Source organism: Diadema setosum, chromosome 9 (genome assembly GCF_964275005.1).
Source record: "Diadema setosum chromosome 9, eeDiaSeto1, whole genome shotgun sequence".
NCBI lineage: Eukaryota > Metazoa > Echinodermata > Echinoidea > Diadematoida > Diadematidae > Diadema > Diadema setosum.
Genome location: NC_092693.1, coordinates 24252739 through 24324827, shown reverse-complemented (window position 1 = coordinate 24324827; position 72089 = coordinate 24252739). Strand labels below are relative to the sequence as shown.

The following is a 72089-nucleotide window of genomic DNA, read 5'->3' as shown; positions in this document are numbered from 1 at the left end:
TGTCCTATCCCACCCCATCCCTCCGTAAAACCCTCCATGCCACTCTTCACCCACTACATTTCCCACTGGGTTGAGGATAGAGGCTGTAGCACGTAGCGCTAAGAACCAGAAAGACAATGGAATCGACACACGAGACTGAGTTATCAGGTTCACAGAACACATAGTGACTGAGGCAAAATCTAAGAAATTTTTTTAAAGCTAGTCTCGATGTGACATCATCGCAATAAATTACAAAAGGTTGTTGACAAGGCAGTACGTAGTATGCGTGATCTGGTCCGATATGTGCCATCATCAGCAGCTCATCGCAATGATAATCGTCAAGACATGGAGATAAGTAAACGTGATGTTGATTGTAACGTGGGTACAGCTGTAAGTAACATTGTACAGAAGAAGAACAACAACCATGTGATCCCACCGGTATACCTTCTCAAATAAGAGCAATCTCAATATCCAACGAACATATCTTAATATGCCGGGATCTCTATAGTAAACTTACACTTTCTCCTATAGTTCGTCCACTTCCTCATGTTAATTTCCAGCTCTACTCGGACAATGACGATTTTGACGATGACAATACCGGGCATTAGCGATTGCTTATCTCCTCCACAACAAGGTGGTCCTGTGAAATCAAACGAACACTTCAGGAAACCGCAAATGGTCATGACCCTAAAGAATAAAGAGAGGTTGGAAGCGTGATATAAATACCAAACACACCGAACCCATCTCACGAAGAGGCAGGTTTGGAAGACAGTCCTTAAGATAATATTTTGTCACCGTCTAGTTCATCACAGTAGGATTCCCCCTCCAAATCGTCCCCTCATTGATAAATGAACGGCTTTCAAAATGCTTCGGGCCCCGAGAAGTGTGGTATGATTTCAGAAGTACCTCCAAACCACTGAACCCCATGACGGATGTCATCAAAGACCTATAGATGTAAGTCAGTTTGATGCTTTCCAAAGAGTGCTAGCGCCTAATCGTCTCATAGTTCTTGCTGGCCGAGACATGGAAGCTGTGATAAACGCAGGTCCGCCATCCAAATGTGTATAGTGTTTGTACTTTACAAGTAATCAACACTTTAATGTGATCTCTTCCATAAGATGATTTCTGTGTAAGTCCAAATTTTGTCCACAATTGTCCAAGGTGGCCAAAGATCCTCGATATCACAAAATGTCTTAACTCCTGTCGGGCTTGTCAAACGACAGACTGTGATGTCGAGAAAGGCGAATTTTCTGGTAGAAACAATTTGATTACATATACATGTGTATATACACTTCATGTAGCGTACATTTTCTGTCTGAACTGTGCTTTAAGTTACACATTATTGCAACATACCGTGGTAAGTCTGTGTGCCATGGTTACTAAAGTTAGCTCATGAAACCCGGAAGTGGCACCATAAATATAAACTGCCCCCTCCCAACCAACACACTTTTAAAAACGTGGCGCCGCGCCAGCCCTGATAATGTGCTACTTGCGCGTTACGCGTCAAAGTCCATACTATTGTAAAGGCACAAAAAAAGCAAGGAAAAAACGTGACAATGAAAACCACAGGCCAGGCAATTTTTATCAAAATGAGAAAGAGAACAAGCCTAAAGAAATATATATTTCTTGATTTCGAGTTCACGCAAGAAACGGGTTTACACACAAGTGCCCATCGCAAACGTGGGAATGTACAATCATGCATAGATAGTGGTGAAGAGACTTGCGCTCTCTGTGTGTGGTGCCGTCGGCGAAAGGCATGTTTCCTTCCACGGGAAAGCACATTGTCCGATTTTACGGAATGGTTGTTTAGTGGGCAAAGTCACAATGATACCGCTCTGGCATACAACACCAGAGCTTACGACTCCTACTTTTTGCTAAACAAATTAAAAAGTTAGGGGTTCATTCAGAGCTGTGGGAAGATACTCTGTTTGAAAACATCAGACCCAAATATTGATGTGAAGGATAGTCTATTTTTCTTTTGAATGCCGTTGTATACATTAAGTTTGGGAAATATCCCGTCGGACACCCGAGGATAATCCATTAACATCTCCCTAATATTGACCGCATTTCATGCAGAATTACTCCTCCTGCGTGCTACATCCTCTACATAATAATTATGCTGTCAATTTTATTTATGGTGAAAGCATATACAGTATATGTACAATGTTATATATTTGACAGATTTTTCCCCCTAACAATCTATTTTATCAAATGAACAATTTGACAGCGTGAGTTATATCATTATCATTGCAAACTGCTACTTGGCACTTGTAATACTTAATACCGTAAATAAGTTTGTGTGTCTACATGTTTGCTTTTCCAACATTGTGTACAAATTTGAGATAAATCTCTTTAATAATGAAGAGTACCATGAAATGATAAAAATGATCAAACGAAGAAAATATGAAATGATGACATGATGAAATTACGAAAGGAGGAATGGTAACATTCTATACCCACATCTTTATATTAATTGACGAGTATTGATACATTGATTGACTCTTTGTACGGTTGTTTGTTTTTAAAGCTTCACGTTCACTAGTATATATTTCTTAATGTTTTACGTATTTCTTGAGTCCATTGAATGTGTTTCGTATTTGAAGTTTCTATACATGTATGTGTTTGATTTCTGGTTTGTGTACAATTATATATCTTTGTATTGATATTGTTTATACATTAATTTCAAGTGAGTGTAGGCCTGTATATTTAATGAAATGACAACAAAAATGAAACACTGTGAAACAATTGTAACGTTAAGGCGTGATTTATTCGTCGTTCATTAAACATTCTTTACAAATGAATTACAACCTATTAAAAGTGTATTCTCATTCTGAATGATGTGCTATCAGCTGACGGTACATGTACAGTGTGTGTGTGCGGGGCATGACTTATCTTATACGATACAATATGCTGGGTGCAAGAATTGTTTGTGGCATTTTAGTCTAAATACTATCATAGCTTACGTTACAAAGTAAAAGTTTTCATTGACATTTAGACACGTTTTTCAATTCAATTTCAATTCAATTCAATGTGGTTTCTTGTGCAGATATAAAATAACAATCCAGCAGCTCGAAGGCTGATACGGTTGCTTTACGTCATCACAGACTCATAAAAATGAAATTAAAATAACACTGATAATATAAGCTTACGTGAAGATAAAAAAGGATATTATACACATCAGACCTGAGCATAAGAAATGGGATAGATAAGAGTATTGCACAACAGGAAAGGAGATATGTACGTGTATATAAGAACGAATATGGCAAGATGGAGAAGAGAGGGGAAGGAAGTGAAAATGTAGAAGTGGGGAAATATATTCAGTGCCCGAAAGCATGAAAACTAAAAGTACAGAATATGATATCGACACAACATCAAGCGGAAATACTATAAGTTATCATACCAAATCCGTAAATCATTAAAAAGGGAGGATAGGAAAGGGATATAAATTCAAATACTGGAAAAAAGGAGAAGACGGAATTTTGATTTAATTGCGGGAAAACATAAAGATTATTGCCGGTTGAATTATACAAATTTCAATACCATTCAATAGTTAAAAAATCAACAAGAGATAAGGGAAAACAGTGTGTTCTTACATTGAAAATACTTCCCACGGTTAATGGAAAAAAAGCCGAATGAGATGACACAAAATATGACATGTGACCGGACAAACGGATACAGAATCGTATCATAAAACCAAAAAAAAAAAAGTAAAACAAAAATACTTCACATTACATTGTATATCATTATCATTCTTACAAATGCCTTCCCTTGACCTTATAAACATCCAACTATTTTAACTCTTCCAAACCTGACTATTTAAACACTGCAGTCATCTCAATAAATTGTACATGAAAACAACTCAAAATCTAAATAACCCTACAATATTGAACCCTCTCAAGGTCATCCACAGACGGCGCCACCAAGCACAACACCAAAAATGTATATAAAATGCATTAAAATCATAATTTCCCTCTGCAATATCATATCATTTCACATCACTGTCATATAATTAGCACATGCATACGTATATTAAAATAAAACAACTCGAGCTATAGTTTTCTCGTCGTATGTAACAATTCTGTACATTGTACATTAAAGATAAAAACGCTCGATACAAGAATGAAATCATTGCCAATTATGAACAAACAAAGACAAACATAAATACACGTTGCAGTATTTTACAGTTAGAAGTGTATAGTGTGAATGTTGCCCGAATGAAAACGTAAATAAGATGAATGAATGCGCTCCGTGTCTGACTAATTATTGCGTGAACAACTATAAAGTAACGGTTTTCAGAGATGCGTTATAATATTCTCGTCATCCATTCTCTTTAACATGTAGGCCTACAGCAAAGATAAGATATACTCGATACAAACATGAAATCAGAAACAAACAGATACACGCGTGACTGACTCTGTGGAAAATATTGTGTGGACAAATGTTGTGGTAGAAAAAAAAATCAGGTATTACACATCCTTTATCACTCTTCAATACTATTCGCAATTTGTCTTATAATATATAGAGTGAAAGAGACATCGCATCATATGGGTAGCATCGTGTTGTATTTCAGATTAAACCAGTCATTAACTTTCTTGTCCTTTCCAAACACATCTGAGGCATTCTTCCTAGTTTTGCCTAAAGAACGCTTGACAAGATTATTATATACAATATGATATATGTACAATACAAACAATATAAAGAAAATAAAATTATATAAAGAAAATTCAACATACTTTCACTTTTCTAGCATAATGAAAGAGCCCTCGACTAACCTCTTTCAGAAAGCAGGGGAATGATATTACCCTTAATATAATTATGTCAGTAACAAGTTGATGGAATGTGTAATTTTCATGAAAACTGAATTTTTGCGGAATTCTTCTTTTCTTTTCTTTATATTGTTGCCCACACAATCATGACATCATGAACTCTAGTAGTCTCCTTTTCCAGTCATTACAACACCAAAAACCTTAAAAACTCATAACTTTTGCATCAATTGCCCGATTTTCCTCAATCTTTCACTGATGCGTTCTACTAAAATGTTGCTGCTTTCACTCGATCCATATTGTTCTTTGGGCTTTGGTTTTCTTTGACGGTACCGTAGTTTCAAGGGCTGATTGAAATATAAATTTCAGCAGGCAGTTTTCTGTTATAATGAGCTGTATATGACAACCATCGGGCATGTCGGGTGTGAGGTCAAAAGCATGCAGAGTATATCATTTTGCGTATTCTTGTCTATCTATACTAAGTATATAAATTCCATGTTCGTGAATAAACGATAAGCGTGAATTTTACTCTGTCACTGACAAGGATCAAAGTGGAATGAAGCGCCTTCTGAGGTACTGTTTCTCCATCCACTCTTACGGAGATAAAATTGAGGTTGAGAAGTTGAAGGGATTCTTCCCGTAAGATCCATTGTAGGCGTCGTTACTCACGAAACCAATGACAATTCTGTTAGGAAGTTCACTTAGAAACCAAGTGTCTTTGCTCACAGACATGTTTCCCGCAGGTACGCTGAATGAACGTACATCAACTTTATTGATTGGGTACTTGGCTATAGTTCTTTCCAGTGATTTGGCATGGGCGAGCATCACGGAAGGGTTGACTTTTACCCTCGTGACAAAGAGGGCGGCTTTCTGTACCTGCGCTTTGTATTTAGCATCTGTCTTCGAGGACAGCAAACAAAATGCATCCTTTTGACGGTAAATTTATTCCAATATCCTTCGTAAATCAAGCTTCCTCTGAAGTATTGTTAAAGTTCAATAAGATTTAGTGAATTGCTATTGTGAGCGTTGATTCAAAAGATCTGTCTTGGGTTTAGGTAAGAAAAACAATTTGCCCACGCAGGGATTATGCATGCATATCGAAAGATCATATCAATAATAGGAAGACGGAGGATGTACTCCACTGATATGATATAATTATGACCGATTGTGTTTGTTCTCTCATCATGTAGACATTGCCCTGTGCCTGAGCTACGACACGTACCAGTGCGACAACGGACGGTGCATCCCGTCCATTCTACGATGTGACTCGGTGGATCACTGTGGCGACAGCTCGGACGAGACTACCGGATGCATTGGTGTGTAATAGTAATAGTACATGACACGTAGGTGCATGATGGCACCCTCAATATGGAATATCCAAGGGCTCAATTTCTTGAAAATGTTTGCAAACTTTTAAGATGCAATGATGGCAGCGCCTGAAGGTTAATTCCACGCAATGTGCAAGTTGGCATTAAAGACATGCAAAACATAGTTCTCGTACGCCTATAGAAAGTGTTAAATCTTTCTCTAAAGAAGAGAAAAGTGGTGTGAAATAACGCTTTGATACAACAATTTCAGTCGGTTAACGATAAAAATGCAAAGTATTACCCCAAAAGGTACGCGGAAAGTATTGCAATGGAAGAGCATACCCGGTAGTGGTTGCGTTATGTACGGGAGGTTATATATTCGATTGCATCAATGATATCAGGCCGTATGTATAGCAACTCGAGACCTCAAGGCCCGAATTCACGAAGTAAACCATGGTTCAAATTGTACCACCTTCGTGAATTCAGGCCCATGAGGCTTATCCACTACTCCACAGTGCCCCTATAGTATTGTAAGGGTTGCTCAATTATCAGTCTAAATGACCAGTTCATGATATTTTTATTCACGAACCAGCGAGAGAGCTGTGAGTTGATGATGTCATCACCATTGTTATTTGCTTAGTGGGTATCGCACCAACGTTGCAGGGAAAACACTGCAGGGGAAATTGCAGGGGAACCACTTTGCAGGGAAAACATGATACTTTCAAAATCTGTAATTTTAACTCCAAGTCCGATTTTACTCTTTTATTTTTTAAAGCCATCTTGAACATTATGTGGAATTGTACTTTAATGTCAACTTGAATCAACGTTGTAGAATGACACTTCAAATGCCCACGGCTTATCGGCCATATTCCGACAACTTCACAGTAATTGCAAATCTCTCGATGAACCCCAGGGACCCCTGCTTTGCAAAAGCAAGGATTATAATACTAAGTATGGCCATGCTGTCATGAGCATACTGCATAAGGACGGGATAGCCCCATACTCACACAGGAAAGAGTAATAATCTATATGCATGTCATGAGGCAGTGGAATTCGGGTGCCGGCGGTATTACTTCCGCGTCTTCAACTATAGGTTCATGTTACATCTCGCGGTTCATGTCTGTGGTTTATAATAAAAAGACAAAACGAAGCTACTGTATAAGTAGCTATTTTAAACACTGGTATCGAATATCAATAGCAAATACGTGTAGATGAAAAAGCTTCCGGACAGACTCCACACAGTCATGCACCAGCAGATATTAATATCTTCATGATCTTGCAGTACATTTCGTATCATGGCCATGGGCATCCACTGTTCTGATTTGTCTTTTCATTCTGCAATGAACTTGCGTGCATAGTGAGATAAAGCTAGGCAAACTCTTGTCTGTGAAATCTACCGAGTACTTCCTTGGATTGATAGGGGACACACACACACACTTTCTCTACCACTCTCTCCCTCTCTATCCCCTCCTTCTCTCTCTCTCTCTCTCTCTCTCTCTCTCTGGATCCCCCCCCCCCCTTTGTTCCTCCTCCCCCTCATTCACTTTTTGTCGCTCTCTGAATATTGCACCTCACATTATAACTATGTTTTTATGTCGCCGCATTAGACATAAGTAAGAATTCTGATGACTCACCTGTAAAGTCTAGAACTTTCTTCTGCCTTTATATCGAGGAAGAAGGTGGCAAGGCAGAGTTCGCAGTCAACCCTCTGCACCGTTCAGGCACCAGATAACTATAGAAGGGAGGAACTGTAACGTTGTACCGGCCGGCACTTTCATTAAGTCTGTCATCTCTCCTTATACTCACTTTTTAAAATTATTTCCCTCCCACCACGTGCACATAACATTATGGTCTCATACATAGTCATGTGTTGTGCGCCTCGTACATTTTCATTATTAAGTATCCGCTGCTGGCATTATAGCTAATGTGCACTTCGAGAAAAGTCCCGCTCAAGTAATGAGGTTGACGTGTCAGCGTAATCATGAGTCTATTTCCTTCTCTGTTTCTTTCCATGAACAGACGACCTCCCCTTTTACCTTGGGGACAGGATCCTCGAGCACAAGGAGGTGATTTTTATCGGCATGGCAACGCTTTTCACGGCGATCTTCTCCTTCATCTTCGCCATCTGCTGCACCAGGGACTCCATCAAGAAAGTTAAGCGCCAAGTTCAGCGGCTCAGGAAATCGTCGGAGGAAGAGTCGATTCCCGTTGAGCGAACGTTCGAAGAGGAGCTGCGGCAGGCATTGATGGCCAACGCGTACGACAGACGCGTAAGTCAGCCGTATGACACAACTCTGAATACCATCACGGGCGGGGAGCTGGCGAGGCAGCTGAAATCGCAGCTGCAGCAGATTCAGAAAGGCCCTGGTGACGCGACGCGGCCCAACAACTCCCAGACTGACGATGCCTCCCTTTTCAGTCCTTTCCAATCACACCACTACAACAGAGCCAACAGCAATAGTGAAATAGTCAAACTACTCGACTGTGAAAATAACGAAGTGTTCGCTGGTGTGGAGAATAAAGCCAGCTCCTCATCGAACTCGCCATCGAGAGCGAGGAAACAAGACAAACCAGCGCCTGCGCTGCCGAGTGTAGTGGTGACTGAAGATGGAGATCAAAAACCTCAAGTGGTGTTGTTTCACCCATCTGATGCGAGAGAGACGTCTCCCGAAAGCATCCAAGGACTGTATCAGAAACGTCCCTCCAGATTTCAGGTTACGTCCGTTCCAGAGGAAGACAAGACTAAATCTCCATCCAAACAGCGCTCCCTTTCTCCATCCAGGACTGTTGGTTCGAGATTCAGCATCTCCAGGGTATCAGAGGATGCTCGCCTGAAACCCAAATCTCCCGAAACATCGCCTCCATCCAAATCGTCGTCTAAACAGCCTTCTGTTAGTGCAAGCCATCAAAGCGAAGGAAGTCAGTCGCAAAGGGGAAAGACTCCGACAAAAACAAAGCAATATCTGGAGGTCACCCGACCACGCAAGGGAACGCTCGGTGCAACTCAAGTACAGTTGGAAGAAATCTCTGCCAAGTCGACTGGCAGTCGGTTTACTGTGGAGAAAGTCAAAGAGGAGCCCTCAACGTCAGAATGCAATCCCGATGCCGACAAAGAGAAACCGAACCCGCCTGAGCAAACAAAGAAGTCAGCAAGTCTTTCCCCACCTAAGAACCAAGCCAGCCGTTTCACAGTGGTGAAAGTGGATGATGACAATACTGCACCCACGCCCAAATCGTCTAGTACCTTGCAAACGTTTGAAAAGCAGTTTGAGTATCTAAAACCAACAACCGTGCCCAGAACAGCTCAGCGGAGAGGAAGCGATGGAGCAATAGGCGAGGTGAAAAGATGCAATGAGGACGAACCAGATTCAGCAGTAACTATACACGGTTTGCCCACTCACACCAGCACAAAGCTATGGGACCATGTTAGCAGGAGGTTTAAGTATGAAACGCACTTATGAGCCGTCCTGCCTGATACTTTCATGGGTGGGGATAGTTGTAAACGAGGCAAACATATTTCCCGTTGGTCCACGGCATTGCACTGCGTTGAGGTGTCGGTGGGTAGGGCTACTATATGCATTTCATAATTCCTTGACCATATGCCAGGCTAGAACTACGTCATAAACAGTGCAGGACGACATTCGTTTGTGACAGTGTCCCACATTCACTACTCAGGTCCAAGGTAAAGTGCATTCACGCAAAGTTCACCGGAGTTGAAAAGCTATTGACATCGTCCTGGCCACATTTGCTGTGACACTGATGCTAACCAAACGATTTCCCTTTTCTACACAGGGATTTAGTTGTGATAGAAATGAAAGGAATTCCATATGTTAACATTTGCTTGGACCGGATAATGGAAGAACAAATATGGGACAAATGTGTTTTCATGTAAAACATGTATGCACTGTAAGATGAATTTGTTGGGCCTTTCCGTCGTAACATTCCGTGTTGCATGATGTGCCGGACCCGAGGCCATGTCGTGTTATTTGACTCTGCATTATTATCAGTATATCGCCATAGAATTAAACTACAGTATCTGGTGTGATTGGCAGCAATAATTTTAGTACCAGAAATAGACTCAGGTATATAGGACAGAGGAGAATATGAAAGGGAGAAAGTTGATTTTGGATGACAGAAATATATCAAAAGAGATCAAGTGAAACATAACCTGAATAAAGTTTCAAATGATATGAAAGTTATGACTTCGCAAATGTCAGCATTAGCAACGTCATGTCGGCCGACATGTCGGATGTTTCACAAGTTCTTGTAATCACAGTCTCGTTGAATTATTTTGCAATTCGCTCTCACTTACTTTGCACATAAAGATTTTTTCTTGGAGAATATGTTTGTTTGAAAAATTAAAAAAGAAATAGTGAAATTTCAGGCACAAAACTGATCATTTGAAATAGACAAAGCTACTGCTTATGGTAACGGCAGCTGTATATTTACGAATTGCAAGTACATTCCTTTTATTTATTAGACCAGCAGCACTATATAATAGTGCAGCTGAATATGGGTTATCCAGTCATCTTGTCTTATCCAGATGGAAATGAATCTGTTATTTGTCTGTTCTTACTTTGATACTCTCTGAATATTTTTCTATTCATCTTATGTTTCTATATTCATGTGCTCAATATGAATTTGCGTCCTGGGATTTATACTCTTTGAAAGCCCTAATAACATTTCGTAAATTGATCACTTAATTCTTGGTGAGACACCTCAGTTATTTGAAAGAAGTTAGCAACCGGCCGTTGTTCAGATAATGTTTTGAAAAGGAAGTCTCACTCACGATAACCGAATTTTTTGCTATCATGTACACTGTACTGACATTGATATCGTTGTGACCCAGAAATGAGATATCTTGCAATAATATTCTCCTCTCAAATAACCATTTCCTGTTTGATCGTTTCTACGCGTCGTTTATGCAGCCAGGTTTCGTATTTTTCGCCAATTTTTGCAGTTTGCAAACAATTTCATGCGTGTGGAGTTCAGTAATCAAAACGTTTCAATAACGCTTAGCTATCTTTACCGCTATACGTAATTAAGTCATATTTAGGCTACTACGTTAATGGGGTGGTATTGATTTTTGTGGCAATCTTCTATACCAAGTTGTAGTAAGTAAAAGGAAAAAAAAAAGAAGAACAGTCTGCTATGACTGTTAAAATGAATAATCCACCAAAGATTAATCAAAGAAGGTCGTATTCAGCATTGTTTGTCTATATATTTTTTCTGTATTTGTATAGAATTATTGTTCCCTCAAGAACACTCTGAATCATATTATCACTTTAAAGTTTTCACCCAGCTATGACAAATTTACTGCTAAATTTGCACCTTTCCCTTATGTACGCGGGAAAAGATGGGGGCACAGGGTGGTGAGTTTGTTAACTGTGCTAGTATCCATAGTGCTGAGAATGATGTTAATTATTATTATTATTATTTATTTTTTTTTTTTGGCGTGTGGTGAGTGTCTTACCAGGATCATGAAATATGTTCTTCCATCATTATTTGTGCCTTAATGTTGTTGTTTGTGTTTTTGTTGTTGCAAGAAAATTTAAACTTTCCAACAAAGCCGTGTAAAACGCAACATAGAATAAACTATGATATTGTTGTTGTTGTTATTTTAAAGATCGAAAGACTATGATATTCTCCGTGCATCTATCACCTGTTCCAGCAAACTTGACTTTGGCAATATTGAAAGATAACTTGATCTTTTTGAAGAGCTTTGCTTATGATGTATGTCTATAAAACAGTTTACAGTACTATGAACTCGTTTGTTAATTCATCTCTTGCAAGCAACTCATGAACTCGTGCAAGCATTCAAACTCAAAGGTGCAGCTTGTCCAAAAAGGCTTAATAGTTCAAGATGACTATAGTAAATTTAAAGCAATTTGTATTGTGTCTATATGTGTGATCTGTAGGAGAAAGTATCTTACAATTCTCAGCAATATTCTTTTTTATGTTGTTCGTCCTCTTTGTTCTATAATGCCTACTACATTATTAGGAAAAAATGGTTGATGTAACAAATTTACTTCAGAGAAATCCAAATACCATGCGTAAGTTGATTATGTACATTATCTTGTTAAACAGAAAAAAAAAGTCTGACGGTTGTGAATGTACGTCATAATGTTAGCATAATCATGAATATTATTATAAGCATCATCACAGAGGGCATCTACTGCGTTACTACTCTTCGTTAATGTCTGAAACAATAGTGACTTAATAATTTATCGGCTGTCAGGATTTTGACTTGTTGCCGTTGAAATTGAATCAGGGAAATATTATTTTTCTCCCACCTTCCTGGTTAAAATGAACTCATTTGTTACAGTTTCTACACTGAGAAAAATACAAAGTCTAATAATTGAAACAAGTGTTACTGTTTTACATGATGGAAAGAATATCTTTTCTCAATGTAATATATTGTGTGCATGTTCAGGGTTGTTATACACCGGTACAGAATTTTCACTCAGTCTCTTGAGGTATATTTCATTGTATGCAAACCAGACTTTATACATTAAGTGCACGTCAGTTCTTTGTTTAACATTTAATACTCGCAATCGCGGATGATAAGAAGAGGTTGGTAATTTCCAGTCGGAATAACCTTGTATCTATAAAGCACATTATATTGTCAAACAAATCACAGCACAAGAATTGTAATGAAAATGACGACTATGTGACATTCATACAGTAAACTAATGAAAATGAAGGCGTGAGCTTTACCAGACATCGATATTTAACTTTGTGTCAAAAATATAAATATTTTGTAATTTGCATTGATTTGCATGTATTTATAGAAGTTATTTTCTATTGGTTTTGTGAAACATATCGGTGTATTCATTAAAATGCAAGAAACATCAGCTGCTGCTTTGCCATTTTCAATGTACGTGTGTTTTCTTATTCATTGATTACCTACTTTCCATCTTTCGTATTTATTGATCTATTAGTATCAGCCAGTCATTCTTCAATGCTCATTTTCTTATTTGTTGAGTTATTTCCTTTTTTTATTATTCATCTGTTTATTTATCCATCATGTAATGATTGCGGTACATGGGAACTGTAATTTGCAAGAACTGGTATCATAAGGATTTAAAAAAAAAAAATATCATGTTTCTGTACTATAGATAAACGCCAGCTAGAAGAACACAACAATAGAGTATTATAGCAAAATGAGTTATTATATTTCCATTCTTGTTGAGGTTGTTGCGATAAAAGCTGCTAAAAAGAATAAGAAAATAACGAGAAAAAAGGAATATTAATCATAAATTCAAGAATATTTATTGTTATGTTACAAGTGAGGTATTCTGGGAAAGGATTTATTTCGCTCCATCTGATGATGGGCTTATTTTAAAATGTTGAGAAATGGCGTTTAGCCCATTTTGCAATGATACTCTTCAAATACAGAGCTGCCATCTTATGTATCACAGAAAAAAAAAATCGTGACGCAGACATGGCGTGAAATCACGATGTGTTATGCCCAAGATGACTCATGTTGAGTAACCTCCTTGCTCATATTACTGGTTGGTTTAGCCAAGGAGGTACTAGGCGAGCCCAGTACCTCCTTGGTTTAGCATTGCACCTGCCAGGTTGGGGTTTGTGTCTCTTGCTCTCACCATGTTCCCTGTACCAAGTGCTCAAGGTGCATTTATGCAATAGCGCCATCTCTAGTCGATCTCTCTCGACCTTATTCTTTACTATGATTTACATCTCTTATGCATTGCGAGAATGACTGCCTGAATAAAATTATGCCCTTGTTCCTAAGTACTAGCGCTATGGGGGCCTTTCATGGTACATACATTTACATTGATTTGGGTTGTTTTTGTTTCTTTTTTTTTTTTTGGTACCTGTCGTATTTCATATTTCATTTCCTTTTTTCCCGATGATGCAAGCCGCAAGGCTTCGGATTAACTCGTAGCTCGTAGTAATAACAAAGAAATATCACTTTTCATCATTTTCTTCTGTACACTATAGTATTTCCGCCTGTCGGCCAAACGTGGATGTCAGATATGGCTTCAAAGAGCAAGGGAATGTGTGTGTTTGTGCAGGGGGTTTCATCTCACCTGCCTGGTTTGTGTGTACTTGTGAGTGCTTGTGTGTGTTTGTGCGTGTGTATAGGTGTGTTAATCCTCTCAGTCTCCTGTTACTTGCTGAGATGCCTGCATGTCAAGATAGGGCTATACCTCACCACTGAAGAATGTGAACCGCGATTCGTTCAATCATGGAGCTACAGATGGTACTATCATATACAGTACATGTATACCAATGCCAAGGAGCTCAGTGAAACATAATCACACTGTCTGTACATGATATACATTGTACAGTTATATGTCCCAAAAATAATTACAACGGGGGCCTCCGCAATGATATCTTTAAAAATAGTGAATCAATCTAAATACAAATTCAGGGTATGAAACTATAACTCATTGCCCACATCTTACAGAAAACCCCACTCGATTTGCTTCAGTGGTCAAAGAGAAATACGGAATTTTGTGGAGGATGTCGGGAATCTCTTCTGTCCAAGTTCTGTCTGTTATTAACACACAAGATCATCAAAATGCTAAACTCGGAAGAATCCGATTCATGACATGCTTTACAACAATCCACATTTCCCCGTGACCGCTTAGTCAAATTGAATGGGGATTTCTGCAAAATAGAGCTAAAATGTGACATTTTAAGACCCTGAAGTAGCACTTAGAAATTTAATCATATTGGGCGTTATCAATGCGAAATCTGATTGTAATTTTTTGGGGGACATACTGCAGTAAGTCGCCCCCAAAATTACAATCAGCTTTTCGAATTGATAGCACCCTATATGATCAACCTGTCTAAGTGCTACTTCAGGGTCTTAAAATATAACATCTTAGCTCTATTTTGCAGAAAACCCCAATCAATTTGGTTAAGCGGTCACAGAGAAATGTGGATTGTTCTAAAGCATGTCATGAGTCTCATTCTTCCAATTTTAGCAATTCAATGCTCTTGTGTGTGAATAATAGACAGAATTTGGACAGAAGGGATTCCCGACATCCTCTACAAAATTCCTCATTACTCTTTGACCACTGAAGCAAATCGAATGGGATTTCTGTAAGATGTGGGCAATGAGTTGTAGTTTCATACCCTGAATTTGTATTTAGATTGATTCACTAATTCTTAAAGATATCATTGCGGAGGGCCCCGTTGTAATTTTTTTTTTTGTGGGACATACTGTATTTCAACTGAGTGTCATGACAATTCACATTATAGATGATTATGATATAGAAAGATGGATGGATAGATACGGATTGATAGCAAATAGATAAATTGGTACAAACATACATAGGACCTACATAATATACAATGTATATATACACACATACAGGTATATAATATATTCACAAATAGGCACGTAGGTGAATGGATGGATAGATAGGGCCGATATAAATAGATAGATGAATATAGATACAGAGACAGATAGGTAGATAGATAAATAGATAGATATATAGATAGATAAATATACAGATATGTAGATAGATAGATAGATAGATAGATAGATAGATAGATAGATAGATACTCATAGATAGATAGATAGATAGATAGATAGATATATAGATAGATAGATATAGATAGATAGATATATAGATAGATAGATAGATAGATAGATAGATAGATAGATAGATAGATAGATAGATAGATAGATAGATATAGATAGATAGATATATAGATAGATAGATAGATGTATAGATAGATAGATATATATATATATATATATATATATATATATATATATATATATATATATATATATATATATAGATATATATATATATAGATAGATAGATAGATAGATAGATAGATAGATAGATATAGATAGATAGATAGATAGATAGATAGATAGATAGATAGATAGATAGATAGATAGATAGATAGATATAGATAGATAGATAGATAGATAGATAGATAGATAGATAGATAGAAAGATATAGATAGATAGATAGATATAGAAGATAGGAAGATAGATAGAGATAAATTAGATGTAGATACAAAGACATGCAGGTATATTTCAGACATTGATTTCAGACATAATTATGAACACAATCACGAGTCGGGAGCTCTATATCTAAGCATGAAGCTACAACATCCATGAAAGCTGTCACACTTCTGAGCCAACATTGCCGCGCCCTGCCCTGCCCCGGCGCGCCGGTCTTGTAGTCTAAGCTCGTGATTAAAGTTTTACATTTATTCTGTATCGTGTTTCCAGACAAGACTAGACATTGTCCGCAAATCGAGACTTCGGCAAATGATCTCACCAAAATACATGCTGATAACAAGATGCGGCTAGGATATTGATTATCTATTACAGATTTTAAAAAAACACACAAATAAACATACAAGAGAGGGCCAGGGGACAATTTGAGAGCATTTTGCACTAAAAAGTATATGAAAACATTTCATGATCTCATGAGTACACTACGTGTCAAGTGTAAACCCCAAGAACAGTCAACACGAGACAATTTTCGGTAGTAAATTCATATCTCGCTGCATCATCATAAGACGACTCATCTCCAACATTCCAATCCTCCTCCACGTGTCGCTCACACATCCAACCGCGTCTCGTCAAAGTAAACTACTTCCCCGACACGCGATCCGCTGCTACGTGGAACCATTCATATTCTGTGAGTCACCACACCTAGCGTCATCTTCGTAGCCAGACGAGACAGCCTTGTTGAGGCTTCGCAGGTCCCAGAGAAAGTAGTTCGGGCAGACGTGCTATAAATAGCCACATGATGTCATCATTTCTTCTTATGTATTGCCCACCTGTAGCTTATATCGACAAACACTGAAATTGCCGTTTGTTTTGAAACATTATTCTAGGTATCGAAATGTTTTTCGTGCTTCTTCTTTGCTCTACTCACAGAATAGTTCACTTGAGAGCCGGAGGATCCAGGGTAGTAGCTTGCTTTTACGGAAATCTCGAAACTTGACAAAACTTTATCTTGTGGTGTCATTTTGTGTCAAAAGAACCCCGTTTCTCGAGATTTGACAAAGCTGCTCAGTATACAACCGTGAGAAATAAATGAGTGTTGCAACGTTCCGTTTATTGATTTTATCCCCCTTTTTATTCGCACTAACCCTACATACCATCGCCTACATGTTCGATGTATGATTATGAGGTGGTGCACATTTATCACAAAATGCAATCTTCACGTTTGAGCCCCCAATTCATATTGTAATTGCCTCTTCCATACCCTGGGTAATGGTAAAGTAATCTGTGTTATCCTGGTTCCTAGTGTCCACCTCCTTGTGATGACCACATAATGACAACTATCAACTCGAAGAACCGGTGAAGTCCAAGTTCATTAGTCATTATGAAATTATTTCATTTAATTTTGTATAATGTCATTTCAATTCAGTTTGCAAAACTGAAGGATAATCATTAACGTACTGCACTCATCATTCACTGGGAATACCCATTGACCATAGAATAACTAAGAACTGTTAATGTTATTTCACTTTGTCTCATCTCTTGCATACTCATTATGACTGTTTCTCAAGGATCTTCACAAAGGGTTGACTTTGCTTACATGTCCTTTAAAAATAATGTTTGAGGTTTCATTCACATATGCCATATAAGTTGACTTGCTGAATTTTCAGTGTTCATGAAATTCTTGATAAAATTTATCACGCTTGTCCTAACTACAGTGTGCCTATTACCGAATGGGTTCCATTCTGTGTGTTTTGGTTTTCTTTTTTTCAATCATGATACTTTTCTTTGGGGAAAAGTCCCAAATGAATGCAAGATCTGCATGGAGGTAGCAGAGGGAGGGACTAAAAAAAAATGTATGTACTCTCACATAAACCCACACACAATCCGATGTTGTCGCATCACGGTTGCCACTTGAAAAATTCCTCCATCCATCCCCATGAAAGATAAAAATCAAGACTTGGTTAGTGTAAACCCAACGCTGAATCTATCCTTCAGGCCTAAATATATGAATGAAAATACCATCTTCTTTCTTCTCACTATTTCAATTAAACAAGGAAATAAATTCTTATCCTACGAGACAATCTGATAAATTTCATTTATAATAATCCTTAAACAGTGAGGGCTCTGAAATCTATCAGACACACGGGACCCGATGTTTGGAACTCTCTTCCTTCTGAAATTCGAAGTCCCTGTATTCTTTTAGGAAAGCTGTAAAAACAATGATACTCTTTCGATATCAGTAATTTCGTTGTCATCGTTAGTGTATAATACACGAAATTCCTTCGTAGAAACTTCGCCGCATTTCATCTACATTTGTATTATGTTATCTATTATGTGACTCACGTAACCAACCGTAAACTGTAACTGGTCACCTGTACCTCGTTGAGAAATATTTTGTCATGCCTTACTAATCAGTGATCCAGGTGAACTAACTTTGTGTAAGCCTTTAGTGAAAGCAGACAGACTTCTCCTTTCCCTTTCTCCTTTCTACTATCCTATCTCTACGCAAGTCATCCCTCCCTCCTATTTTTTTTTCTATGTGTATTATGTACGAGGGTTGCACGCAAATCAAGTGCCTACTGTATTATTCATTGTACGGTTGTATTGCTGATACGTTTCTGCTGTACATTGTGTAAAGGCAATGAAGAAAAAATATTTTGTTAACAACTGATGTTTATATATGTATGGCTCCGACAATGTATGTATAATACATCTACATGTATGTTCACGTACAATGATAATACAGATATCAATCAATCAAATAAATCAAATCAAATCAAATCAAATCAAATCAAAATGAATGTAAATTTGCTTGCCCTCACTAATTGCTCTCAGTCATCTCTCAAGTAACATGAAACAAAAAACTGAAGTTTTAGCACAACTTATGAAACAGATACAGACACGGAAACAGACACAGACACACACAAACACACACACACATACACACACACAAACACTGATGCATTGTACAGTATTTTGACATCATAAATGCTGCTCAATTTAGGAAAAAAAGGCAGATTTCTCATCTTGAATTGTCCATGACTGTAAATATAATTTGCTACAGGGAAATCTCAGGCAAAAAGAAACTTTACTTACAGTTAACTGACCTCTGATCCACAACATAAAAGTCAAAAGAAATAAATTTCTCTCACAAATCTATGATCTTTTCACATCAGGCTGTGTGATATTGACGTGATATTGAAGAGAGGACATTTTCTTTTGTAGAAATAAGGACAAACAAACCACAGGCATTCTACAATTTAAAGGTCCTGTTTACCTTTGGGAGCAGTGATTTAAAAATTTTTCAAGATATCACATTTGATGCATATGTGTAGGTCTGTTGTATCACAAAACACCCTACCATATAACATTTTCGCAATAAAGCCTAAAATATAAGGAGATATCAGTATTTCTCTCAATAAACCATAACTGTAGACGGTTTAGTCTGGAAACATTTTTATCATACTATTCTTCACATTTTGTGCATTTAACAATGCTTAACATCGATTATACGGATTCAGATTTTTACAGTGGTTGTTTCTGTCCCTAACTCACATTTCAGAACTATTTTAAAGCACTAATGCTGGGTTTTTGTTTCATCTGCAAATGGTAAATTATGCCTTTAATCAACTGGTAACAAAATGTATCTTCATCACAAAAGTACTGATAGTTGTTGTTGTTGCTCACTACTCCAATGTACCAGTTAAAGGCATAATTTACCATTTGCAGATGAAACAAAAACCCAACAGTAGTGCTTAAAAATATATCTAAAATGTGAGTTAGGGATAGAAACAACCACTGTAAAAATTTGAATCTGTATAATCGATGTTAAGTATTGTTAAGTACACAAAATGTGAACAATAGTTATAATAAGAATGCTTCCAGACTAAACCATATACAGTTATGGTTTATTGAGAAGAATGTTGATATCTCCTCATGTTTTAGGCTTTATTGCAAAAATTTTATATGGTAGGATGTTTTGTGATACAACAGACCTACACATATACATCAAATGTGATATCTTGAAAATTTTTGAAATCACTGCTCCCAAAGGTAAACAGGACCTTTAATGTATTTTAGAATCAACAGTATTTTCTGAGTGATACTTTCTCAACAGAGGACCCTATTTTGTTTATAGGCCTAATACTGTGTCTTGCAGAATGCTTCATGCATGTGCTGTGTTCCTCTGTTACCATTTTGACATAGAATAGGAGCCTAGTTTCCATCTTATTTGATACAACAAACTAAAATAAAACAAGTCTTTTTCTGTAGTCTCAATCAATTGATCAAATGCCCTTGAATTCATTGTTTTGTGTATTTGTGAATATTAATGACAGATATTAAATACAAAATTTTCTGGTTTAATGACCTCTCTATACATCGTTTGTCCTGTGTATCTATAACCAAGTTTTATGTACATAATGTGAATGCCTTTACACTGCAGCTACCATACAGAACATTAAAAAGAAAATGATTTCATGGCGTACATGAAAGTGATTTACTTTCATTATCTTTTATTGGAAAACATAGACAAAATATCACATGTATATCTACACAATTATACAGTACTATATTTCAAGCGCAATTCCACATCCTATTCATGTTGACTATGGTAATAGAGTAAAATTGGATGACCAGAGTTGTAAAAGTTTCATCATTATCTGAAAAAAAAAAATAGAGGTCATGAAATCAATAAAGTATCAGATGTTTTTACTGAATACTGGTAGTCATATTGGTTGCATCCACACATATGCAAATTAGAAGATGAGAAAATGGTATCATCTCCCTCACAAATCATCTGTTGGTTTACACACAGAAACATTAAACATGCTATATTTAGGGTTGACGGTTGTCTCCCCTTAAAGTCCTTAGTGTTAGATGGGTTTGTTCTATTTTCTATCTTTTATTATTATTATTTTTTTTTGGGGGGGGGGGGTTACAAGACTACAGTCAACCCTGCCTAAGTCGACCTCGCGTAAGTTGAATAATTGCCACAGTCAAGGTCTTTTCAAGTCCTCTTCTCTTTATATTCTATTGATTTTAATCCCTCATAAGCCGAATTTTCTCTTTTAAAGGCGCACTAGTCCCAGTTGTGTAGAGGGCGCTGTTGATGATACTGCCGATCACCATTAGCATTAATTGATACGAAGATTGCCGAAGTTGTCATCAAGAGTAAAGCGTGTAGGTGTTGCTAGGTGACATTGCCTTCATTGTCTTCTCTGCGCATCACGCAGTCTGTAGTAATGCCAGGGTGCGTGCATATATGCTTCTTATTATGACATCACAAAAGAAGTTTGCTAAAGCGGTCATTACCCTCAGCCGAATCATGAGCTGAACTGTGATCGTTACGGTGACTACAGTGGATTGGACTTCTTCGAACTCGCGGAAATGGGTCACAGTGTAAGCGCTAAAGAGGAGTCGACAGCATAGGTCTCTATAGGAAACTTGCGCCATGCGCCCACGTATGCATATCTGACTAAATCACCGGGACCATGTGCCTTGAAGTCAAAGCTATTTTTTCAGTTCGAATAGATTCAACTCAGTAAAGGTTGACTATATTATGATTTTTAGCAAAGGATACATCTTCTGGTGGATTCTACGTCAAGAAAGGAAATTTGATGAAGAGTTTTGTACAGTTCAATAGGTGACTTGCATGGTGATGACATCACCTCTGCAAATATTATAAGTATGTGGATACAACTAATATCACTGAGTCATAAAAAGATGGGAAACTTCAAAGATTCCGTCACTTTCTGATTCTATTCTATATCTGTGCTTTCGATAAGACCTCTGCAACTCTGCTCATCTGGTTTTTATTCTATTCATTACAGCCAACTTGAAAATATTGTGGAATTGTGCTTTCCAGCCAGCATACTGCTTACAAAATGAAAAACAATACAATTGTAATATGAATGGGAAATATGCTTAGAAATGATGGCTTCACAGTGCTCACTGACTAAGGAACCACATACTCACTATGCAGCTCATTTGTGGCCCTGTAGTCCTCACGCACAACACAGTCAAATGTCCTTCAGCTGTTCACACACTTTCTTTTCACTGAGGGTTACTAACATGACCTTGGTAGAAATTGCGAGCTGGCAGTTGCACTCCAATTTGGGCTGACCTATAGTTTTCTCACAGAAAAATTGTTCAATACATTTTCTCAGGGCTTCTGGCATGCCTACACCATGTTAACATTCTTATTTTGTCTACAATACACATGCGTTACCTTTAAATGCACACTTCAGCTAAGTGCCAACTTCACTTACTTTCAGGTTTGAAAAGTGGCAAAATTAAAGTACCATGTCACTTCAGAAAAAGAGACTTAACTTAAACAATCATCACTAGACATCCCATTTTGGCCAAAGAATAAAAAGCAACTCTGTTCTGTTTATCTACTTTTCAATGTTTTTGTTGTCTTTTGAATATGACATGTGTATGTGCTGGTGTACGTTTGAAAAGCCTATGTCAAGTCCTATCTCATTAACACAAAGATAATACAGTGTAGTATTCAGGAGTGCAAACATCTAACTCAGTATCTTTGATGATACAAAGCCACATTAAAGGACAAGTTCACCTTCATAAACATTAGGATTGAGAGAATGCAGCAATATTAGTAGAAGACATCAGTGAAAGTTTGATGAAAATTGGACAATCGATGCAAAAGTTATGAATTTTTAAAATTTTTGTGTTGGAACTGCTGGATGAGGAGACTACTAAGGCTCGTGATGTCATATGAGTACAACAGTATAAAGAAAATGTAAAGAAAATTCAACATATTTTCACTTTTTTCGCATAATAAAAGAGCACTTGACTTGCCTCTTTCTAAAGGCAAGGGGAATAATATTACATATAATATATGTCAGTAATGAGTCAAGGGAATATGTACTTTTTTCAAAAGATGAAATTTTGTGAAATTCTCTTTATATGTTCCTTATACGGTTGTACGCATGTGACAGCATGCACTGCAGTAGTCTTCTCATCTAGCGGTGACTGCACAAAAACTTCAAAAATTCATAACTTTTGATCGAATTGTCCGATTTTCCTCAAACTTTCAATGATGTGTTCTACTAATATTGCTACATTCTCTCAATCCTTATTTTAATGAAGGTGAACTTATCCTTTAAAAACTAGATATTGAAGGAACAAAAATGAATTCACGACTGCTTTTAACAGACAGGAAAAGGATGAATATCAGCTTGTTTCCACGGAAACATTATATCCCTGATAGCAGCTTTTACAGCTGTGTTTGACACTTACATACTGATTTCTTCCATTTTCACTGATTTATTTATTTTTTTAAATCTACCAGGCATAGTCAAACCTGAATGAGAAAATTTGCATTTCACATAGAAAATTATGTTTTTTACAGGAAATAACTTGTCAGAAATCAAGCAAATTCAGTACTAGCTACTGTAAAACATGATATATTCGTGGCATGAATTTTTCGCGAATTGGAGCCGACGGCCTTTTTTGTGGCATGAAATTTTCGCGAACTCCCACTGGCATTCAATCCATATAGTGTAGACAAGAACTTTCGCATGCATTTTAATTTCGCAAATCTTGGCGCTCACGAAATTCATGAAATTAAAATGCATGCGAACATTCGTTTTACAGTAAAACCTTTCTTGAGAACAAGGCTTCATTCTGTGGAAAGTAAATGCTCAGGACAATTTCTTCTTCATATTCTAGCCTTGGAAGTCAACATCAATGTTTTGGCACTATTTTTTTTTTTTTTTCACAAACCAAGAAGGCATATCCATAGATACAAACTTGAAATCATGTTAGAACAAAACAAAACAAACCAAGCTATGGGACTGTTCCTCCTTGTAACAACTCGCGAAAGAAAATCTGCATCTAGACTTCTTCTTGTCACCAAGACTGACAAATACCAATGTAACAGGAAGTGATGACATGTACTAATAAGGTGAGAGATGATGGTAATCATTTTGGGCTGTAGCATTTTGGTCATAAAAATCTATTCCAAGATGACCACTGGTTATTACCCATTTTGTTAAGCATGAGACAAATTTATCTAGTTTCCACTGATTTTGTTTCACAGTTACATCAATGCAAAAACAAAGGAACATCTAAAAACCAGTCACACACATGAGCTTTCACTTTGTTGAAAATGATACTCACGTATGCACGATATGATATGTTGCCAAAGCTGAGCTTTAAGTTCTGGATGAATTGAGGTGGCATATTTGCCCACACAAAAATCCACTGAGACAGATTGCTGACGGTATGTCTGCTGTACCAAAGGAAAATAGCAGAATTGTGAGCATTCTCTGCTACTAAGATATTTCTTATTGCTGGTGTTGCAACTAGTTTACTACAATGTATTAATGTATGTTTCCAAAACACACAAGAACACATAAGAACACCTGATTACATCCTGACAGCTTGATATTTAAAGCTTTTGAAATTGTCTTATCAATACCTTTTTTTTTTTTTCTGAGCAATATTATGCAATTAATTGTATAGCAATGATGTGTGCTAGTAAGATTGGCAGCACATTTGGCCAAAATGGTGCAGTAATTTCACTGGTTTAGTTTTCCTCTAAATTTCTTGTTTTAATTTTCAATTTCACAGAATTTGAATGTCTTTCTTCAGCCTCTACTGCATACTTTACTACATGGAAGGCTTTTTGTGGGAACTTTTTGATTGTGTGTGTGTGTGTGTGTGTGTGTGTGCGTGTTCTGCTGTTTTTTTCTTCACTCTTTGAATCATCTAACTATTCATAATGATCAGTACTCTTTCATTATTGATCTTACATGGTCATTTAAAATCAAAACTTTGAATTGATCCTGATCATGTTCATGCGCAGTTCATGTTCCTCCCTCTTCCATCGATGTTCTTCCAGCAGCATGGCGTGGTTGTCTTTCATGAATGACAGCTTGACGTCGTGCTCTTCTTGCATGAGCGTCAGACGCTTGTCAAACTCTTCCTGGAGCAGTCGCTTCTTCAGTCTACCAAGACTCTCTTTCCTCCCCCGGAATCTTGCCCGCATCGCTGCTTGAGCTGGGTTACACGACTGTCTGGAACCAGCGTGCCGTAATGCCATCGTTTTCTGACTGGCTGACATCACATCATTACTTTCTACAGACATTTGGATGTCCTCTCGCCCGTCGGCGCATGGCATCACACGCACTTCTGTTGCCTGCAACGCATTCTGAAAAAGATAACTCGAGTCGTCATGGGCCACTTGCCCATCGCTTGCAGACTGCATGAGACCGGGGTTGTGCATTGAGAGGTCTGTGCTGGCATCGCGCAGGGAAATGTTGAGCGGTGTGTGTCCGCTGCCCCCTCCTCCGCCGGGGCTGGGGGATGGGTGCAGCTGAGGGGAGTGCCCTCGCAGGGGGTGGGGTTGTGACCGGTGTGGCTGGCTGGTGGGAGTGGTAGGAGTCCGGGAGGATGGTGGGACCAATGTGTCCTCCATGGAGACAGGCTCAGGACCATTCTGGTGGACGACTATATGAATACCTCCTGGCTCTGCTTGGTTTGTGCTAGAACTGTTGGCAGAGGAACCACTGTACATGGCAGCATCATTTGTCACCTTCTCCAGCTGGATCACATCACCACCACCTATGAGGGCAGCAAACATGAAGATACAGAATAATCTTTGGTCAGAAGACGAATTGCTATTCACATGATCTAATGATCACTTTATTCTCAAGAATCATCTCCACCTGTAACCTTCTAAAACATTCAGCTACCAATCTAGCAATCAAAGTTGCTGATATTCACACTCTGACAGCCACATTAGAAAGGCTACACAGAGCTTTTAGGGAGACAATCGAGTGTTGCACACATCACATCACATCACATCACATCACATCACATCACATCACATCACATCACATCACATCACATCACATCACATCACATCACATCACATCACATCACATCACATCACATCACATCACATCACTTCACATCACTTCACATCACATCACATCACATCACATCACATCACATCACATCACATCACATCACATCACATCACATCACATCACACATCACATCACATCACATCACATCACATCACATCACAGAGCTGTATGGTGATGGCATAATTCATGGAAAGATAAGTGAAGGGTGTTTTTGTTCCAATGTCTTTGTACAGTACGTTCAAGTCATTCCACAAGTGTCCTTAACCCCCCCCCCTAAAAAAAAAAAAGCAAAAGAAACACAGAGGAAAGAAAAGAAAGAGAGCATTTACTTAGCTCTTTGGTCAAAGGCTGGTGCAGCTTTCATAGGTTATACCTTACTAATGTTTCAATATGTAGGCATTCTAAGTGGAATACATCAAATGTTTCAAACGAGTCAATACCAGCATACATTCACCATTCATGGATTCATTCATATTCCCATTTAAATCAAGTTACAAACCTCATCTTCATAGAAATTTGGAACAACAAATTTAACAACAATGAAATGTCTCCAAAAAAAGGGAAGTTAACAAGATCTCACAGATCTCATTTCCTTACGTTCCACTACTTCCTCAAGATCCCTCCGTTCATCCTCTACAATGCAGTTAGACTCCTGGACCTCACACTTACGATCCACAAAATAGGTGATCATGCTTTTTCTGCAGTTGCCCATTCTCTCTGGATTTCTCTACCTGCCTATATACATCTCGTCACTTCCATTAATCAGTTTAACCCACTGAGGACGAGTCCCGAGTATAGTTGGGCAGGTGTCTATGGGAAATGCGTGTTGTTGCAAAGTCAGCCCGTTTTCAAGGGGTTTAGACTCTGCTTAAATTTTGTTTTGTTTTGTTTTGTTTTGTTGCAGATAGTCCTTTGGAATGGTCCAGTTGTGGGTTGGTCAATGGAGGTGCACACTGACTTTGATTTTCAATTTGATCTATTTATCGTACTTATTATTTGAATTATACGCTTCTTTTAAATTTTTGTATTATTATGGAGTAAATGATAATTTTCCGGTAAACTGTGCACTTAGAAACATCTGTATTTAGTGCTTAATAAATGTATGAAAGTATTATCATTGTTAGTATTATAGTCACAATTAACAAGTGATCAATAATAATAATAAAAAAAAGACTTGTTGGAGCAATAAGTGATCAGTTTGTAGGTACACATTGTACTGAGCATATCACATATTTGTCATCAGGGTGTGTAGAAGTAAATACATTGATGAAAAAGAACATAAAAACAGCTGTTTATGACAAACTTGTTGCAAATTCACTATTAAAGGCCAAAATAACAAAACCTGAAATTTACTATTTTGCCATAGCCACTATTTTCATCCTGTGATTTGAAATTATTGTATATCTCTATGATTGCAGTAACCCCCATAAAAACTTAACTGTTTAAAGCTTGCTGAGTGTTGCTTTGCTGAACACTGACACTGTGATGATTGAAAAAAATAAAAACAAAAACGAGGTTGTAACATAAGTACATAATGAACTGGGGATGCATTCAGAGAATGAATAAACTTTATGAAAGTAAGTAACCATGATTTGCTGTTTCATTCTCACTTACCAGGAGTCCCAGATCCTGTCACTGCCTCTCCGTCCGTCAGCTCAATGGGCTTTCCTCTCTTGGCATCAGGTGACCTCTCAATGATGGGAGCTCCCTCTAAGTCATCCAGTGGCAAGTCTTCATGCTCTTCTTTGATTTCAATAATATCCACATCAATGGGTTCCTGTCGAATGGAAGTAGCATGTCCCAGCCGTGAGTCCTCAGCACTGGACGGGCGCGGCAGAATTCCTTCTGGAGTCGGCAAGTGCAGAGATGAGGTCTGTGATGGCACCTGACACACGTCTGCTGGCAGGTAGCTGGAAGCCTGCAACATTACTGGATAGGCAGCTGATGACTGCTGGACGGATTTTGCCGCTACCCTTCCCGATGGAAGGCTGGTGTCTGGTCGGGGACAAGGTCTGCGGGATGAAATTTGTCCCTTGAGATGCCCTGATTTGGGAATGAGTACTGGCGGAGTTGGAGGTGTGGTAGCCTTTGCTATATTTTGCCTCTGGCTGGCGGATGGTTGTTCAAGAGGATCACTGAGTAACAAAAGTCCTTGCTGTCCTGAGAATGATCCTTTCATGGTCATGCCAGTTTTGCCCGAGTGCAGTTTGCCTGTCAGTGACTGAATATGAGAAGTGGACTGCATCGTCACTCTGGGATTCTGAGGCGCATCATCTGCATGTGTCAGCATAGAGGGCGTCCCGGCAGTGAGCATTTCCAGAGGTTGGCCAAAGTCAAAGACATTTGTGGAATTGGACTCCCTAATTTTCATCTTCAGCTCTTGCACGTCTCTCTCCTGCGACCTGTTCAACATGTTCATGATGCATGTCTTGATCTCCCTGGCTGTCCTCGGCGTTGTGATGCTCTGAGTTCGGTTGAAGGCCCACATCATGTTGGACCAGGCTCTTCTCTTCATCTTCTGCGTGTCGCCATCCTTCAGCTGCGAAAACAGCACCATGCAATTCTTGGCCAGGTTTATGAGGACTCTCTTTTCATACGGCGTAAAGTTGGTCTTGAAGGAGGGCAGTGAGGAGTTGTTGTTTGTCCGCTTCTTAAGCGACTTGATCAAAATGTTTTTGAGGAATGACTTGAGTTGCTTGGTGGATCGCTTGACGGAGGTCCTGGCATTGTACTGTGAGGTGATGGTCTCCCATGTATCCTTGGAGACCCTCTTAACTTCTCCAGGTTGCAATAAGTCTGGAGCCTGTTGTTTCACCAGGTCCATCAACACCTTCTTTTCACTAGCAGCCATCCACGGCCTCCACTGTGCTTGTGCAGTCTCCATGTTGCAAAAATCAACTTGCACTCATGGCAGTTAGGTAGGAGCTTCCCTTTATGAAGAATCTCAAGCCCTGCAATTCAGAAATGTCATCAGAGAGGACAGAAATAGTCTGTAAACCTTCTCACAATCCATGTAATCACAACTGTCTGGTTGAGACAAGCTAAAATACTTGTAATTTCCAAGTAATAAGAGACAGCTGCACCAGAATCACTAGTAAAACTCTGAACATGGGTGACAGAGAGCTGGCCTGAGCAGTCAGTCATGTATTGGGACACACTCATGCACTGCAAGAATCCCAATGGTTGCAACTGCATTCAACCCAGTTCGCATTCACATGCATTTACGAGAGTTCACACACTGGGTTGTGCACTCCAGAGCATTTTAAATACACACACACACACACACACACACAGGACTCACACGAGCACACACTAGACACACACAGACACGCGTCAAATATGCACTCTGTGTATTAGTGCACTCCTGTGCACTATGCTGTGGTGTGTACCTGCAATCATACACACAATGCCCTGATCTGCGCTTTGACACACAGCATGGATACACATCATGAATAGCAAGCAGGAAGAATCTATTTAGTATACATGGGAATGCTAAGTATTCTAATGCATTCGCATGTCTTTGTCATCATCTGTTTTTCTGCTGCCAGACAAATCACATTCTTTCTTCCAAGGTTAAAAGCAAACTGCCTTAAAACGTTTTTGATACGAGTCCTTGCACTGTTTTGACTGAAAACCTACACCTGAGATCAACATATTACAAGCATTGCATTCTTGCTCTTAAGTCATAATGACAATGAATTCACAAGATGATGACATGATTGGTAAAATGGCTAGCAGCTTCCACATTTCTACAGTGCATTTAATACCAAAGAAAGTACAGGTAAAAAACACAGCCAACTGTATGTTCTGGTGAGACTTCTCTGAGCACATATTTTACTGAGAAAATAGTTTCTTCTTCATTTATAATTGGCTGATTTGGAGTAATTTCTAGTTTATATCTTATACTCACATAATGTTGCATTTCCTGTTTAAAAATAATTGTGGTAAAACTGCATTCTGCTTATAAATGACATTTTCAATTCTATTTTCAAAATTGTACATGAATGGCTTACACTGTACATCGCTGATCAATAGTTGAGAAATTTTGAAACAGTTACAGGAGACATCCACATGATTTTCAGACTTTTGCATTTTAAGAACATCTGTACATATAGTTGGTTACACTGGGTACAGAGTTTCGGAACTTACTGTATATTGATTGAGGTGATGAATACGAATGTTATCAAAATTCATAACAAATCACAATGAATAAGGATGATGACATGGCAGCTTCATATGAGATGCATGATTGGGTGCTCAAGGAAGCAGAACAAAAGAAGAAAGCATGCATAAATTCTACACAGGTGAACTTCTTAAGGAAGTGGTATTGTAATGGAATTACATTGCTACATTACTGAAATATGTGAGCCTCTATGTCATCATCCTTGTTCAGTGTATTACTTCTTTATCTTTATTCTTTCTTCTTTTTCTCTATTTTTTTTTTTTTTTTTTTTGGGGGGGGGGGGGGGGGTTCACAGTATTGATTTATATGCTCCAGGACCACAATAACTTCCACAAATCTGTACATGGCACTTCCGATTAATGTACAACCTGATGCTACATCATATTCACTGTCTGGATTGCCCCTTTAAGGAAAATCAATTTTATATGTGAAGTCTTCATGCCACTGCTGCAATCATTGAGATGTAGATTAAGGCCAAGTTTACCTTTTTGACATACAGTGTATGGGAAAGCAAATCATATAACTGCATAATATGGAAGACAATGGCAACTGCATAACATGGTTGACAATGACAATAAAAAAGGCATAATGTAAGATTATATATTACTGCAAATACAATGGTTTGCAGGTTGTGACCATTGTTTAATCTTCTCAGTGGCTGTCTTTATTTCCCCTGTCATGCAACAGTATGCACCTGAGTGCAAGCATGGAGTGACGTCAAAATCATGTTCTTTTCAAAATTATTATAAAAAAAAGGACTGGTGAAATTGTGGAATCTGTCATTAGCTAGCTAATCCTCTGACCTCTCTGTGAAAACTCTCCTAATTGAGGGAAAATTCCTTCCATCCAATACTAACTCCACCTGACAGTCGAACATGATGCCTGTCAAATTTAGATGGGACTGCATGTTTTATGATCACAGCAAGAAAAAAAAAAATTGGGTGGTTAAAAAAACAAGAGACCCGCAGGTCTAGCGCTCACCTGAGTATCGCAAGTTCACCTTTCACGCAGTCACTAATCTAAATTATTCACAGCTCTACTAAAATTTGACCAGGCATTCTCAAGTAGAAGATGAAAATGTACAATAAGGGCCCAAATTTTTTAAGATTCCTTAATTTGGGGGGATTGGGACCCCTGGGGCCCTCTGGGTGGGGCATGGTGCCCATTTTGATAAATTGAGATCCTGACCCCCTAGGGATGCTACCTGCCAAGTTTGACGAAAATCCATCATGAGGTTTTCAGGAAGAAGATGAAAATGTACAATTCAGGCCCCCATTTGGACCTTTCCAACCCCCCCCCCCCCCCCCCGCCCCCAAGAGGGGCACCCCTGGATCTGCTATGAACAAACTTGAAACTACAGTCATTAATGTACTCACTCATAGTATTATCTTAGCTCTATAACTTCTAGAGAAGATTTTTAAAGATTCCTTCATTTTGGGGGGTTTGGGCCCCCCTGGGTGGGGCATGGTGCCCATTTTAACAAATTGAGATCCTAACCCCCTAGGGATGCTACCTGCCAAGTTTGCTGAAAATTGATCATGGGGTTCTCAAGAAGAAGATGAAAATGTACAATTTAGGCCCCATTAGGACCCCTCCCCACCCCCCTCCCTGGGTCCCAAGGGGGGCACCCCTGATTCTGCCATGAACAAACTTGAAACAACAGTCATCAATGTACTAACTCATAGTATTAACTTAGCTCTATCACTTCTGGTTCTAGAGAAGAAGATTTTTACAGATTCCTAAATTTTGGGGGTTTGGGCCCCCTGGGGGCCCCCTGGGTGGGGCATGGTGTCCATTTTAACAAATTGAGTTCCTAACCCCCTAGGGATGCTACCTGCCAAGTTTGATGAAAATCGGTCTTGGGGTTTTCAAGAAGAAGATGAAAATGTAAAAAGTTTATGCACGACGGACGACGGACGACGCACGACGGACGCTGGACGAAGGGCGATCGCAATAGCTCACTTGAGCCTTTGGCTCAGGTGAGCTAACAAAAACAAAGTATGGATACCTATGCCTCCTTTCTCTGAGCCAAATTTGAACAAAGCCCCATCTGTGCAGCAAACTTTATAGCTGCATTGAAACATAATGGTTCACTAGGATTTCATACATACACATAACACAGTCAAAATTATCCCATGTCTTTTACAGGAATCCGAGACTTTTATATTATTAACACAAGTTTATCTCTGTGGAAAATTCTTTACAGTAAAGGGAGATTTTTACCCTTCTAGCCAGTAAAGATATCTTGTACAGTTGTAATGCCACATTCTATTAACACTTTGCACACTAAACTTTACTTCAAAGTGACAAAAATTACATACGTATGGCTTTTCTTCAGTTGCTCACTCCCATACATTATTTCTTATTTCAACTCAAGTGTCATCTCTATGATGAGTTTCTACCGTATGGAGAGCATATTTTGAAGGGTTTAAATGAATGTACTTATAAATCTAAAATCTGACAAAAATGTTGCATCTTTATATCCCCCCCCCCCCCTTCAATCATACAGAATTAACATGTATGTAAACTGTGGTAGTAGAGGTAGTAAGAATACTGGTCTATACCAACTGGAATAATCATAAGTTGTATCAGGGCAAAGTGGCCTTGGATACCCCAAAATTTCAAGGGCCATTAAGGCCATTCGAAAGGGCATGGCCATTCGAAAGGGCATGGCCACTTTTAAAGGCATGGTGTAGTTTTGGTTGAGACCTAATTTCAGGCTTCTAGAATTTTTGGTGAGATGATGAGAAACCTCCTATGAAATGTCAAAGAGGTTGTAATTCGAAGAGGAACTGAGTGTTTATTTGGTGAAAATTGGTTTTTAAATGGCTGAGAAATCCAAAACAGAGTGATTCTAATAAAAGGTGGGAACCACCTATTATGACAATCATCATGTTTTATTTTTATTTTATTTTTTTGATGTCTCGACCATTTCCAAACCAATTTTCATCATATACTCTTTGAATTCCTTTTAAAATGGCACGCTCTGTAAATTTCATAAATGGTTTCTCGGTGTCTCGCAAAAGGTTAAAAGCCCAATCCTCATCTCCACCAATACTATACCATCCCTTAATTCTGGTCATTAAAAAAGGCCGCAAGACCATTTTTGTTTTCTAAACTGAAAAGTAGTGTAGTGTAAGGCACTTTGGTACCAGAAACAAGCAATACACTGTACTGCATATTATGTATAAAGTCTGAATTATAAATTCATTGGCCTTTTGATGTGCGTGATAAGACAGAGAAACGACAGGCCAAGAGAAAAGGGGCATGACAGCCAAAAGAAAAAGGGCAGGCAAATTCACGGCCTTGAGAATATAATTTTTCTGGGGGGGCATCACGGCCAACCAAAGAGGCATCGACAGCCACGGCCATCGACGGTCATCGCTTAATTGGAGCCCTGTTGTATCATGTGGTTTAATGCAAATTCATTATCATAAAATCAAAATGTTAGCCATACAGATTTGTACCATGAAAGTGCCAATCTCGTTATGACTCCTACTCAACGGATACCTGGTAAAAACTACGAAAAAAAACATTAAAAATATATGACATTTGTTTATGAAAATGAACATGGCACACTCCATAACTACAGCATGCAGTATGAAGAGTTTAAATGCAAAAAAAAACAGACTATTTTTATCAATTTGTGATTTAACCTGCTGAAAAACATAGGAAATGATTAAAAAACATGTGACAATTTTATTATCTCAACGATAGTTTCTTGTTAAGTGACAAGTGCAGTATCAATGCAAAAACTTTTGTTTTTTTGCTATTTGACAATGACCTCACTTAACAAAAAATTAAAAATGGCATAATTTATCTCTGTTGGGTATAACTGTTGTAAATGAATCACAGTTTAAAGGGATGGTACAGTATTGGTGGAGATGAGAATTGGGCTTTTAACTTTTTGCGAGATACCAAGAAAACACTCTAGTAACTTAAAGAACTTACCATTTTAAGAGCAATTCAAAATTTATTTGATGAAAATCGGATTTGGAATGACTGAAACATCCAAAAACACAGTAAAACAAAGCGATTGTAAAAAAGTGTGGGTCCCACACTTATTAGAATCACTCTCTTTTGGATATCTCAGCCATTTGTAAACCAATTTTCATCAAATAAATGTTGAATTCCTCATAGAATTACATGCTCTTTCATATTTCATAAGAGGTTTCTCATTATCTCACCAAAAAATGTTAGAAACCTGAAATTAGGTCCCAAAACTGTATGATCCCTTTAAACTCTTAATAGATCAAAGTAATCAAACAGAACAAATACAAAGGAAGACAAAGATGTTTAATATGAAGAGATGCACAAATCAGCCACTGCTATTGTTATATTACACTTCTTTGTCTCCTTCAACTCATGTTAACTGCATGCAACCCAGCAGTCATGCAACTTTCTATTCTAATGGCAATATCAAGGCAAGTTACTAACACTTCTTTTTAATATATAGCCTGTTCAGCCCACCAAAATCATTATAAATTTCTTCTCTTTCTTTGTGTCCTAAAATGATAAAGAAAAATATAACAAAATCAACTAGAAATGTCACTGTGGTAACTGGTATGCCTCTACCATAATGCATGGTTCTCCTAATAGGTCCATAGTACAATGTCTTGACAATGTGTGATGACAGTTTCACATAATTGGCAAAATATTAAAATGACAGGTTTGTCACAAATGTGCTGAATGTTCACTTTCCTTGAACTAGGTTTTAATTGGATGAATGACTAAATTGTCAGAGTGATTTCGGGGATTTGAGGATTTTTACTTGACTTCTGACACTTTTATACGTTTATGCACTGAGTAATATACAAGGTATGGAGAAAAAGTGTGATTTCAGTATGGTAAAATATTTGTATTTGAACCTGGCCTTTGACCCTTGACCCTTGACCTTAAAGTTCCAAAGAGAATACTATTATGTAGAACACACATAGATATGTAATTAAGTTTCATGATGATACCTGTGAGTTATTTTCTAGATAAAGAAGAAGGGAAATTCAACATTTTCACTTGACCTTTGACCTTTTGGCATGAAACTTCCCACAGAATATCTTGTGAGTACTACATATAGTCAAGTTTCAAGAAAAATCCTGCAACCATTGCATAAAGGAAGTAATGACATTTTGAGGAGTTGACCTTAATCTCTGACCCCTGACCTTTGACCCATGATCCAGTACACTCATACATACACATGCCAAGTTTTATTAGGATACCTCAAACAGTTTTTTAGTTACGCTGTCCACAAAATTGATTACGGACGGACAGACGGACGGACAGGACGGACGGACGGACAACCCGAAAACATAATGCCTCTGGCGACACTTCGTAGTAGAGGCATAAAAACAATATTATTAAAATAATCATAAAGCATGGCAGTTACTGTATGACACAGGCCTTAAAATACCATATACTGCTACAATGTCCACTAAGTCTAATATATTCAATATTGAATTGAGGCATGATATCTTCTACGAAACCATGTATTCATGACATGATTATATTCAATATCTAGTTCTGTCATTAGAAAGATGAATTTTGGTCCTAAAATTTGGTACTGAAAAATGAAAATAGCTTGGCCAAATTGGCTGTAATATAGATGAAGAAAACTGGTCTTGGCTGTAAAATAGGCGAAGGAAAATGGCCAAGAAAACTAGTGGCCACCTGGCAACCCTGGTTGCCAAAGCTAGCTGAAATGCACAGAGTTATCAACTACGGTAATGAGTAGCCCCTAGATATTCTCCCCTACTCTGGATGAGAACAGCACACAAAACAATGCTCACATTCCTAAATCTTTTGTTTGGTGCCACAACATATTGTAGCCGGAGGTGGTCGCCAGACATAAATTTCTGGTGGCCCAAGCAGGCCACTTGGCCGCTGCTAATGCTAAACCTTGCCTATAAGTATGCAATACACTATGCAAAATGCACACACACGTTTGCACACTTGCAAACCCAAATGTAGCACAAGGTCTGCATTCACATTTCAGTAGAACACACAGCAGACACACATGTATACACACATTCACACACAAATGATAGGAGAGCTCAAACAAAACAAACTCTTTCATACACAGATGCACAGACATGCATGAACACTATGATTAATAAACATTTATATTTATAGCCTAATACCTGTATTTTTTGAACCGTGTCCATCATAATTATATGATATTTACTCAATCCATGTACTCTATTAATTACAGTAAACCAGGTAATCGAAGTACATCATTTGTACACCAGGTACATTGTAGTTATACAAATGTACTGTGAAATGGCAGACACTTACCAAAAATGATGAGATACTGGGTTGTCAACTGAATGTATATCAAAAGCACTGAGGATTGGCCTTGAGTTCCTCCTTGATCCGTTTTTCAACTAGAGAGACGAGCATTTGATCCATCAAGGGAAGACTGCAGCTCACAAATACTTGCTTTCCAGTTGACTTTGCTACGATAATAGATGAAAACAAAGAGAAGACTTTGGTACCATGGAAACTGGCCTGTTGAGCATTCCGGCAATACATACATGCAATGCTATTTCTAAACATCTCTTTCCGCTAATAATATGTCTGTTAGAAATAATTCCGTAACCTAAGTATTCAACAACTTTTCAGCATTAATATGAACCACCGTGAAATATTATGCATGAGACCTTACTTTTGTCCTTTCTTAAAGTATGGTGAACAAGAAAAAAATGTCGGTATTCATAAACGAAGTGATTTATATATTTCTGCAAAGCTTAAGTCTCTAGGAATATGAATAGTTAACTTTCAGAAGGTGAAAATGTCTTTAGAACGATTGAGAGATGGTGTTTTGAGGCCCTTTTTAGACCACCTGAACCCGATCTGATGGCAAAATTTTGGTGACCGAAATTATGACGTCATGACATGGATGAATCAGCCCTGCGCTCGCTGATGTGATACGCTAGCTAACTTTGCACCTAAGCTACGCTCTGTATCACGCCGAGCGCGCCGTGGTTCGCATTCAAAGCATGAATTCCGCATGATGACCTGAGTGCACCGAGGTATCTGTACGTGTCTTGTTTACTCTATCAAGCAAAAGTGAGTTATAATTTCACTTATTGAATCCATCTTCCTTCGAATTACCATGAAGTATACCTTTTTAAATTTCTACTTGCGCTTTCGCGCCTCAGTCTCTACTCTTAAACGGCTTATAGTAACCGTTTAATAGGCCTAGTTAGTACAGTAGTAGAGCCTAACGTTACGGTAGAACAAGAACTCTGACCTAGCTAACGTAAGGATCTACGTAGTGGAGTAGCCTATGTAGGGTTGGACCTACTACTCATCGACCGCCTAATGTTTATTTGCTTGATAAGAATATTTAACACTGAAATTCACGTAAAAAACTTGACCTACGTGATTGAGAAAATCCAGCTCTATCAAATGCCGTTGTTCCCTTTTCGATTCGAAGTTTCAGTGCAAAAATATCGCCGACGAACTAGCGTGGCCTCGTTTCAGCTCCCCGCGGTTAATCGCGTTATCAGGATCGACCGCTGTTTTTTGCATTGACAATGCACGCAAACCGAGTTGTATTGAACACCGTGTTGTAGAAAACGTCAACGAAGCTTTTTAGGAACTTCCATAGACATTACATTGTGCTGTCATTACGATTCGGTGAAAATATTCATTCGAAATTTTGTCCTTGATTAAAACCATTAATGAACAGTGAATTATCGCGTTTTCCCACACCATCCTCGTGTACATTCAAAGCCGATCCATTTTTATGTGCTTTGCGCGCAGACGAAGTGCATACTAAGTGTTCAGTGCGCGAATTATACACGGTCGGTTTAAAAGAATGTGGTCGATATGTAGTGGGGCTACCATACACACCAAACTAGCTCTTCGGCGGGGACTCGGCGGTTCGCTACTGACGTTGCTTCAGACTATATTATTAGTATTATTATGGCTATTATTTATTTATCTATTTATTTATTTATTCATTCATCTCTTCTTCTTTTTTTAAATAATGGTACATTTTACCCTGCTGCTTCTGCCGATAAAGCAGATGCGACTAAAGACAGGCAAGGTATAGTATTGTATTGCATCCGCTCACAAAGAACTACGACCCGGTCGTGCTTTATGAATGGCGGACTCGATGTAGAGCTAGCTAGCGCTGCACACTCGATCGTAAAGGGTACGTTCGTCCACGTCATGACGTCATATTTTAGGGCCCCGAAAAAGACGGCCGTTCTGGAGCGAATATCGGTGAAGTAAATCAGTCAGTTTTAACTCGCTATTTTTCAGTGGTACGAATATATTTTAAAAAGTCACATAAAAAATCTGTTTGAACAGACATTTCCCTCTGCTTTGACACCTTCTTTTGTATGATTTTCTTGATTTTAATGTCTCGTTCACCATCCTTTAATGGAAAATGCTTTTGCTATTCTGTATAGTTTCACATGAATACAGCACGATACTGGACATTGTTCCTTTTTGTTCCTTTGAAATAAGATGCCAAAATTGCATACATACACCAGCATTTTAGGGACAAAGACACAACCATCTAAATTTATGTACTGGAGAGACATACAACATGGTAGGCATGCCTAATCATAATGACAATAATAACTATTGTCAACTATGGTGGCCAAGATGAGCTTAACCAATTGAGGACGGACCGATTTTACTATAACACGCATTTCCCATAGACACCTGCCCGATTATGCTCCTGACTTGTCCTCAACGGGTTAAAGTGACATGGTCATTTACATAGACTCACCTAATTTCTGTGCCAGAGTGGATGGCTGTGTATTGGCAGTATCACCAAGCAACATTGCTGCGCTGGGAACTTTGTCCTATTGAAAAGATAAAATAGAAACAAAACAGTTTGAGAACTTTCTGTACATCACAACTTGATGCATCTTGCTAACTATACACAGCCCAGTCGCTGCTGTAAGCAACAGGCTACTACAGCAGTGACTGGGCTGTGTATAGTTGGCATCTTGCAAACAGTAATATAGCAAGATTCATTTTCTTCTGAGAAACTGCATAAACTGACCGACATTGTGGAAGCTTCTTGAAAAACTTTTATCCCGAGACAAAGTCAGACAAATGTATGACCAAAGCAGCTGTTTTGGATGCCCTATTTGATGGTCTACTGAGCTTAAATAGTAAAGTAAAACATTTCATGTCAATTGTCTCATTTTGTTACATCAAACAAAAATGTGAGATTGAGCTGTCTTAAGCCCAAGTTTATTCTTGTCATACATGTTCAAAATAAAGGCTTAGACAGCCAAAGGAAAAAAAAAAAAAGAATCACAGAGCTTCCACTGCCCTGAAGTGGGCCTTGGACCCAAGCCACATGTATTTACTTGTGCCTGTGCCCATGATGTGTATTATGAGCACATACAGCAATACTGTGTTTGTCTGTGAAATAAGAGTCTCCAAATAAGGGGGTCCAGGTAGGATAATCTTTTTTCTATGAGATGTTTGGGGTTGGAGTCTTGGCTCTGGTAGAATGTTGACTGGACACAGTAATCACTTGAATCATGGCATATTCTGTGTTTTTGCTTACAATCATGACATAGATAGGAACTAATTGTAGAATCTTTTCCACACTGACTTTCTTTTTTTCCAAAAGCTTAAATCACATTTAAAGCTTAAAATACTTAAATACTAGAATTGTGGAACTGTAAGCATCGATTGCCTGGCAAATGCACTTTGGACAAAATGACTGGTCCACTTACACATCTTGTATTCAAAGCAACAGCAAGATTGGACATATGAGCAGGCTTATTCCCAATCCACAACAGAAAGCTGTCCATAAGCTTGGTCACATGAAAGAAAATCTCAGTGTCAAGGAGCTTCTCTGAGAAACTGTGCACCGCCAGTCTGCACAGTGCTGGATCGGCTGATGCCACCTCTCGCTCTGTCCCGTTACTGTCTGATGTTGATGTTGCCATTGGGAAAAGATAGAAGCTTGGTGAAGCAGTGAAGGACCATCTACTGGCAGGTGATATCCTCGAGAAACTAGCAGGCACCTCTCTTGTCTCTGGAGAGCTCTTGTAAAAGTTTAATTGACTATTCTGTCAAATGGGCAATGACTAGGCTAGTAGTAGTATAGTAGTCGCATAAATGTTTGTCACAGTGATAACGTCTGTTATCTACCTGGCAAGATGTTCTTGTAGTTGTACACTGATGGTTTCTGCTGTCAATAATGTGTATTGTGCGGCTTCGCTTGAACAATCTGCAAAAAGGAGTATACAAAATGGGGTAAAAAGTAACAATATTAGGACTCATCATGCTCATGCAAGCACAATGCCTGGTATTTTATATGGCATGCGCATGTACCCATGAAAACACAGTCATTGGCATTGCATCCATCGTCGTGGACTTTTTGGATGCCATGCCCTGCCTCCCTGCTAAACTTCGTTAGCAATGGTCTGATGGTTAGAGACGCACCCGACTTTTGAATTTTGAGCACGAGCAGTGCCCATAATCAGTAATATCACACGTGCACACCAACTCAAAGTTGATTTTACAAATATAAAGTATAAATAGAGGGAAAGGAAAGATTTTTTTATCCAAATGAGACCTAAAGTAAGAAGCTGGAGTAACTTCAAATTTACGGTGTGTAATTTAAGCCTATTCATGAGTATTGAAGTAATAACGATTAAATCTGAAAGCAACACAGAATGGCATATATGGGACCGTTAGTGGCGTTACTTAGCTGAAAACCGGGCGAGCTGGATCCTCGGCTCGGAAGCAACTAAAGTTCTATTGTAGTAAAAGTAGTATAATTCGGATTGCCGATGGTTATGTGGAATATATCGGAGTGTTGATATCAATATCTGACTTCACCTTGTAATAATCTTTTATCTTTGACAGCCTGGACAGCCACGTTGTACGACTCTGTCTATCTCATGTACCATGCCTGCACGCACGCGCCGCACCGACTCTCGATCCGTATCCACTTTTTTAGCGAGCTCCTCTTGCCTCAGCTTCAGCCGGCCCTCTCGTCTCTGGTTGATTTCCCACCTCTTTGTTTCAACACTTCAACAGATGGAATGGGTGCTCTATCAATCTCTCTATTTCATCACAATATTTGCACATTTAAAGTATAGACAAGTCTGCCCTCTTCCCTTCTTCTCTCCTTGGCGAATCGAGTCAATATATTCTTCTCTTTCTTTTTTTTTCGTGTGAACTAACGTTCATCATCGGGGTTTTTTTCATTTCCCCTCTTCCCTTGATGGAGGTCTTGAGGTCAAGTATATTTCTATCCTGCTGTCTTTATTCTCTTTATAGTTTTTTTTTTTTCAAATCCATTCTCCTGTTCGTGTTATTTTTATAGAATAATAATTTTAAATGATTTATGTTTGTATGTCAATTGTTGAAATCAATAAAATATAAGCCTATAATAATAAAAATGAACAGAGTGCGGTTTATATTGGCCAGGGGCTATAGTCCACTTTGTTGACTAGACGTGGTCATCAGTTGTAATGGGGTATTCATGGTGTACACTTGCTAGTAGAACACATGGCGCCAATGCGCTTGTTTTAGCATTCTAGACCTGGATTTGAAAATAACAACGGCAACAACAATAGCAGCCAGTAACAATTTTAAACGACACCGATCTACGAAAGTGAAAAGTTACTTTACCGATATATGAAAGTGAAAGTTGGGAAGATTTTATTGTCTGAATGTTGGTGTTGTTGTTGATAACGGTTGTTGTGGTGGTTGTTGTTGAATACCCTGGATTGGCAGTTAGATTATAATGCCGATGGTGGCGACAGTCACGGGTCATGGAACTGTATATAGAATAATTATGATTAGATATGAAAGAGAGATATTTGCTGTTAATCCCCATGCCTTTGTGAGTATATAGATGTATCATGATTTCGAATCTTCTCAGTTCGTGTGGACTGACCAGACGCCATAAATATTCGTCGTTAAAAACCAAAAATGACCACCATCTCCAGCGATGTCAGAATAATTTAAAAACAGCATCATAGTTTAATATTGTAGAGAGTAAATTCCCATTCACACAGTTCTTGCTATTGTTGGATCGGTGCTCTGCTTTTTTCACTTTCTTTGTTTTCTTTGTGTGTTATTATTATGCAGGAATGGGTTTCTGCTACATAGACCCTCGACACCCAGTTAATGTGCTCACAGGAAGCGAGAATTGACAAGGGGTCACAGCCGCGGCACCCCCGTCTTTGAGGCGCACTTTTCCTGTTTGCTTCCTGCTACGCTAATCTGTCGCTTGAATCACCCATAGTAGACTTGGGCCAGGCAAAATCTCTCATGGTGACAGAAGAGATTCATCTCTTCCTTGAACAATAATTAAGATGCAAACAAAGCGACTCGAAAAAAGAAAGCGTCGTTTATAGCACTTGATCTCTCATTGTGATCAAACTCTGTAATATTGTCATATTTTCAAGGTGTTTGTTGCTATTTCTATAGACACTGTTGTGTGGGACTCTATTCAAAAGTTGTCGACCAGTAACTGTTGTCACCATTATCTATTTTAGTATTTGATAAGAGAAGTAAATCCAGTCATTCCCTTATTTTTTCACCCTCTAAAGTATTTGATTTAGCGGTCAGTTTCATCCACATTTTTTTTTTTTTTTTTTTTTTTTTTGCATACAGCCTCCTCTTTTTTTATTTTTTTGCACGATATCGGAGACATGTTACCGTGGAAAAGCAAGTAAAAAAGAATTGAACGATTTCTCGTATACCTCTTACAGATATGAAATTTGCGAGACCAATGTGGAATGTTTATATAAGCATAGCACATCATAATTATTATCGCTGATATTTATATCATAGTGAGCGTTTCTATACAAACAGCAGCAGCAACTACAACAAGAAAAAGAACTAAAACAGCTGTGATTTGTCACTTTATCTCTGCTTCTATGGCACATTATTTTACAACGAACGGATGATCTGAGCCAAGCGCGCCCCTGCAAGCCAGTGAGAGAGGATATTCTTATTTAGCGACGGGATGAAGCCTATTTTCGATAGTCTCATTCTCTTGAGTATATTACCCAGCTCAGCAAATAACCTTGTCCCATTCATCGGCAAGAGCGTTTCTTCTCTGCACCCCTACACCTGAAGTCCTGTGAGTATATTGTATTAATTGTGTGAGATTACGCGCCATATTTTCACCACATTTTGATCAAATTCGCGTTTGTTTGTTATTGTTGTTTAGTTCATTGATCATTGCATGCAGGAAAACCAATTTCCTTTATTATAGGAGGCTTTATAATAGACTTTTGAGTCTTCAGAATGGCTGATGACAAACACTCAGCACGATAACATGCTATTGAACAGAAAATGCTTACGACTTTTCAACATACAGTGTCATGGGTTTATGTTTGGCTGGCGTTTGCAGACATTACTCTGGTTATTGTAAAATCACAGCGAGCGATTTGTTCAACAGCTTTTCAAATCTTTTCCGAATTTCTTCATGCATTCATTCATTCATTCATTCATCCATTCATTCATTCACCCATCGCATTCATTGTCATTCCGACATTTTATTTCAGTCGACATTCTCTAGAGCTATCAATCTGAAGCCTATTCGTGATTTTAAGCGAGGACATAATTAGAATTACACTCATTGTCTTTTCTCATCATGATCGTTTTGTCTCATCACCCTGTAGAACAAAAATCAACATGCGCGAGATTGTCCACATTCAAGCCGGCCAGTGTGGTAACCAGATTGGCGCAAAGGTGAGTTTGTTCCCTGTCCGTCGATTCCAAGGAGATATTCTAAGCGGGTGCTGTTCGTTATTCCGAAGGTTCGTTATTCCGAAGGTTTGTTATTCCGAAGGTTCGTTAATCCGAATCACACAAATTTCCTATACCTAGAGGTTCGTTAGTCCGAAAATGAAAAAGGGTTCGTTAATCCAAACATTCAACGTGGCGTTATTCCGAAGGTTCGTTATTCCGAAGGATCGTTGATCCGAAAAAGAAATAGGGTTCGTTATTCCGAAGGTTTGTTAATCCGAAAATGAAATAGGGTTCGATATTCCGAAGGTTCGTTGATCCGAAGTGAAATAGGGTCCGTAACGAACCTTCGGAGTAACGAGCTTTGTTTCATTTTCGGATTAACGAACCTTCGGAATAACGAACCTTATTTCATTTTCATATTAATGAACCTTCGGAATAACAAACCTTATCACATTTTCGGATTAACGAACCTTCGGAATAACGAATGTTCGGAATAACGAACCTTCGGAATAACGAACCTTCGGACCAAAGAACCTTCGGAATAACGAACCTTCTGAATAACGAACTGTCACCATTCTGACCATCTCCAATAAAGGCAATGATGGTTGTTTGCAAATCCTATTAGTTGGTTACTAGAATCTGAAAATTTCGGTTCTATGACATTATTTTGCTCCTGCGACAATTATACACTGTTATACGCTATTGGCCAAAACCAAGGTAGTATCTACAAACATATAACCCAAATCCAATCCCAATCCTCACATTAAACAATGGCCTAAAACCCTATCAAAGTACTCTAACCGTAACCCTAAGTCCTTAGAGAAAATAAGACAATTTATTTTCGCATGTCATGGAGCAAATGTCATGCCATCACATTTCCTCTAAAATGATGTCTTAGTTCGTTCATAAATCTGAGAGAAATGCCGATGGCTGCTTACCGATTTTCTTTTTTTTTTAAGAGAAATGAAAGACACCTTTGCTGTTCAGCTCGTTTACTTTTAATGTTTTTGTTTGCACTTGTGATTATGAACAGGAACAATCAAATTTACATCTGCCTCAAGCTCACTAGTTGTTTTAACTTTGTCATTATTATTTGTGGGGGTTTGAGGATATTATGTGCGTTGATTCTACTACAAGCCTTTGGTTATCACTCTGCAACTATGTCGATACACACAATACCATGTACAAACGCTGCTGGGCAATATACGTTCACATGTTCTTGTTCTTGTTTTTGTTATTGCTCTTTGTTTGTTTTTATGATTCGCTGCCTGTATTGACCACTGATCTCTCGTTGTTTTTTTTTTTTATATTTTTATATTACTGTAGTACATCTTTGTTGTTTTTCTTCCGGGTTAAATCCCTGTTTCTTTCTAAATCATTTAGATTCGTGCTGATGACCACGTATTATTATTGTGTCTGTGTTCTCTTATAAGTTTTCACTGATATCAGCGCTACATTGCTTAAAACATTTTGTTGAACAAGAGGATTACAAGATTGCTAAGTAAATTCTGAATTTGCTATATCTTTTCTTTTTCAAACTTTGATTTCCTTGCTGTACATTTATTGGATTGTATTAAGTTGGTCATATTTATGATTTCATTACGTTAGTCATATTTATGATTTACGAACTGTTAAAAAATGTTTCTAAATTTCGTATTAAAGAATCTTGAGTTCCTCTAAATTCATCAGAACCTAAATCTCTTTTCATTATTTTTGATTTGTTTAGAGATTATGATTGAAAAATACGCCTCAGTAATTTCATGACGGTTATATGTAAAAAATTTGTAATTATCTTTTTTTTTTTCTTCTCTGGACGCAATCAATCAAATCATCGAACCAAAACTTCGGATATTCTAAATCCGATTTTATAATTCTTATTTTCTCAACGTCCTCTGTTTATCATATTTTCCTGAATTTATTATTTTTTTTTTTCGGGGAGGGCTGTCTTCCTTTGCGTAGCAGTGCAGAGTATTGAGTTTCAAGATTTTGTTTTATAGCCTTTTTTTTTCCCTTTTCTAGGGAGTTCGTTTAAGATAATATTATCATCATGAAACTTTCTTCTTTGAATTTTTGCCTAACTCCTAGTATGGAGTTACGCAATCAATAAGGCTTTGTCTGCAGCTTGGTCCATCAGGAACATTAATTGTGCAGTGATTATTGAGGAGACCTTGTCCTAAGAAAAAAAAAATAGCTCATCTTCGTTTTGCAACAATTTGTGTTAATAAAGCTTAATGAAAGGAAGAATTCAACGTCATTATTGTCATTCGACGCGACAAAAACAGTGCCGTATACGGTACCGGACGAAAAAGGATTACAGCGCCCCCTCTCGGTATGACAGCCCACCAGTCGTCATGGTTTGGGTTTTTGGTGTTTGTTTGTTTGTTATATAGTTTGTTTGTTTTCCTGTCATAGCAATGTAAAGATCCGTGATTACACTATCCCCTACACAGTAGCTTGGGGAAAATGCTGTTGTTGTATTTTTACTGTTATCTAATAAGCAGAATTTAATGTTAAGACTGCCGAAATTTACTGTTCAGGAAGGTCAACCATGCAAGGTAATGTCAATTTTGTTTGGTGTAGGTCGTTGCACAGCACCTGTTTTTGTTGACTTCGTATCTGTTGGAATCATCTTATTACTACAGTATATACTCTCACAAACACTGAATAGACGAAGAACATGTGTCAGCGGAATGTATAGTTCGCTCGAATAGTCTTGGGTATTCCTCAAACCAAATGAATCCGTCCCTGGGAGGTCGACGTGCCGAGGCATGATCTTGCATTAGACAGGGCTCGACATTATAGGTGACGCCCGATCAAAAAATTTGAATAAGTTATTGATATATTTCCTATAATTTTGGGTTACTTTTTCGGGCCACCAAATAGATAATGTCAAACTCAAAGATTTTAGTGGCCCGAACGAGCGACAAGAGAGAGAGAGGGGGGGGGGGGGGAGAGAGAGGGAGGGAGAGAGAGAGAGAAAATAGTGTCTTGCGTTAGTCCTGCAAAGCCGTGCATTAGATACATTTGTATCATGATTCATCCTTGACGTTGCAGGACTGCATTCCGAAGTGGCTGATTATCTTTTGAAAGGTCATCGAGGTCACACATTGATAATGCTGATCAGATATTGCACCTATAACATAATGTACTTTGCTTGCCTCGTTATCTGCATGCCAACGAAAAGTTCCAGTCAAAATACAAAGGCAAACTAAACAATGTGTCTGCATTTTTAACTCCATGATGTATTGCTCGACTTCCAAAGAAGTCTTTCATCATTTTGTGGAGTCGTTTCTTGCTTTTCTCGGACAAAAAAAGCTGTATTCACAGACTTCTATTCAAAGGAAGAACACTATATACAGAAGATGGATGAACACACTGGCATTCATCAAGGAATACAGCAATCTTCAGGCACATAGTAAATCTACTTTTCAAAACTGTTTGTGTCAGAAAACCAGCTGTACATCTATAGTGATGTAGATATATTTTTCAGCATGCGAAATGACGGAAATCAGGTATCTATTCAATAATGATTATGAGGGCATAAGTGAAAATGAATACGAGATCGGATGATTAACCACGTTTCGTATTTCGACATAGTTATAGTCACAAATTGTCATAGCTGACCATCGGGTATACATTGAGCTTTAAAACTGTGTTAATGTGACAAACACCAATCAGGAAGTGGGTAATTTTTTCTATGACACGCTGCTCTCTTTGAGTTTCACATTACACGGACATAATACATAGTCCTAGTAATTGATTTGCCATTTTACATGGCTGATGTTGAGAGTCGGGTGCTTTCGACCTGCGGGAAAGCGACTGACGAGAAACTTTAAACCAGCATATGAGTCAGAAGAGATATAGGGAAACCAATCATGCAGCACCGCTCGAATACTGATTACACCACTTTTTACCAGGCGTAAACTAATCCAAGGTGCATTATGAAAGTAAGAAAATCAACAACAGAGAAACATGAACAGAATACAGAATATAGGCCAGCCTTTTCCTCGATGGCTGCAAGCCACAAGCCGAGTATTGTTTACTTTCATATTCCCATTATAATTATATTGAAACTATTCTGAAGTGTTCTGAGAAACCAATTTGTCGGCCGCAATTCAAATGCCGTTGCCTCTCATCCATAGGTGTGCACTATAATTTCCTGTTTATTTAGTACATTAAGAATGAAAGTTTAATTAGCTGTCTCACATCCATGGCATCAACAGAGATACAGATGATAGTGAGATAAAATATTTCATCAAGATTTCATGTCTATACCATGCTTTCGAGCCTTCGTAGACTCTATACACCACGTGCCTTTATAATATTGTAATGTCCGCATATTCTATTCTATATACACTATACAGTATATCCACACACGGCTCTATACGAAGTCATGCGTGTGTGGTCAAGACGATATCTGGCTTATGGTTCAAGTGACATGCGGATCAAAGTCTGAAACTGAGATAGGATATAAAAGCATAATGTAATATACCCATCACACCGTACTGCCTGTATCAGATAGATGACGTGTTAACACTTTGTCTTGCCATCAATATGGCCTGATTTGACTTGGAATGACCTTCTTTCTAAACAAGTATGTAGGCCTAACTGTATATCCGCTCGGGTGTTGGGAAAACAGGAAATTAAAGCATGGCCAAGTTCAAGGGTTGTAACACGATAAGATCGGCACAACTGCACAGATTTGGGACTTTTATGTTCCAACCAACCAATGTAAATCTTTATACATCGGATTTTTCTTCAGGCTGTCGTATCTTCATGTTATATTTGCTTATTAAGCTTGTTTTTTAGCAACAGCCCTTAACAGCATCCCATGATCCCATTATACTATATTAATACAGTCAGATCATTAATATGCCGAAAAAAGCTTCCATTATCCTGAATAGCTCCAAATAAACGTGAGTGTTCTTTCAGACTGTTAATCAGTGTATCATTGTAAATTATTTTTATCTTATTTTCTAATTTTGAATGCACTGATTGTACGCCGGATATTTTGCTCATACCGGATATTTTGCTCATACCAACTGTTTTTTTCATCAAAACAGAATTCTGAAAATTCCAGACCTATTTCATTATAATCTTGGAATTTTCATGTATAAACTAACAACTAATGAGTTACCATCCGTTTTTATTCACATGTTCAAAAGAAATCGCTCTATTCATTGCTACCCCACTCGTCAGAGTGACGCTTATCACCTTCCCCGTACTCGCACTATTTTTGCAAAGAAAACAATTATGTTTACTGGACCCAGATACTGGAATGACCTCCCTCAAGATATTACTTCTTCCTTATCCTTATTCACCTTCAAACGCAAACTAAAACGGCTATTACTTAGTGGATACACACTACCCGGCTCTTAGCAACATTTTTTTTTAATACCCCCAGTCTTTTGTCTTTGTCTGCAGCTCCAAGTTATTTGACGATACCGTTATAGCACTTTTTGTGTGAGTGTGTGTGTGTAAACACGGCGAAATATGTACAGTCTCGTTTAAGCGATACTAAAGTATTCATGTGGTTCGATAGTTCGTTTTTAATACTGATTTTGCACTCAGGGTACAATTTAAGTTGGTCGAGATAAACATGTCCGTTCTCCGTATAATTTCACGCCTATAAACTCGGGAACCTACAGTTTTTACAAGCATCTTTGCTTTTATGTAGGCCCCATCATATTTCTGACATTTATTTGTGATATCCTCAGATGAAAATGACCATTTATATTTGTGTGTAATGTTTGTTTGTCTTTTTTTTTTCTTCAAACATAAGATATGGTTGTATATGTTTTGTACTTTTGTTTTATTGTCAATCATTTTGTAATCCCATCACTGAGAAATGGAAATATGAAATAAACTTGAAACTTGAAACTTGTACGCCTTGTTGTTGTTGTTTTTCAGAGTGTATTTTATTTGTGATAGGTTAAATGCAGAAATTAGAATATAAAACTAAATTGAAACTAAAAACTAATAAGTTATCAGCACCTTATGGCAAACGGCGCTTCATTCATTGTATCATAGACACTAATGAAGACCCATGCTGTATCTATGTAAAAGATTAAACAAAACTTAATCATTACGCAGATCCCTGACATGATTTTTGTTGTTGTTGTTGTTGCTGCTGCTGTTGCTGTTGTTGTCGTTGAATTTTGTTTTGTTTGAGTTAGTTTGAATGTCAAGTATAGCTTGATATCTCGTACGCTCGTGACGTGCAGAGGAGTTCTATTCATCTTGAAATAAGAAATGATTTCATTCCCTTAAACCATCCAGTTCTGGGAAGTCATATCGGACGAGCATGGCATTGACACTACGGGAGCCTACCATGGCGAACAAGACCTGCAGTTGGACAAGATCAGCGTCTATTACTCAGAGGCATCTGGTAAGTATATGCCATCGTCACATCTCTAAGGGAGCCAGAAAAGGAAAATACGCGAAAAAATAATACGCTGACAAAGTCAACAAAAGGCTGAATCACAAAGGAAAATGTATAGCCGATGTTTTTACAAGCGACTGAATAGGGAAGTCCAAAGTTCTTTATAGGTAACAGGGATTGCTGTTTGCCTTCTCAAACTCCACTGTGTGGCTCGTGACTATCACAAGCATGGAGCTACTAACAGAGATAGCTCCATGTCACAAGTGAGAGGAACAAGACTTCTACTTGTTCCGTCAACCGCAGGGCTGCGTAAGAAGTTGTTCTTGTTGTTTTTCATTTGACCTCTATCTCCCTCTCTTACACCCTTCCCCTCTCTTCCCCCCCCCCCCTTTCTGCCTTTGTCAATTGCCGTTGAACGGTGTCGTATGTTCTGTTATGCAAATATTTTTAGATGAAACCATTTCAAGCACTGAGGACAAATTATGTGCAATGTACAAGTGGTTGGGAGTGCTTGATGCTCAAAGATCGGCACATTCGAAATGTTCTGGTGTATCGTACTGAAGACAGTATAGGAAATGAGTGATCTTTGTTGAGATTATTGATATAGGGCGTTCTTGAATCACAAGTCCCTCAAGTGCAAAGATCCTTAGAGAACTTCAGCTTTGCGTTGTGATTTCGACGAAGACTGTGATCTCTTGACATCCAAAGTTCATAATGAGATACTGAATTTGATTTCACACGTGAAAAGGCCAATCATCCTCAGATGAGGACTGCATAGGTTTTTGTCATATTTCATACAAATATATAGCAAATAATGCAAAGCAAAGTCCCTGCTCGGATATACTGAGTGGACTCCATTTAAAATCAGTGCCAGTTTTAACTAGTTTTCAAAGGTTTCGCAGAACTCCATTCTTGATTAGTTTTGGTAGTATAAGAAGATCCATCTGATGGCAGAATCACAATGAGTACGCATGACTATGACGTCATGAACAGTCTGCATCAAAGATGATGGAGCGCCGCGCTCTATCATCTTTTGGATAATAAAGGCACATACTGCATTCTCTGTTTTCACATGACATGCAAACACATTCACACCATTTAGTGTATACTTTGTGTGTTTGTTTATTGCAGAAATTATAAAGTATATATAAAACGTATGCACACACAATAACATAGATATATTATTATGTATATCATAATAGCTATAATACACAATGTACCTATATCACTGGCATACGGACGAATGCTAACCATAACCCGCCATGTTTGACTTCAAATATAATCATAGGTTGTCTGTTGGCGACATGTTTGATATGAGACATCTTTCCCATTTTTATTATACTCTTTCCACCCATATGATACCGTATTACAGGTAACAAGTATGTTCCACGGGCGATCCTCGTTGACCTGGAGCCCGGGACAATGGACTCCGTCCGGTCAGGAGAGTTCGGCCTGCTCTTCCGACCGGACAATTTCGTCTTTGGCCAGAGCGGAGCAGGAAACAACTGGGCCAAGGGTCACTACACGGAGGGAGCTGAACTGGTCGACAATGTGCTCGACGTTCTCCGGAAGGAAGCGGAAGATTGTGATTGCCTGCAGGTATATGAATTAAAGACATAATTTACCATTTGCAGAAGAAACAAAATCCCAGCATTAGTGCTTTAAAATAATTCTAAAATGTGAGTTAGGGATAGAAACAACCATTGTAAAAATTTGAATCTGTATAATCGATGTTAAGTATTGTCAAATACACAAAATGTGAACAATAGTTATAATAAAACTAAACCGTCTACAGTTATGGTTTAATGAGAAATATACTAACATCTCCTTATATTCTACGCTTTATTGCAAAAATTGTAGATGGTAGGATGTTTTGTGACACAACAGACCTAAACATATGCAACAAATGTGATATCCTGAACATTTTTTAAATCACTGCTCCCAAAGGTAAACTGGACCTTTAACTTCCGTATCCCGTCATTAATTCGATGCATCTGTGTCCACATTGATGTTGTAAAATATATATGAAGAAACATACAAGCAACGGAGATTGATGCATTCAAACGCTTTTTTGTCTTATTCTGACCAAGTATCACCTTGATGACAGTAACACGACAACAACCTCAATTGCACTATGTCATACATTGAGAGAATGTTACGTGAGGATATAAGGGATAAGTAAAGAAAGATGTGGAGATGTAAAGAGGCACAGACGAGAATAATGACAAATTACTTTTTACCCCCCCCCCCCCCCAAAAAAAAAAAAAAAAAAAAAAATGTATACATTATTATCATATATATACGCTCATCTCCAGGGTTTCCAGCTGACACATTCTCTTGGTGGTGGAACCGGCTCCGGCATGGGAACCCTCCTCATCAGCAAGATCCGTGAAGAGTACCCAGACCGCATCATGAACACATTCAGCGTTGTGCCATCACCCAAAGTATCAGACACTGTTGTTGAGCCATACAATGCTACTCTTTCTGTCCATCAGCTGGTTGAAAACACAGATGAGACCTACTGTATTGACAATGAAGCCCTGTACGACATCTGCTTCCGTACCCTCAAGCTGACCACCCCAACCTATGGCGATCTCAACCATCTCGTATCTGCCACCATGAGTGGTGTCACCACCTGCCTCAGGTTCCCTGGCCAGCTCAATGCTGATCTGCGTAAACTGGCTGTCAACATGGTTCCCTTCCCTCGTCTTCACTTTTTCATGCCTGGTTTTGCCCCGCTAACCAGCCGAGGAAGTAAGCAATACCGAGCCCTGACCGTCCCAGAGCTAACCCAGCAGATGTTCGATGCCAAGAACATGATGGCAGCCTGCGATCCCCGTCACGGCCGCTACCTCACCGTTGCTGCCATCTTCCGTGGCCGCATGTCCATGAAGGAGGTTGACGAGCAGATGCTCAACGTCCAGAACAAGAACAGCAGCTACTTCGTCGAATGGATCCCCAACAACGTCAAGACCGCAGTCTGTGACATCCCACCACGTGGTCTCAAGATGTCTGCCACTTTCATCGGCAACAGCACCGCTATCCAGGAGCTCTTCAAGCGAGTCTCGGAGCAGTTCACCGCCATGTTCAGGCGAAAGGCTTTCCTCCACTGGTACACTGGTGAGGGCATGGACGAGATGGAGTTCACTGAGGCTGAGAGCAACATGAATGACTTGGTGTCTGAGTACCAGCAGTACCAGGATGCCACTGCTGAGGAGGAGGGAGAGTTTGACGAGGAGGAGGAAGAAGAAGACTTGGCCTGATCAATTATTTCTCTCACCTATGGATTCTTTAAAAAGAGAGAGAAGAAATCAAATTTGCAGGGAATTTTGTCAGGTTGATCCGTTAAGTCTCACCTTTGCCTTCGATGTTCACCTCTTTAAATCACCTTATTGATGATAGTTATGCCTGTTGCTGTTGCAGAAATGAACGCTTTTTGTGCATGCTTCATAATCTTTTCTTTATATTATACAACAGTGAATTATTCATCATTGCCAATGTGGTCGTGATCTTGCGTAATTTGGTGTAGTGTATATAGACTGTAGATGTGAATAGAAACACTGGATGAACGAAAATCTATACATAGAAATAGCTCCGTCAGTTTTAGTACAGAAATGGGATTTTTTTATACTTTTTGTGATAGCTTGGTCATGTCATATTAGCATCGAGATGTCTTTATTTTTCAAAGCATGGTAATTATTGCTTGATGAATCATCAACCTGTGGTATGGTTTATATGATAGTCATGTCAATGAAATCCCAAAAATATATTCGTCATCATAATTACATGGTCATAGTTATTATATCGTCAAATAAGAATACTCTGAACGTAGCTGATGAGTGGTTGTCCCCACTTCAAGACGGCCTTATAGATCAAATCAATGCGCTTGAATGATTAAGCAAACCTCTATACACAGTAATAGACCTATAAATGATTGTAAAGATGACATTTCGTTCTACACATTCAAGATCATTATTAAAGATGCATGTGACGAACATGAAATGACTACGAGTAATCTTTTACTTTTTGCGTCAGATGTCTCAGATCCATTCGTGATCTCTCTCTCTCTCTCTCTCTCTCTCTCTCATCTCTTTCCTTATCCACTTTATTCATTGTCCTTCAACAATATGTTATTACAATAATAAGTCATTAATGTTTTGCAAGGAATATAAAACATTCTTACTCATTCAGCTGATTTCTCTCACTTTGTTCACAAGACAGTGATCAAGAAACATTCTTATATTGGGTTTCATGTTTCAACATTTAAAAAAAAAAAAAGATCTCCGCAAATGAGGACTTATTAGAACATTGTAAGGTGTGAGAGGAGGGTTTGTGTCGGATATTAATTTGAAGGCATTTTTGTTGTTGTTGTTGTTGTTGTTGTTTATTTTTCACACAAAGGCTGGTTGAGTGCCGCTCATTTGAAGTATCCGTTTTCCCCAATAAGTTAATTGTGCTTGGAATTAACCCAGTTCGTTTGTGAGCGTGCTATGTACGTGTTCAAGTTTGTTGTCACTCAACATATACCTCCTTGCACAGTTGTGTCAAATACGAAACTTTTCGAAGGTTCGAATGTAAATGATTTATGAACTGCATGTAGTTATATGGTATTGAATCCAGAAGACCAAGCACACCAGATAAATTTCGAATGTAATGATGTCTCTAGAAAACAAATTCCTGAATTTAAAATTTAACGTCCACGGCATAGTTCAATCTTTATCAGTGCATGTTATAATGCAAGTGCCGCGAAACCGATTACATGCAGTTACTATTATTCCGAAGGCTCGTTAACCCGAAAATGAAAAAAAAAAGAAAAAAAAAAAAGATTCGAAATCCGAAGGTTCGTTAATATTAGCACCATCCTTTCAATTTGTATTTTCGAATTATTGAACCTCATTTTATTTTCGGATGAACGAACCTTCGGTATGACGAAGCTGCTTTTTTTTTTTTTCATTTTTGGAATAACGAACCTTCCGGATGACGATATCTGTATTTCATTGATTATTAAGCTTTTTTTCGGAATTACGAAACTTCGGAACAACGCCCTAAACTTGTTTGGATTAACGATCTCTTCGATGAATGGTTTAATTTTAGGGGTTTAGTGGTGTATTACCAGTTCAAGAAATATCTCATTTGGTGTTATTTTTTTTTTTTTGGTGTTTGTGTGTCTGTCTGTGTGTGTGTGCGTGTGCTTTGTTTTGTTTTGTTTTGTTTTGTGGTGGGGTTTTTTGGGGGGGAGCATTATGGGTAGGACAAGTTAGTGATAATGAGGAATGGAGCTGAATGGATATAATAAATACCGATATTAACACACCGCCATTTTTATCTCTAAAACCCTCTTCGAAATAAAAAGTAATGCCTGCAGTGGGGAGCAACATTAATTTTGTGAAATAGAGCAATATTCAGCCTATAGCTCATTCAGAAAAAAAAAACCCAAAACAAAATATGAACACGTATTTCATTTTCAGTCACGAAGTGTTTAATTTCCTCATAATTTGAATGTATACATATTTAAGGCCTTTCTCAGAGAAAGTTGACAGTGATTCAAAGTTCCGTCTGTCTCTCCACAACACATAAATATTCATCGAAGCAATAAACCATTACTCACAGTCTTTGGGATATGCGCAAACGAAATAAGGAATGGTTGATTTATGAAATGTATATTGCACCAAAATAGATATCACTGAATCTCTTGACGGAATCATCCATGCATATTGTGTGTGCAAATTTTTGACATGAGGTAAAATAATAGGCCTATCATCGCAGGATGTGCTTTCTGAACTGTATTTTTTAACACTTTTGTGTAAAGATTAACACATGGAGATTAATGTGTATGATATCCCATATAGAGAACATACTGTCAAAAATGCAAGTCTGAGTGCAATATCAAAACTTTTAAAAGTTCAACTCCGAATTCTCTGGTTGATCATTAGCATAATACATGCCCGCATGTTGATCTAAAGTACAAGCAGTCATAGGAAAGTTCGGTGATTTTCTTCTTTTGGTTGGGTATTGTATAGTCTCAACGAAATCGCATCGGTCAACTTTCATGCAACACTCTTTGCATGAAAACAATGACCAGCAAAGAATTCTCCACGACAAACCATTCTGTATGGGAGAGACGGGTGATATTAGCATGCGAAGATCGGTAAACGACAATAATGCTCCCGTTATAACGAACACGGTTGCAAGGAAATTCTCGTTACAAAGATCGAAAACATTGAGGTCCTAGAATTAAATTGTATCTTTACATAATTTACTGTTCGGTTATAACGGAATTTCGATAATAAAAGAAAACCACCAGTCCCGAGGACTTCGTTATGGCATGGACCTACCATGGCTATGGCTATAATAGGAGGGATGCATGGCATGCACTTTATACTTCCTTGTGGTAAGAATGGAGCTATGTACCTCCTTGGTAAAAAAGCAAAGTACAAAATGTATATAGACCTTAGGTCCATGGTAAAAGCAGGGAGATGGAGATACAGATCTGGAAAAGCAAGGAGGTATACCCCCTTATTGCATACATAGTTTCTCTGCTTTTTGCTCACCCACCTGTTTCCTGACTGATGTAAATGATGTTCTGGCACTCCCGAGTTGCTATATACAAATTAATTTATGTATGTTTCATGTGGCGACCATGTGAATATACTTGTAAGCATGAAACCACGGGACCGACGACGTAAAATGCCACCCGAAGAGCAAAGGGACCTCGTGATTGACATCAGGCAGAGGTCCTGCTTGTATAGAGTATAGGTTCAGTGAGCCACAACAGCTGCGTATATTCCCATGCATGGAAGCAGCTAGGATGATGGAAGTATCCCCAAGGAGATATTGTGTGATAATTAGGCCTACCTGAGCTACCTCCTAAATGATATTCCTCTGTATAGAGTGCCGTCCACCAGCGGGGCCTGCTGGTAATTCTTCTCCATATTCATGGTCCACGCTTTCCGTCGTGAAATATCTCATGATCTATTTCATGTTTAGACCGATTTTTATTTATCGGAGCAAATCAACGTCCCAACAAAAGAAAACGGTTGAAATTATTGACATTGAGCATAAATACGAAACGTGATGGAATGAACACGGAAGTTTGATATGATTTTTTTTTATCATTCTTATTTTATCATTATCATTATTACTGGGCAGCGGCTGTCTAACTAGATGCTATCACATTAATGAATGAGATTATACAATGTCCTCTCTTGATCGACAACACCAACATAATTATGTTTGGAGAGTTGGGTACGATTTGGTGTCTTCGGTCAATAATTCAGCAGCTATATGGCCTTCTTTCTGAACATGGAGCTTTACAGTCTCCCTTATTATTATAATATATTGGATTTTAAAAATCAATTACTTTCTATCACGTTTCTATTTTTCAAGTCAGATGTAAACATGTATATAGGTTGGCATGAATTTCAATCTTTATTGGTACTAACCGTCCACTGAAGATACATGCCTATATGCACGTTCCATCACTTTTGCCATAGGCCCTATATGATTCTTATATACCTGTTAATACTCTGCATATAGACAACCCACTTAGTTACAGTAGTACCGATGAGGTACCAGTGCACTGAAGCAGCAGTCAAATTATACAGTATAGTTTGTGTATAACCTGTTGGTGTATATAACAGAACAATGTTGATAGTATAGAATATGATAATCATAATCGCAATGACTATATAAATGGCGGTATAATCAAAGGTTTGTGATTATCTTGTGTTATAATACAATCAACCATGAGTCACCAAAATTTGTATAGGCCTATTGAAGTAATTAAGGCAGTTGTAGGCCTATAAGCATTCAACAGCTGCAGTACGTTATGTAAAGTACATCATTGTATATTGTATACAGTGGTTGTCAACTTGTAGTGTAGTACAGTATGTAATTTGCATAGGACAACTGTACAGTACACCTGTAGTAGTAAACCTGTTACCATCAGTTGCAACAAATATATCTGAGAGGTATTCGGGGTATGATTAGAGCAGGGAGGTGGAAGCTCGGGAGGCCAGTGTAACGGAGGGGGGGGGGGGGGAAGAAAGGGGGAGAGAAAGAGAGAAAGAGAGAGATCTTCAAAAAATAGAGCTATGGATTATCATTCTATATCAGCAAAAACAAAATATGTGGTAATTCTATTAGTAACAGACGGTATAATAGCAAGAAGCTTCACGAGCTCCATAGTTGTTGTATGAGCATGTCCACTGTTGGTAATGATAGGCTTATGTAGGATTTTACTCCAGTGGTCAATTTCTTCCTCCGTGGCGTATGGCGACATAATTATGAATGGCGGAGAATATCATATTGTGATAATAGTTATATTACGTACATTGTATATCTCCCCAACCCCCTCCCCCAAAGTTACACTGTAGTATTAGAGTTCATATACAAAAATTATTAATGTGGTCAACATTTCGACATGAAATATAGGACCTATGTAGGACTACAGTAAAGATCTGTTGCAAGTATCTGTTATGTACCATATAATTGTCTTCTTTGTGCGATTGTTTTGTTAAATACTGTATCTCTCACCAAACTCCCTGCTCACTGACGCGTTGCTGATACAATTATATTAGCCACATGCTCGTAGCCATGGTGCCTTGTGCTGTGGTATGCAATCATTTTCTGTCCGTTACAAATTTACTCAGCGGAGATGTTTAGGTGCGAGTTGCCATAGGGGCGGCAAATATTGACCAATCAGAGTGTACATAGGTTTTCAGGAGATGCCGTAGTAGCGCCAGCGTATCTGATTGGTTCATACTCTACCTGCGTATCAGGGACAGGCCTAAAAGTTCAAATTATTTTATGATGGAATTATGTATTTTTTCTTCATTATGACTACTCTCTCAAATATAAAAACCCATTATTCCATCATTAGTATCTTCATTTATTCTTATTACTTTTTTTACGAAGTTCAACGTCAAATTATACTTGTTTCATTGAATATTTTGCATACATTTTCCTTCGTTGTTGAGATATCCCTGGGTTATTATGCAGAACCGTTGCCATGCGGATGAATATCGATTGTGTGCGAGCTGAGCGAGCGCGAGGGCATGCCCACGATACGTGAAGTGCTTTAATTCGAAACGAAAGTACCGCACTACCGAATTTCATCGCTTCAAAGCAAGACGCTGTGAAGAAGACTTCTCTGTAATTCCAATAATTTGTCATACAGTAACAAATCAATATGCGTGAAATTGTGCACATCCAAGCTGGTCAGTGTGGTAACCAGATTGGTGCCAAGGTAAGCTTGATTTACGTGTTTTTTTTTTTTTTTATTTACACTGATTTATCAATGTTATCGCTGGTCTAACGTTAGATCCGTTGCTCTTAACATCATTCTAACTGTTAGGACTGACGTTACATTTCGTTATCATGGTTATCAGTGACAGTGTCGAGATTTTCTAACCAGACCGCTGCGCTGGGCCTGGGCTTATGGAGTCTAACAATTAATAGTAACATGTTGCCCCATTTTTATGCCAAGGGAGCACTTTTGGTACCCAAATGAATTATTTGTAAATTTAGCAGCATTAAAATGCAGGGATCGATTCCTGTGTTTTTTAGTGTTATTTCTAACATACCTACTTATAATTTGCCTGCCTCACTTGTGCTGCTACATTGAAAACAGAGACCGTGTAACCTTAGCAGGTTAGTGTAGCCTGTAACAATTATGTTAACCGTTAGGGTCCTAAAATACCACTTGGCACTACCAATCAGTGTGATTCAGTTTTGGTGATTAATGTATGATCATTTGTGTGAATACTATTACTATGATGACGGGTATTGCTCTGAGCCCCCCCCCCCGGTCGAGTAATGAGCCCCCAAATGTCCAGCATGATTTGGCTTTAGACCCCTAACTGTTAGAGTTCAACTAGGACCTACCGAGATGTAAGTAGATTCTATGCAACTGAGATAGAAAAAAAAAATCAGGGACAGATCTAGAGTTTCATAACACTTGTCTTGTCCATTGTTAATTGTCCAGTTCTGGGAAGTCATTTCCGACGAGCATGGCATCGACCCCACTGGCACCTACCATGGCGACTCCGACCTGCAGCTGGAGAGGATCAATGTCTACTACAACGAGGCAACTGGAGGCAAATATGTGCCCCGTGCTGTTCTCGTCGATCTTGAGCCCGGCACAATGGACTCTGTGAGATCTGGACCATTTGGGCAGATCTTCAGACCAGACAACTTCGTCTTTGGGCAGAGTGGTGCTGGAAACAACTGGGCCAAGGGTCACTACACAGAAGGTGCTGAACTGGTAGATTCCGTCCTCGATGTTGTGCGCAAGGAAGCAGAGAGCTGTGACTGTCTTCAGGTAAGCAATTTTTCTCTTTCACTTTTTTTTTCATAAACACACTGTAATGTACAGCATAGACTCTAATCATTTTATATTTTATAGGTCTGTTCATTTTATATATCAATTGATGGATATTTTCTGTTGGCCTATACTATACATCAGAAGACTTCATTTCAAGCAATAATTTTTAACAGGTTTTTCACATTAAATTTTTTTCCCTCTTTTTTCCCTATCTCTTTCTCTTGTTAAGTGTGCATGTGTAAACCATTCCAAAGTATTGTAGAATATCCATGCAGAAAAAATATCAATGGTCTTAACAGTCTAGTTTTAGTTCTGATCAGTGATTAATTCCCACTGAAGTGAACATGTGTGTTATGACATAATACTATAGATAGCCGAGCAATAACATGAAACTTTTATTCCTCCAATAAAATTGCAGGGCTTCCAGCTGACACATTCTCTTGGTGGTGGAACCGGCTCAGGCATGGGAACCCTCCTCATCAGCAAGATCCGTGAAGAGTACCCAGACCGCATCATGAACACATTCAGCGTTGTGCCATCACCCAAAGTATCAGACACTGTTGTTGAGCCATACAATGCTACTCTTTCTGTCCATCAGCTGGTTGAAAACACAGATGAGACCTACTGTATTGACAATGAAGCCCTTTACGACATCTGCTTCCGTACCCTCAAGCTGACCACCCCAACCTATGGCGATCTCAACCATCTTGTATCTGCCACCATGAGTGGTGTCACCACCTGCCTCAGGTTCCCTGGCCAGCTCAATGCTGATCTGCGTAAACTGGCTGTCAACATGGTTCCTTTCCCCCGTCTTCACTTCTTCATGCCTGGCTTTGCCCCACTGACCAGCCGTGGCAGCCAGCAGTACCGTGCCCTGACCGTCCCAGAGCTGACCCAGCAGATGTTCGATGCCAAGAACATGATGGCAGCCTGCGATCCCCGTCACGGCCGCTACCTCACCGTTGCTGCCATCTTCCGTGGCCGCATGTCCATGAAGGAGGTTGACGAGCAGATGCTCAACGTCCAGAACAAGAACAGCAGCTACTTCGTCGAATGGATCCCCAACAACGTCAAGACCGCAGTCTGTGACATCCCACCACGTGGCCTCAAGATGTCTGCCACTTTCATCGGCAACAGCACCGCCATCCAGGAGCTCTTCAAGCGCATCTCTGAGCAGTTCACCGCCATGTTCAGGCGAAAGGCTTTCCTCCACTGGTACACTGGTGAGGGCATGGACGAGATGGAGTTCACTGAGGCTGAGAGCAACATGAATGACTTGGTGTCTGAGTACCAGCAGTACCAGGATGCCACTGCTGAGGAGGAGGGAGAGTTTGATGAGGAGGAGGAAGGTGATGAGGAGGCTGCTTAATTTATGAGACACGAACTCTGGATGCCTTCTATGTCATTGGACAGTAACGAAGCCCCATTTCTGGACAGCAAACTGCTGCTACACGCTCACCTTTATTTATCAGACAACTGGAATGCCTTATTGAAATCTCCTAATCCAAATTCTGTTTATTTGACAAACTTGAAAATATCTCATTCCACTGGATAAGCAGTAATTCATAACATATGCCACATCTGGCGACCCAATCTGTTCAGGTATTGAACTTTCAACCAAAAAATCATGAGATTTTAAGTTGGCCTTCCATTGAAGGATAGCTCCACCCCTTCCACTTTCAACAATACCTTTCAAACAGGTCAGCCAAAGAGTTTTTATTTGGAAACTATTATGCTACATAATTGAATAATGTGATTTATTAAATTTTTGGTTCAAAACAAATGTTTGGCAAGTGCTTAACTTGTTCAGATTTCAGCTGGAATTTGGTTCAAAATTACATAAAATTACAGTGAAATAGAATATATTTTACAGCAATCTTAAGACTTCTAAGTGTCCACTTTTCAGTTCTATGTGTGTCTATTTTGAGAGTGATAGTTGAGTGAAGTGTTGTAATGTATAGTTTGTGAGAAGAAGAAAAAAATGAGTGATGTTGTATCCATGTTGTGCATTACCCATTTCTGATGTGCTGTGAATAACTGAATCGAGTTTGTAGAGATGGCAAGTGAATGGGATGTGTAATGGTTTTGTCTCGTCCAGAAACTAAATTTTTCCAAGACGGTTTCAGTATTTTGTTGAGTTGCCAGTTGTCATCATGACAAGAGTTTAGATGTTGAAACTATGTACATGTAGTAAATTTGGTTTTGGGGGTAGTGTGACAATTTTAAAGTGATAAAATCTCTCCCTTTATTACAAATGTCACGTGTTAGGAGGCACTCTTGGCAAAATACACATGCACATCCATCCACAAAGATTGATCAACATTTTGTACACTGACATAGCTTATTAGCCTAATACTAGTACATTTACATGTACCAAGACCTGTCCAGAAAGGTGTGCTCGGTGTTCTATTTTGACTTGATTATGTGCATGTTTTTGTTTTTTGGTTTTGTTCGTTTGTGTGTGTGTGTGTGTGTGGAAATGTATTTACACCAAACTTGAACAGATCCTGCACATACAATAATTGTGTAAACTTTCCTACATTGTATTTCTCCCTGAACCAACAAATTTTACATGCAGTGGATACTTGTACAATATGCACAGGTAGTTTCTCATCACAGCTATGTACAACTGTACATGTACACAGTTTTTTTTTTTTAATCGGATCTACTAGAACTCGATATACAACTGAATAAAAAGTACAACATGTATCTTCCTCACCACCTTGAACTTTGGGTTAAAGGGATGGTACAGTATTGGTGGAGATGAGAATTGGGCTTTTAACTTTTTGCAAGATACCAAGAAAACACTCATGAAATAGTACAGAGCATACCATTTGAAGAGGAATTCAAAGTTTATTTGATGAAAATCGGGTTTGGAATGACTGAAACATCCAAAAACAAAGTAAAACAAAGCGATCGTAAAAAAAGTGTGGGTCCCACACTTTCTAGAATCGCTCTGTTTTGGATATCTCAGCCATTTCAAAAACAATTTTCATCAAATAAACGTTGAATTTCTCATGGAATTACATGCTCTTTCATATTTCATAAGAGGTTTCTCATTATCTCACAAAAAAAAAAAAAAAAAATGTTCGAAACCTTAAATTAGGTCTCAACCAAAAGTATACAATCCCTTTAATATAGTACATGAGTACATTGTAGTTTTTCTGTGTGAGCGAGCACAAATTAGTGTAGCCCTTATGATGTAGTACAAGTACAGTACAATGTACTAAACTACAGAGGATAGCAATTTTATGAGAGTTGTGTCACATTTCGGTTTTATGTTATTGAAGTTCCTCAAAAAGATTTTGTCTGTAGAAAATTACATACATGGTTATTCCATATGAGAATAAACTGGCACAATTTATTCAAATCAAAGAATAACAACAACGTTAAAGTTCGTATTTACCTTTGGGAACAGTGATTTCAAAAATTTTCAAGATATGACATTTAATGCATATGTGTAGGTCTGTTGTACCACAAAACATCCTATCATATACAATTTTTGCGATAAAGCCTAAGATATAAGGAAATATCTGTATTTTTCTCAATAAACCGTAACTGTAGACGGTTTAGTCTGGAAGAATTTTATTATACCCATTGTTCACATTTTGTGTATTTAACAATACTTAACATCGTTTTTACTGATTCAAATTTTTACAGTGGTTGTTTCTATCCCTAACTCACATTTTTTAAAGCACTAATGCTGGGCTTTTGTTTCATCTGCAAATGGTAAATTATGCCTTTAAGGTCGGGTGGATTTGAGGGCTCACCAAATGGCCTTTGGGTTTCTATTTAAAATGTATGTTGATTACCGGGAACATGACACACCGGTTGTCCCGACTTTGATCTACATGAGGTCATAATCTCGAACACGAAGTTAACGAGGAAATCACCCTAAAATAAATAAACTCCAAAAAGGAAGAGGAAAAAATCCCTACAGAACGTTCCAAAAATGATCCAAAAAAAAAAAAAGGAAGGTATGACATTTTGAAATTTCACATTTTTCGGACATTTCTTGACCAGTCCTTATGAATAGTCCTTCAAATGAGAGTTCATGATGTCATGCCCTCACATTTTTCATGAATGTATTGCTATATAATACATGTACAGTGTATTATGAAATACGGAAAATTGTTATTTTCAGCTAACCAGCACAGATAAAAGCATATTCAAATACCAAAATACATGTATATCAAAAGAAACATTTGTTTGTAGTTGTTTTGTTGGTTTTTTTTGGGGGGGGGGGGTTGGAACAAGTTTTAGATTTATTCAGCTGAACTATGAGATTTTTGTCATTTTTTTGTATTTGAAATGAATAAAGAAATTGTGAGAGCATGACATCAAACTTGCTATTTTCATGACGACTGGTAATGTTTTCCGAAAATTTTTGAAATTCAGAATGTCATAACTTGCTTATTTCTTACTCGATTTGGATAATTTTTGCATTGTTCTGCAGGGACTTTTTGTTCCTTTCTTCTGAAATTAACAACATTTTGGAGTAGATTTCTTCTCTGAATATTGTTGAATATCAAATGTGAACGTTACTTTTATCTAAATCGTTTCTATTATTACCGTCTACAGTTACGGTATATTGAGAAATTTGTTATATATTTTGTTATATTAGCGACTATACATTGTATTGCCAAATTAATATCTGGTAGGATGTTTTGTGATACATAAATGAACTACAGGGTGTATACATATGCATCAAAATATGCGATAAATCGAACATTTTTAAAACTTATCCCTGCTCAAAATGGTAAACAGTGGATTTAAAAACAACAACTACACACAATAAACACAAAATGTTACAAACATACACACTGACTGCTCTTGCAACATGTCTGTAACATCAAGAAGTTCTGCGATAGCTCCTTGGCCAGATAATTATGGAAATGGTCTGTCTATCATGCATATGTATAAAAACTGAGAAGGTCATGATTGATAGCATATGAGATCAGGGTCTATAATACAAGCGTGTATCGTTATTTGTCCTCGTTCATAATTATTCAACTCATGCCTGTGTTATGATCTATGATATCAAATTAGGAAGGATGCATGCGCTTGCTAACGCTGTGTGCATATAAAGTGCACTATATCTTCATGTGAGACATGATAATTATACACGTGTAGTTGTATTCACTAATCCCCTTGCCTCGATAATCCCCCTCCCCTCCACGAGCGCTTCGCAACAAACAAACAAAACAAGAGCATAAAACTTTCAGACACTTTTACCAAGGAGGTGGCACCTGTACCTGCAAGCTCGCCTTGTAATACCTCTTTGGTATAACTACAAGGATTTTATGTCGTGCTAAATCACAAATGCAACTTGACCAAACTCGTCTATTAAAAGAAAAGAAAAGGTTTGAATGTGTTTATGAGAAATAGAATGATCATTCTATAGATCAGTACAAGTTACAGTACGCTGTATGTCCATTTTTGAGCGACCTTTGAATAATAACAGCGGTGAATTTCTTACGACGAAGTTAGGAAACAAAAAAGCAAAGGGACAGTACCAGATCCGTCGCTGCAGGCAAAATGCAAAATTAAAGATTGAGGCGTACTAGTATAATGTTATGATTATGAGCATTTGATATGGGAAGACAAATAAACGAGGAATAAAGGTCTACGTGTAAATTACATTCAGCCATTTCGACATTCTGGCCTCGGCACGTACCGAGGGGATAAAGTTGTACCAACGAACTCGCTACTCGCACCATGGCAACGCCTCACTTGTTTCAAACAGTAGATGGCGCATGTCATCAAAACTAACCGAGTTGGCCAGACTGTGTTTTACAAGACAGTACTACACGTATACAGTACGGCACTGCTTCTAGTATTTCAGGCAACTGTCTTCCACTTTTTTTTTCTTTTTTTTTTAACGGTATCCACGAAATTGCAATAGAGCCACTGTAATATGTGGAATGGAATATAAAGTGATTACGATTGATATTTTCTCTGATTCTGTAATTGACTTGTGTTTAAGTGTCATTATACATTTAGAGTAAAAGACGTGTTATTCCTTGCTGAGTTCTGGCATCGTTTGTATTAGAAAGTGTATAATGTATTCTACTGACCTATTAGAAAAATATCTCGTTTACTAATCCGTCACAACCTGCTCCCATTTGTAAATGTGCTCCTGCGCCCCCCCCCCCACAAACAAACAAACAAACAAACAAACAGACAGACAAACAACTAATCTTACTTCCGAATGCTTAGGTTTTCACGGCTTTCATCAAATTGAATAATAACTGCACAATCCAAGTTCTTACATCGTTTTACCAGGGAGGTGGAAGAAAGATTCCACCTCCCTGGTTTTACCATTTGGTTAGTATGTACTGCCTGCTAAATCCCGGGCCACATAGCAATGGTGTTCCTATTCATAACAGGCTGTTGCATCGACGTTGACCCGTACTTAACCTATGTACTATGAATATATCCAAGGTCTTCCAAGGACATTATCATTGGCGAAGACAATAGGTTGCGTCGAAAAAACCCCACTCAACCCAACCCCACAAAATAAAAAAGAAATAAATGTTGTTTGTTCGTGTCCACGTTCATAATTATGTATTTCGAGCCTCGTTGAGTATTGTGATCGTGCAGATACCACTGGACATTATTTACTAGTTCAAACTGAAGATAATGTCGAAACGACAATATACATTTGTGATCAATGTGGCATTTACATTGTATCAGAAAAATGTGTTTTGATCAGTCATTAGTTACAGTAGTGCATGCTTTCAATGATTCTGATCGGAACTGACCCAAACTTCAGATTTAAAAAAAAAAAAAAAAAGATAATAGTATAGCAAAAAGAAAAAAAATGGAGTCAAAAGGAGCGTGAGCTTTCGATCCTAGCAGAATCGTCGTCAGATGCAAAATGACAGAAAAATAGTGTAGCTTGCAGGCGTCGTATGTGTACTTCAAAATTACATAAAAATTAGGGGGCAAACGTCGAAAAACAGATTAAACAAGAAAGTTATCATCGCCTCCCATTCACTCCCCCCCCCCCCCCAAAAAAAAAAAAAAAAAAAAATCATGCAAAACACAGAGGGGAATATCAGCGTTTAAATGTAATCACGAACGTGTAACGTGGGCCAATCAACCCTGCCCTCGCCTAGCCTGCATGCATTGCAAGTGGTGGAGCGTCTCCAAGACTAACAACCTTCTTAGCAACCTAACAATGTTCACAGCAGGTTCACAGGTTCCTAGAAGACGTCACAATAAGTGCGCTCTGAGCGTGCGCGCGGTGGTCTTATTACTATGGAGTCAAAACATTTCACTGTTTGTTGTCCTTGGTGACCAGCTGAAGGGCCGGGCGTACTCGCGTGCGTACAAAAAGGACGTGTAAACTCGAAGAACTTTTAAATTCCATCGACTCCGTGTACGTACACACACCGACGTGAGCTTGCAGCTACTTACCTGCACAACTTCTTACCTCAATTTCTTCACTCGAATTTGACAACTCTACCTCAACATGCGTGAAATCGTTCACATCCAAGCTGGACAGTGCGGTAACCAGATCGGTGCCAAGGTAAATTAATGTTAGATTTCTACATGGTCTAACTTGTGTTGCTGATTAACGTGTTCTGTTAGCGTTCTTTAACGTTAGAACCAACACAAGACAGATTTTCAATGTTGTTTAATTAGAGTCTTACTAACGTTAGAGATGTCTAAACTTCAATAGATTCTATAAACAAACATTGGATCCCGTCTTTAATGTTTGACACGTAGAATTTAGAATTGTAACGTTAACTGTTAGATGTCAAAATATTTCTACATAAATTACCCGATGGTCCAGCTAAACTAACGTTAGTAACACAGTTAGGAGTAAAGGACAGCTGTTATTATTTCTCTTTTGCAAAGTTAAGATAGAGGATTGGAAAGTCCAGTAGATTCTAACTGTTAGAAATTGAAATGGACAGTAAGAAATAATTAAAATTTATTCAGGGTATTGCAGAAGGACGGGCTGATCGAGTCAATGAGAAATGTACGCCATCATCAGCAGACCCTCCAACTTGAACAGGGTTAAATACTACTGTCAAGATTAGGCCTAAACTAGATTTTAATGTTGGGTTAACTGCGACCAGCCCTAACGCTACGACAGTATAGATTCTACTAACTGTGTACAAGGAGCGACCCGGGGTTAACCTTGGGTGTCTTAAGTTAATAATAGCTGTGCTTGTTCCATCTCTAATGTAACTAACGTTATACACAGCCCAGTCGCTGTACGTAGGTACGTCGCGACAGCGTCTGGTTGGGCTATCTCTAAATTAATGTAGAACCTGATGTTTTCATGTAGAAACTGTTAATGGTTGATTTTACAGTTCTGGGAAGTTATCTCAGACGAGCATGGCATCGACCCCACCGGCACCTACCATGGCGACTCCGACCTGCAGCTGGAGAGGATCAATGTCTACTACAACGAGGCAACTGGAGGCAAATATGTGCCCCGTGCTGTTCTCGTCGATCTTGAGCCCGGCACAATGGACTCTGTGAGATCTGGACCATTTGGGCAGATCTTCAGACCAGACAACTTCGTCTTCGGGCAGAGTGGTGCTGGAAACAACTGGGCCAAGGGTCACTACACAGAAGGTGCTGAACTGGTAGATTCCGTCCTCGATGTTGTGCGCAAGGAAGCAGAGAGCTGTGACTGTCTTCAGGTAAGCAATTTTTTTCTTTCTTTCACTTTTTTTTTTCGTAAACCCACAGTAATGTACAGCATAGACTCTAATCATTTTATATTTTATAGGTCTGTTCATTTTATATATCAATTGATGGATATTTTCTGTCGGCCTATACTATACATCAGAAGACTTCATTTCAAGCAATAATTTTTAACAGGAATTTTCACATTAAATTTTTTTTTCCCCCTCTTTTTTCCCTATCTCTTTCTCTTGTTAAGTGTGCATGTGTAAACCATTCCACGTATTGTAGAATATCCATGCAGAAGAAATATCAAAGGTCTTAACAGTCTAGTTTTAGTTCTGATCAGTGATTAATTCCCACTGAAGTGAACATTTGTGTTATGACATAATACTATAGATAGCTGAGCAATAACATGAAACTTTTATTCCTCCAATAAATTTGCAGGGCTTCCAGCTGACACATTCTCTTGGTGGTGGAACCGGCTCCGGCATGGGAACCCTCCTCATCAGCAAGATCCGTGAAGAGTACCCAGACCGCATCATGAACACATTCAGCGTTGTGCCATCACCCAAAGTATCAGACACTGTTGTTGAGCCATACAATGCTACTCTTTCTGTCCATCAGCTGGTTGAAAACACAGATGAGACCTACTGTATTGACAATGAAGCCCTGTACGACATCTGCTTCCGTACCCTCAAGCTGACCACCCCAACCTATGGCGATCTCAACCATCTTGTATCTGCCACCATGAGTGGTGTCACCACCTGCCTCAGGTTCCCTGGCCAGCTCAATGCTGATCTGCGTAAACTGGCTGTCAACATGGTTCCTTTCCCCCGTCTTCACTTCTTCATGCCTGGCTTTGCCCCACTGACCAGCCGTGGCAGCCAGCAGTACCGTGCCCTGACCGTTCCAGAGCTGACCCAGCAGATGTTCGATGCCAAGAACATGATGGCAGCCTGCGATCCCCGTCACGGCCGCTACCTCACCGTTGCTGCCATCTTCCGTGGCCGCATGTCCATGAAGGAGGTTGACGAGCAGATGCTCAATGTCCAGAACAAGAACAGCAGCTACTTCGTCGAATGGATCCCCAACAACGTCAAGACCGCAGTCTGTGACATCCCACCACGTGGTCTCAAGATGTCTGCCACTTTCATCGGCAACAGCACCGCCATCCAGGAGCTCTTCAAGCGCATCTCCGAGCAGTTCACCGCCATGTTCAGGCGAAAGGCTTTCCTCCACTGGTACACTGGTGAGGGCATGGACGAGATGGAGTTCACTGAGGCTGAGAGCAACATGAATGACTTGGTGTCTGAGTACCAGCAGTACCAGGATGCCACTGCTGAGGAGGAGGGAGAGTTTGATGAGGAAGAGGAAGGCGATGAGGAGGCTGCATAAATTGACTTTTCACATCAGGCAGAACTGAAATAAAAGATCTATGCAGTTGAGCTGCAGAGTAAATTTCTTTGCAACACACACACAGTGGACTCCCGTTATAACGAAGTTCTCGGGACCAGAAGTTTTCTTTCTGTACGTCGAAATTTTGTCATAACCGAACAAATAAAGAATAGAAATACATAAAGCTGAAAATGTTGCGCCCTAAATTTTTCCTTTGTTATAACCGTGTTCGTTATAACGGGAGTGCACTGTACAACAAGAACTTCATTTCAAAACAACAAACTGAAAACACAAGCCATTTTCTGCAAGTCATACATAGCTCCAGAATTTCCTCAATATTTAGATTAATGAATGGAATTTTACTCTTATCAATGGATGGTCATTGTATTGTCGCCAATATTGGATGCATGGAATTTCACTGGATGGAATTGAATTTGCAATAAAATCATTATGCAAAGGTAGAATTTGAGTCTCAGTGTGTTTAGTGAATCTCGGTGTGTTTAGTCTGGTAGTTATTCCAGTGCTTTTATGTTGTAGAGTTGTGACAAAATCAAAATTTGAATATGGGGAAACACATACAACTAATGTGCTATGACTGTGAAAACTGTGATGTGAAATGTGGTGGATGATGGTATTTGTAATTTTTTACACCTGTATCAATATGTGACGTTCCATATCTTGCAACCTTCACCATTACAGCAATATGCAAACTACATTTTGTGCGTGTGTTTTTGTGTGCTTCCTTGACATGTGCATGCATACAGTGTATGTGTGTGTCTATGAGCAGCTAATGCTTATGTAGAAGTGTGGAAACTTACAAACATGTGAATAAGCAAGTCAACTGTCTGTCATGCTCAACAAAATTAAACAATCAATCCAATCATTCATAGATTAACATCAGAAGACATATTCTAGCTGACCTCACACCACAGTTCATTCCTGATGTACAATATTGCCACAATGTACCAAGAGGTTGAAGTGTTTCTTGATAATGACACCATATTGCCAAAGTCGGCATGAAATCACACCATACATTTTCTTTGAAGGGGACTGTACATACTAAATTGGAATTGCAAGGTTACATAGGAACAACGCTAAATAAAGAATGCTCAAAACAAATCTTTCTTAAAGCAGAAAGTAGCATTTGAATAGTGATTCAAACATGTTTTGGGGGATCACATTCCAAATTCCACATGCGAGTAAAGTAATACAGTATTGTTATGATATTTTGATGACAACTAATACCCCACTGAATAGTAGGCCTACAGTAGTGTTAACAAGTATTTGATTGCGAGCTTTCTTGGGTGAATGAGGTGAAGTCAAAACAATTTTGTCAATCCCATCGCGTATCAACATGGCATGCACACTCACATTTGCAGGTAAATGAAGAACACACAATAATGACTGACCATCACAAGCAGGCGGTCACATTAAGGTCAATGAACATGCACTCTTTAACATTCATTCACTCTTCAGAAGACAGGCACCTTTTTTAGCTCCTCTGAATTCACACAAAACAGCAATCCAGTGGGCTTTTTTGCCTCTTGAACATGGTAGGTTT

The 72089-nt window shown here is 38.6% G+C and overlaps 5 protein-coding genes across 5 annotated transcripts in view; 4 read left to right on the top strand and 1 right to left on the bottom strand.

Moving 5' to 3' along the window:
- LOC140233401 (uncharacterized) overlaps nucleotides 1-9648 on the top strand; it is a 13388-nt gene extending 3740 nt beyond the window's left edge. Inside the window, exons 3-4 of the mRNA XM_072313508.1 lie at nucleotides 5933-6058; nucleotides 8069-9648. Coding sequence (XP_072169609.1) covers nucleotides 5933-6058; nucleotides 8069-9510 — 1568 coding nt within the window. The 3' untranslated portion in view covers nucleotides 9511-9648. The remainder of the gene's footprint in view (nucleotides 1-5932; nucleotides 6059-8068) is intronic.
- Nucleotides 9649-24718: 15070 nt separating this feature from the next.
- Nucleotides 24719-36482, bottom strand: LOC140232829 (uncharacterized). Its single transcript, XM_072312944.1, has 3 exons — nucleotides 36372-36482; nucleotides 27515-28851; nucleotides 24719-25592 (listed from the first exon to the last, which is right to left on the bottom strand). Exons 2-3 carry the CDS (start codon nucleotides 28782-28784, stop codon nucleotides 24796-24798), a joined length of 2067 nt encoding a protein of 688 aa, XP_072169045.1. The 5' UTR covers nucleotides 28785-28851; nucleotides 36372-36482; the 3' UTR covers nucleotides 24719-24795.
- A 7239-nt stretch (nucleotides 36483-43721) lies between these two features.
- Nucleotides 43722-53423, top strand: LOC140232896 (tubulin beta-4 chain-like). Its single transcript, XM_072313007.1, has 4 exons — nucleotides 43722-43778; nucleotides 50058-50166; nucleotides 51533-51759; nucleotides 52476-53423. Exons 1-4 carry the CDS (start codon nucleotides 43722-43724, stop codon nucleotides 53421-53423), a joined length of 1341 nt encoding a protein of 446 aa, XP_072169108.1.
- A 5824-nt stretch (nucleotides 53424-59247) lies between these two features.
- On the top strand, nucleotides 59248-62366 carry LOC140232997 (tubulin beta chain). Its single transcript, XM_072313104.1, has 3 exons — nucleotides 59248-59407; nucleotides 60146-60481; nucleotides 60903-62366. Exons 1-3 carry the CDS (start codon nucleotides 59351-59353, stop codon nucleotides 61851-61853), a joined length of 1344 nt encoding a protein of 447 aa, XP_072169205.1. The 5' UTR covers nucleotides 59248-59350; the 3' UTR covers nucleotides 61854-62366.
- Nucleotides 62367-67845: 5479 nt separating this feature from the next.
- On the top strand, nucleotides 67846-70992 carry LOC140232996 (tubulin beta chain). The gene is made up of 3 exons (XM_072313103.1): nucleotides 67846-68018; nucleotides 68812-69147; nucleotides 69578-70992. Exons 1-3 carry the CDS (start codon nucleotides 67962-67964, stop codon nucleotides 70526-70528), a joined length of 1344 nt encoding a protein of 447 aa, XP_072169204.1. The 5' UTR covers nucleotides 67846-67961; the 3' UTR covers nucleotides 70529-70992.
- The last annotated feature ends 1097 nt before the right edge of the window (nucleotides 70993-72089 follow it).

Coding starts and splice junctions, on each gene's coding strand:
- LOC140232829 (XM_072312944.1), bottom strand. CDS start 28,784: ATGGAGACTGCACAAGCACAGTGGAGGCCGTGGATGGCTGCTAGTGAA. Junction 25,593..27,514: donor GACAGGATCTGGGACTCCTG/GTAAGTGAGAAT, acceptor CTGCCCTCATAG/GTGGTGGTGATGTGATCCAG.
- LOC140232896 (XM_072313007.1), top strand. CDS start 43,722: ATGCGCGAGATTGTCCACATTCAAGCCGGCCAGTGTGGTAACCAGATT. Junction 43,779..50,057: donor GTAACCAGATTGGCGCAAAG/GTGAGTTTGTTC, acceptor TAAACCATCCAG/TTCTGGGAAGTCATATCGGA. Junction 51,760..52,475: donor AAGATTGTGATTGCCTGCAG/GTATATGAATTA, acceptor GCTCATCTCCAG/GGTTTCCAGCTGACACATTC.
- LOC140232997 (XM_072313104.1), top strand. CDS start 59,351: ATGCGTGAAATTGTGCACATCCAAGCTGGTCAGTGTGGTAACCAGATT. Junction 59,408..60,145: donor GTAACCAGATTGGTGCCAAG/GTAAGCTTGATT, acceptor TTAATTGTCCAG/TTCTGGGAAGTCATTTCCGA. Junction 60,482..60,902: donor AGAGCTGTGACTGTCTTCAG/GTAAGCAATTTT, acceptor ATAAAATTGCAG/GGCTTCCAGCTGACACATTC.
- LOC140232996 (XM_072313103.1), top strand. CDS start 67,962: ATGCGTGAAATCGTTCACATCCAAGCTGGACAGTGCGGTAACCAGATC. Junction 68,019..68,811: donor GTAACCAGATCGGTGCCAAG/GTAAATTAATGT, acceptor TTGATTTTACAG/TTCTGGGAAGTTATCTCAGA. Junction 69,148..69,577: donor AGAGCTGTGACTGTCTTCAG/GTAAGCAATTTT, acceptor ATAAATTTGCAG/GGCTTCCAGCTGACACATTC.